The sequence below is a fragment of the Prinia subflava genome, chromosome 3 (genome assembly GCF_021018805.1).
Source record: "Prinia subflava isolate CZ2003 ecotype Zambia chromosome 3, Cam_Psub_1.2, whole genome shotgun sequence".
Classification (NCBI taxonomy): Eukaryota; Metazoa; Chordata; class Aves; order Passeriformes; family Cisticolidae; genus Prinia; species Prinia subflava.
This window is the reverse complement of record NC_086249.1, coordinates 15,723,291-15,792,308: the sequence shown is the minus strand read 5'-3', so window position 1 is coordinate 15,792,308 and position 69,018 is coordinate 15,723,291. Positions and strand designations below refer to the sequence as shown.

Here is a 69,018-nt window from a genome sequence, read left to right as displayed (position 1 = left end):
TTCACTCGTCAGACAGGACTGGATTTAAATACACCTCACCCCTATAACAATATACGCATTCTATATAGTTTTGCCGCCCTTATTTGTTAAAGAACAGAATTTCTTATCATGAATTTTCAGCGTTTATCTGTAGTGAGTTTATAACTCATTGGCTCTTTTCCTGTTATGATAATATTTTTCCATTGAAATCGATTCTAATTGGATTGAATCTTAGCAAGAAAGGCCAAATTATTTTTATGTTGCCAGAGAAAATTTGCTCTAGTCAATAAATCTTGTGGTTGCACACAGATGACTACTGAAATAGATAATCCTCTACAGATGCATTAATTTCATAATCTAAAAATGCTCTCTAAAATATTTTAGAGGAACAAATAAAGGCCAGCTAGATGACACAGCTTACAAAGACAGTGGTAAATAAATAATTGTTAACGCAAGTCTGCGATTTAAAAAAAAATTTAAAACCAGCATCTCCCACTCGGTCAAAATTTGTAACACTACTTTTCCCCCAGAATTTCTCTATGAACACCATATTTATAAACTCAGTTATTTTACAGAAATAGGTGATCAAAGCTTAGAAGAACCTGTAGCAAATCCTGTTGTTTGCTTGACACTTGGAGCAGTTGGCATCCAGCCTGGTGTCCTGAGGTTGTGCTGCCAAGGGAAAAAATACGACCTGCATCCTTTGTAAAACTTGTGCTGCTTTCTTTGGCACTCCCCCCTCTCAGAGCCCATGTCCATGTGGTAGCTCTGCTTTGTTTTTTCTTATTAGTAGCAGCTGAGAGAGTTGCTGTCCAGGGGAAAGATCTTGAAACAGCTCTAACAGGTGTTCCAAGGCCAAAGTTTCTGTGCAACACAGGTGTAAAATGAGATGTTAGCTGCACCTGACTCACTATTGATCAAATGGAACAAGCACTGGACAAGAAAATACAAGCCTGTTTCCCTAAATAGCTGCATTGTCCAAGGCACTGTGCTGAAAGAGATGTGAAAGATTGCTCACTCTCCTTTAACAACTCTATTCTCTGTCTTTTCCAAAGGCTTTCAACAAATGAGTTGAAATCTCTTAGCTGTCATGGGCATTTCCAACATGCTGGAAGCGTTTCAGTACTCTGGAGAACATGTGTCCTTTTCCTGAAATGCATCCTTTTGTTGGCTCTTCAGATATTCCTGGGATCATGGACATGGGCAGCTTTAACTGAGGTTCCTGAAAACTATTTATAAACCTTTTCCCCTTGAGAGTATTGAAAATAAGGGAAAGTTCCCTGGTTTTATTCTTCTCCCTGCACTTTGACTGGGAGGTGAGAAGAGTGGTGTTAACAGGGCTGTGTTCATGCTGCAGTCTGTTCTCAGACGCTTCTGATAAGAGCATTAAAACACACTGCTGAGCTGAAGCACTGCTTTCATACATTAAAATCTTTGCTTCAGCTACCTGAAGACCCGGGTGGAAGAGGTGAATATCCCTGAAGGAGCTGGGAAAAATTTGATTTTTCCCAGATTGTCTTGCCTGTGATGGTAACTGGTAATCTCCCTGCCCTAATCTCAGCCCAATAACTTTTCCCAATTTATTGTCTCCCCTTTCCATGGGTGAGGAAGGGCATAGAGACCGAGTGGCTCAGAGGGAGGCACAGGGTCTGGAAGGATTGTTCCAAAGCCTTCTTGGGGTGGTGTATAAATGCAGAATTATAAAACAGGGAGTCCTGGTTCCAGCCAGGAGAGGTTTAATTTTTGCAGTAGCCATGAGGGTTCATGGCCAGGACCTAGAGTTTTTTCTGTGCCACCCCAAACCATTCTTGGGAACAAGGTAAGGGGTCCTTGGGAAGGACCCAAAGGGCATTGTTGGAGTTTTGGGAGGGCTGCTGTGGAGACAGAGCGAGTTAAAGAGCTGAATCCCAAGGCATTATCCAGATGGTAACATTATGCGCTTTCACAGCTGACTTGGAAGTTTAAAAAGCACCTCTCACTGAAAGCAAGCAGGATAGAACTTAAAAAAATATTTTGATGTCTTTCTTGCATGATTTTAATGAAAATAAGCTACTATACAACCAAAAATGATTAAAATGTGAACTAAACTTCTGAAAATTTCAGAATGTTTTCTTTCATTCAGACACATTAATCTTTCCATATTTGTTTTAAGAAGTTTCTTCCTGGTTCCCTTAAGAAGGTTTTACTATCAGCAAAAGAGCAAATCTTGTCATGATGTGCAGAGGTGTTCCTTTTGAGGCGCTGCAGGTATGGGATGAACACCATTAAGTTCGAGGGTAGTGATAGTAGAAGGCAAAGAATGGGGAAAACTGGCAGAAAATGGACTATACCAGGTCCCACAATGGCATGCAAACACGAGGAGCAGAGAAATCCTGCCTAGTTCTTTATCTTTTCTGGCTTTGTTTTCTTTGCCAAGTTACAAGGTCTCTGTACCTAATTGTGGATCAAGGTCTTCCTCTTCCCCAGGAAAGAACAGGGCTGTGCAGCCCGTGGGTCACATCACTTCTGTATTTGCCTCTTGTTGTTTCACCCTCCCTTGAATATCTGAGGGCTGGGAACTCCACTTTTTGGCTGTGCTAAAAAACCCTTGGGAGTGAGATAATATGGTCAATTCAACAGGAAGTATACCACAACAGATTAAAAACACTCAAAAACTCCCCAAAAAAACAACCAAAACATCCAAACCAGCATAATTTCATGCATGATCAGATAAAGAATGCTTGGATGTAGCATCAAAACCTAATTTTATGCAGTTCCTTAGCTAATAGCATTTGGAGAAAGTAAAGGGTGAACAGAGTTTATAAGACATCCAGACATTAAAAAAATTCTTAGAAAAAGCAAGCAGACTATAGATGGGGAAAAAATACCACAGATGCCTTGATAAAATCAGCAATTCTAAAGTAAATAAGGTCTGAATAAGATTGGCAATTACAAGGTATAGCATAATAATATAATATAAAATATTAGCAAACCCCTTTGCCTTACTGCATACAATTCAGCTAATTTCTTTGCATCTATTTAAGAAGAAAGTAAAAATGGTTTTAACTCTAGTGATGTGAAGTATTAAAACACTTCAAAACCATGCTTGGTGTATGAAAATGGTAATTTCAGTCCTGTCCCAAACAATGGGATTGAAAACCATCTCAGAAAATCAGTTTTTGTGATATTGCCTGGCCCTCCTTCCAGACCAACAATATGTTTATATTCTAGAGTTAGGATAAGATTCAGCTAGGAGCCCATTTTCAATTATTTGTTCTAACAGAAGTGATGGGTTTTGCAGTTTGCCATTTGGTGATGTGCTTTATATGAAGATCAAAAAAGAAATCTTTCCTTTGTGTGGGGGGGAAGTATTTCTGTGTGAATATTTGGGGCTTTTTTTCTTATGTTAAATGATATTTTTTAAAAATGGAATTTCTAGAACTCTCTTCTGGATGAACCAAAATCTATTGTATTTTTTAAATGTTTCTGAAATGGAAGACAAGCCAAGCTGTTATGCTGGCTCTGTGTTTGCCCTCTGTTTATAAACAGTGTTGAGGATCATCTATCAGCTGCCCTGAACTTCAAAATGATGACATTTGGATTTCATCCTCTCAATGCTGTAGCACTGACACTTCAAACAAACTCAGAAAATGCTAAAAAAAGAGCACAACTTACAACCATTCCACAAGCATAAGATGTGTGTGCAAACAAAAGGCTAAAAGACTCATTTTGCTGGAAACAATTAAGGGGTGGGGGTGGTCTTGGTTTGGGTTTTTTTTTCCCCTCTTTCCTTTTCCTGGCTTTAACTTTTTGAACTTTTTAGTTAAGGCAGCTGAAGGCATGAAATTACAGATGGTGCTCACTCATCCTAAAATTGAAAACTTCCTCTTTCCAAAGGTAATTGTTTCCAGTTGATACTTGCCGCTTGAAAGGGATAAGTCACTCATTTCTAGAATGAAAATAGCTCTTTTATTCCTGAGAAGGGAGACTCCCTGAAAAGGTGTGTGTCCTCAGAAAAGGGATTGCATCTTCTTTCCTTTACCTGTGATCTGATTTTAGGTGTCAAACCTCTCCCCCCCCCGAAACTTTGGCAGAAACAGGTAAAAGTAGGAAGAGTTCCGTAGCATTTCTAGTCTATGGATGCAAAAATGTAAATGGGAAAAGCAGATCATATATTTGGAAAATATCAATATATTTCAAATCAATATGTTTGAAAATATTTCAAAACTTTCTTACAAAGGCTGGTCTTAGACATCTAGAGCCTGTAGCCTTTTTGAAATTTGGAGCATTTTGAACAGCAGATCATGGAACAACTTGCAAGAGTATGTAAAGAGAATATGCCATTTACAGTGTGCTTCATTATGTTTCTAACCTACATTGAAAAGACAAAAAAGACCTGAATAACAGCATCAATTTAAACAAACATTTTTACAGTCAGAAATATAAGTTAGGTTCTTTCTATGACTTTTGATAGGCTTCTTGAGGGCATGTTGGTTAATAAGGATGTTCTAATTATTTAGCAGCTCCAGACTGGGAGTAGGAATCTTTGTTTTTTTCCTTCACTGCTCAGCAAAGATGCTAGCCCAGACCTTCGAGGGAAATGAACTGTGGTTCATTTTCTCGCTGGGTTTAATAGATATATGCAGTCAGTAAAGACCTGCTGAGTTTTAGGCCTCCTGCATTTATTTCAGCTCTGAAGAGTACCTCCTTTAGGGTTGTAAATTCCTTTTCCTCTGAACAGTCCCCTTGTCATTTTCCTCTCATTCCCTTTTTCTCTCAACTGTTCTCTCCCACCTTTATCCCAGACTTGTATTATCCCTGTTTACCCTCTTGGAAACAAACAAACAAACAATTGACAGCTTCTATCTGTGTCTTTCAAACACAAATTTGACAGCTTTTATTTATGTCTTTGAGCTATTTCTGAGCTGTTTCTGTCTTCCGGGAAGCAGAAAAGCTGCCTTGAGTGCATGCTTGCAAAAGATACAAGCAGCTTTGCATGCAAGCTCTCAGAAAAGTTTCTGTGACTGAGATCTGAACATCAAGTCATAAATCTAGTGTTTAATTTGAATCATCCCAGTGAGCTGGATTCAATCAATAGCTGCCTTTGCTTTATTCAGGAGCAAACACTCTAGGTTATTCCTGTTCCTGTCAAAACAAGGCTATTTCCTACTGTCTGTTTGCACCCTTATTGACTTTAGCTCAATCTGATAAGGGTTGCTTTTTAGGACATGTCAAATTAGCAGCAGCTACCTAAAATTTGTTTTCTCTCAGGGAAACCAGATGCTTCTATGTCCCATTTAGGACTCATTTTTTCAAGGGGAGCAAGGAGGAATGAGGCCCAAAGGACAGCTTTGTAAAATTATTATAAAATGTTCAAGGGAAGGAATAAGAGTTGAATTTCTGGTAAAAGGTGGGGGGGGGGGAGGGGGGAAGGAAGGAAGGAAGGAAGGAAGGAAGGAAGGAAGGAAGGAAGGAAGGAAGGAAGGAAGGAAGGAAGGAAGGAAGGAAGGAAGGAAGGAAGGAAGGAAGGAAGGAAGGAAGGAAGGAAGGAAGGAAGGAAGGAAGGAAGGAAGGAAGGAAGGAAGGAAGGAAGGAAGGAAGGAAGGAAGGAAGGAAGGAAGGAAGGAAGGAAGGAAGGAAGGAAGGAAGGAAGGAAGGAAGGAAGGAAGGAAGGAAGGAAGAAAGAAAGAAAGAAAGAAAGAAAGAAAGAAAGAAAGAAAGAAAGAAAGAAAGAAAGAAAGAAAGAAAGAAAGAAAGAAAGAAAGAAAGAAAGAAAGAAAGAAAGAAAGAAAGAAAGAAAGAAAGAAAGAAAGAAAGAAAGAAAGAAAGAAAGAAAGAAAGAAAGAAAGAAAGAAAGAAAGAAAGAAAGAAAGAAAGAAAAGAAAGAAAGAAAGAAAAGGAACTATAGAACCTGCTCCAGTAATGGGAGAGAAGGACTTCATACAGAAAACCTCCATGGAATACCCTGGGGCTCCTGAGGTATTGCAAGATCTGTCTCAATGCCCAACTTAATAAAATTCAACTGAAAAACTCCTTGTGCTTTTCAGTACTCCTGTTTTGGAACTGAAGAAGGGTTTGCAGGCTGGAAACCTTGTCCATGTTTTTTTTTTCCTGCTGTGCCAGTTGCTCTAGGAAAAGTTATCTCCTGCAAATCTTCCTCCTCAGGGAAGAAGAAGGAAAAAAAAAAAGAAAAAGAAAAAAAAAAGAAAAAAAAAGAAAAGGTGTATTTATGCTGTTTGTTTTGGTTGGGTTTTTTTCACTTTCAGGATTGAGTCACACAAGTTAAATTCTGTTTAACAGAACTCCCAGGAATATAAAACCACTTTGAAATCCCTCTACTTTCTCAAAAAGGAGTTAAGGGCTAACAAAGTTAAAGAGGCCACTTTAAAAAGAAAATAAAAGATAAAGCCCAGCATGTGTCTAAGAAATTGCTGACTATGATGAAATTAGGCATATTTTTGAGTGAAATGGGGCCTCTGGAAGGCCTGAGGGGGATGGGAGTGCCAAGGGAAGAGTTTTAAACAAAGCTGTGTTAAGTGAGTAATTTCAGTTTCCAGACACAGTCTGTTTATGAATAGAGAGGGAGGCTGGCCCATGACAAACACGCTGCAGAGGAACTCTTTGGAATTATTTCATGCTTCCATTTCAAACTCAGTGAAAAATACCAATAAAACCCATAAGAAATTACACATAGCTGTTGTATATCTTCACAATATAATTTAAATTGTTCTTTTAATTGAGGTTTCTTGATGCTGAAACTAAAAGCATAATGTTCAACATAATTTAAGTTCAAAGCTGAAGACAAAACCCTGAGAGTTTTATCATTTTTACCTCTAGTTCTGCTCTCCATCCCATCCTGGGGAGGAGGGAGTGGTTTTACTGAGAGAATTAAATTAGAGAATACCATTCCCAAACCATTACATGATCCTCTAAAAAAGTGATGACTGAAATTTTGCTTTATCTGCCTGTAATTAAAGACAGAATAAGCAGAACTGCATTAACTGGGCAGGGATTGTTTGTTCTTTGTGAAAATTGAATAGGTAAGTAACATGATCAAGCAATATATAGTAAATTTGAATAACATGAATCACATAATATTTGCAGAGATATTGAAAATCAGTTTCAAACAGCCCAATTTAAAAACTTGTGGAAATGAGCACCCTGGCACTCAGCACCTGTGGAAGGCAGGTCTTTCTCATCACGTTTTTTTTTCTCCCAAATATACTTATGAAAAAGAATGCTCAGAGAGAAGCAAAACAGTTTAGAGAGAAGCAATTACACCTCTGTTTTCTTTGTTTTTTTTAAGTTCCAAGATGCCTCCAGAAACGGATAATTTGGCAAGGCACAAAAGTTAAACTTTAAAAGCATTGGTCTTTTGCTGAGAAAATGTATTCTAATAGATGGCACTAGAAACCAGTCTGGTAGCTTGAAAAAGCAGCCCAGGTCAAGTCAGTGAGGGTAGTGAGTGGAGAGAAGATGATCTCATTAATGAAACAAAGCCTGGAGTGTCTTTACAGAAGGATGGATTATGTGACAATCAAGTGAAGGATGCACTTGAAAAGCAAAGGTGCCCGTGGTGCTCTGAGACAAAGCTTGATTAAAAAATGGAGAGAAGGGTCAATCCTCCATAAATGCAGGATTGTATCCTGCTGCTCCCCACACAATGGCTCCTTTATGGGCTGCCTCCTGCTCTCGGTGCAGAGTCCCAGCTCTGACAGGACAAGTATGACTTGGACCCTTGAAGATTTTTAATGTGTGTTGGGGGGGTTTTTGTTTGTTTGTTGGGTTTTTTGGGTTTGTTTGTTTGTTTTTCTTTATTTTCTTTTTTTAACACACTTCATATCTCCTGAGAAACACAAAGGCTTAATTTGTTCTGAACCCAGGATTTTAAAATTCCTCTCAAGTATAAAGAGGAAAAATTAGTACTTTACTACCTGAAATACAAATAAAGCATCCTTTGACTACAATTATTGAACCCTGGCAAAATATTATTTTAAGCTGGGTAATCTGATGCTATTTCCATGCTAAAAAGCACTCAAACCCTACGATAGTAATGTGGAAACTCACTGGCTGAAGCAAGGGGTGTGTGAGGGGGAATTACTGCTCATGATAAAAGCAAAGGAATGCAGTTAAGCAGCAAGAAAGGAAAACATGAAATTAATGCATTTCCTTATTGTTCTAACAATGCCTGTTCAGTGTGGAAGAAGAAAGGTCTTCAGACTAGGAAATCTCACTTCTGGATTAGGAAAAGGCCTCCATCACAACCACCAGCTTTTAACAGGATATTTTGTTATATTTTGCCTGAACTTTTCTGCTATGAAAGAGCTGCTGTCATAGGTGAAAAAATACTGCAATATTTCAGTTTCCAACATACAGAAGTTTTATTGTTTCTGTGGAACTGTTGCTTTGGTCTCTGCCAGACACTTGAGTTATCTGAACACCTGATGCCTGCACTTGCAGTGTCTCGCCCTGCACAGAGCTGGCGGAGGTCCACCATCATCTGGAGCCACCAGAGTTCCACACTGATGCAAGAGGAGCATCTTTGCCTCTGGAGTGGGAGCTCTGCTCGCTGTGCATCCGGTGAAAATTGCCCTTTCCATGCGTTTTGTCAAGTCAGCTGAAAGCACAAAGTGCTTGTTAGTTTTCCCATCCAGTGTTGGACGTCACTCAACAAATAATGAATCATGGGTGTGTTGTGCTTCTATCCTCTTTCACCTTTACCACTTGCTAATTTTGGAACTTGCAGTTTATAATTACAGCTCTGAGCCAGGGCTCTTGGCTTGGGAAATGAGAATGTTTTAAAGGGAAGCTTAATAGCTGCATCTTGGATGAATACACCATGAAGAGCTGAGTCTGAGCTACATTAAAAGCTTAGAGAACTTTTCATTCTAGAAATGAATAGAGGGCCCTAACACTGAGGGAAAAGCACATATTAATTTCTCTCTAAACCACTGGCATCCACAGAAATAGAAATGGAAGGGGTTTTGTGGGATCTTTCAGTGCTTGTTTCAGGATGTTGTGTGGCAGTGCACTTTGTCAGAGTTTGAGTCAGTGCCTGCTGCAGTAACCTGCTGTAAACTGGACTAAGCAATTTGATTTGCCCTAAAACATCTTTTGAATGCCAGAATAAAAGGCCACTTTTATATTCTATGTTTAATTAGTTGTTAAGTAACATAGGTAAAAGAACAGCTGATTCCCTTATTTGCAAGATTTTTCTGATGCTACATCAGAGAGTTCTGTCTTTTAAGCAGAAGACATCCCTGGTTCAGAGTCTGTATCTGTTATACTGTTGTCATGAAGAAGGGAAGCTTGTGATAAGGGGGAAGACAATTTGAGAATAATTTCCTCTCCTGAGGCTGCACCTACAGTCAAAGGAGGATATCAACTGTTGCAAAACCCCGAGCATGGGGAATTTTACTCCAGAGGAAGTCAGTGATCAGGGTTCTTCTCTCTTTTTCTTTGGTTATTAAATATTCTCTCAGACTAAACCATCTGTCTGATTTTCCACTGACTGATACTTAGCTCTGGGAAAGGACATACTCATTTTGCCAAAACTTCCTCTGGACTAGGATGCTGCATACCCCATTGCTAGGGACATGGCCTACTGCAGAAAACACTACAATTCAATTATATTGTTGAATGCAATATTATTTGTGAAATAAAATTGCCTTATTAGGCTATTTAGCCTTCTTGGATCTTTAGAGAATCATTAAACAAAGTAATTCCCTATTACCTTAGCAAAAAGGAATTAATGGAAGAGTAGAGTTACCAGAAAGTTCTGAAAGGAAATGATTATGAGGTATCCTAATGTCAGCAGAGAGTTCAAAACCATTTACATTTGACATCTGGCTTGTCAACTTTGATAAGTTCTTTCTTTACTCTCTCTGCTTTGCTTATTTCATCCATGGCATCCTCTTCAATGTCTCTACCTTCCTCACATGTGCTTATTCCTCCCAAGCAAAAAGCAGGGAAATTGATGTTTCTGACTATTTTCTAAACTGAAAAATAAAACTCTGTGTTCAACTGGAATAATAATATTTTGGTCCTTCATCTAAGAGGACTAAAAACAGAAGCCAAAAAATCCCCAACATATTTTTTGTCTTAACACTACTTGTCAATCCATTGTACATGATACTTTGTGGGGATTTTATTTTATTTTTATTTTATTTTATTTTATTTTATATTTCATTTTATTTTATTTTCCCTTAAAGAGTAGGTAATTTGTAAAACAAAATGCTAAAACTATGAAACCTAAAGGAACAGTTCCTTTTGAAATTCTTATGTATTTTGATGTTTTATGATGGAATTCTTCCTTGAAAAAATATTGGCCATAATAGGACTTCAAATACTTCTCAGTGTAACTTGGATTCATAAAAATATGAAGGTTTCAGTGAATTTACTGTTCATAGAAAATGTGTGGCCATGCCTACATACAAACAATGAGTAACAATATAGTATTACTCCTACTGATGTTGTATGCTTTGGCTTAAAATTTACACTGTCTTGTTAAAAGAATTTCAAAATACGTTCTGATTTCAGTAAATGCCCCTAGTGCCTCTGATGAACAGTGCGTTGTCTGCAATCAGCTTTGAAATGTGAAGCCTTTGGATTTAACAGGGACATTCAAATTAATTCAATGTTAGATTTACCTATACATCTCATACAAATACCTTCCATCTCTTGAAATTTCTAATCTAAAGGCTATAAAATTACAAAGAACATAGTCTTGCAAGATCTCCGCCCTACTGAATAGGAGAAATGCTTCCAGCCTGCTTGCTGTCTTGAGAGTTTGTTTCATGGCAGATTTCAGACTCAGCTCAGATTTGCCCTTGAACATAAATGCTGTTCACCATTCGGCTGTACACCTAGGTTTTATTTTTCTGAGTTCTGATGGTGCAACGCCTCTCGTTGTTTCAGAGGAGTTAAAACAGCACCTGAATGCATCTCGCTCCTGCATTTCTGCTCGTTGTCAAGGAAACCACCCCAGGATTCCTGGCACCAGACTACATCTCAATGGGAAATGGAAACACCACAGGTACTGGCCAGTCAGGCACCTCCCAGCGGGTGCTATTTTGGGACCTAGTCAATGGATCAGATTCTCCTCTCCCAGCAGCTCTGAAGCTGTGGGAAGGTGTGCAGTGTGCCTTTGTCTCCAGGGGGCTTGGCTCTCTGGCAGTTTCTCTTGCCGAGAGCCATCCTAGAGGTGAAGCTGTTAAACACTGCTCTCGAGGTACAAAAAAACCTTCAAAGCACTATGGTAGACCTGTCTCTAACTTTCCTGAAGTCTGGAGAGAAGGCTAAAAATTATCACTGGGAAGAAGGTGGTAGCCTTTGTTTCATATCAACACTGTTTCTCTTCATGTACCAAAACTGTACAAAAGTATTTACATTTACAGACTTCAACAAAAATTAATAATTGCACATTTGTAGTGGATTTGTAATTTAGTCATTAAATGTCCTGAAGATGTTGACTGAGATCTCCAGTCCTTGGAATGGCAGAACACTGTGGTTATGGTTCTGGGGTCACCTGTGAGTGCTACAGGCAGTCACCCAGACTGAGGGTGAAAGTGCCCCTGCTCCCAGCCTGTTCCCAAAGTGAGTTTGTCCAGAAAGCATCCAGAAGGGTAAAGTGTTTTATTTCCATGAGGGGGAAAGTAAAGCTTTGGGTGTCATTGGGGATGTTCATAGGAAATGACAGAGCAAGCTGGAAGAAGGTTACTTGAATGCTAAGGGGAGAAAATAGGACAGGATAATGAGGAAGACAGATGGTAGGAAGAGAAGTGAAACTGTGATGCACAGCTGGAATGGATATGTAATAAAGGGATTGGAAATCTGTGGGGTGGGAATGAAAGATCTGTAAGAAATGTCACACTGGGGAGAAATGGTTGTAGATAATTGGAAAACCGAGAACAGGGAATTTATGGTAAAGAACGGATGGGCCTGCACCATCACAGGACTGCACGGTGTTTCAGTTTGTGAGGGCAAATGCTGAGGTAGCTCAGAGGGGACAGCAGGAACTTGAGAGGGGAGGAATGCTTGAATCCCCAGGCATCACCTGTAGGCGTGGAGTGAACATTTTGGGGGTCAAGTTGAGGAGTTTTATTTCCACTGGACGGTGGGAATAAAAACTGCAATAATCTGTGGAGGACATACAGCAGATTTTTGGTGGGAAAAATCTGAAGGGATCTCTCAGGCAGAAAGCTGGCTTGAGGAAAGGCGGGAGAAGTCTGAGGTAATTTGGAGAGGTCGGGCGGAGAAAATTCTGTGAAAAAAATCTGAGGTAATTTTAAAGGGACAGAAAGAACATTTTAAAGTAGAATCTCGGGTAATCTACAGTGGACTAAAGGAATATTTTGGAAGCCAAATCTGAGGTAATTTGTACGGGAAAAATAGAGAACATTTGTGAGGGAAAATCTGAGGTGAATTAGTAGGGGGGAAAAAAGGACATTTTGGAGATAAAATCCGACCTAATCATTAGATGGCATTTTGGGGCTTAAATCAGAGGTAACATACAGATGCAGATGGGGACACTATGAAAGAAAAATCTTATGTAATGTCAATGGCATAGAACATTGTGGAAGGAAAATCTGAGGTAATCTATGAGGACCAGAGAGGCACTGAGGGTGCCCCTAGTGATGCTGAGGGTATAGAGTGTCACTGAGGGGACATGTGTCCTCCCCAGGGGGTAATAGGTCACTAAACTGAGCCGCTCGGAGCTGCCTTTTTCTAACAGAGGAAACCCCCTGTACTTTGAACTTTAGACAAGCATCCTTTCACAGAACTCAGAACAATCGGTTGTAGGAGAATTCTTCGAAGGGCGCCGCCGTTTTGCTGTACGGACGGCTGTGCTGCACATGCGCAGTGCTGCTCAAGGATACGGCCCGGTTCCCGCCGTGTTCAAACGCCGCTCGCTCGGCGGGGCTGCCCCGGGCCGGGGGCGCTGCCCGTACGGCCGAGGGAGACATCCGCAAGGCCGGGACAGGCCGGGCCCGCTGCCTTCTTCCCCGCAGAGCCGCTCGTCCCGAGCAGAGCCGCGCAGAGCGCGGAGCGGACGGAAACGGCGCGGGGCACACGAGCGGCGCCACTTACGCAGTTGCCGTAAGTTTGGTATTCACGAACGTTACGCAATCTACGGAGCGCTCGTGAATAGCGCGGGTTACGCAATTTGCGTACCCGGCGGGAACTCCGCCCATTGCATTCCGTGGGGATGGAGCTGCTGGGGAGAAGGGAACGGGTTCTTTCTTAAGATTAAAAGCAAGAAGATATAGGCCGAAGTCGTGATAAAAAATACAAAGCTAAATAGAGCTTGCAGAGAGAGACCAAAACCATAAAAACCTGCAAATATGCTTGGTGTTACAAGTTGCATCGTTAAGATTTTCAAGCAGAGACAAGGAAGGACAAAAAATATTCCGAGGACTCTGAGAAAACCTTCCCTACCACCTACAGATAGTGGAAGGCTGAAAGTCTCAAGATGGCTTTAAAATCCCTTTTTTCAAGGGCTTAACAATGATCATTTTCTGTGACACCACCTCATACAAGCTTAGTAATAAGAGAATAGTAGGTATCAGAGATTCAAATTGTTAACTAAAATTTGAGTCTATAAATGGAATGACAGAATCTATTTCACTGGCACAGGGAGAGGGGCCAGTGGATGGCAGTGGTTCTTTGCTTCCCTGGCAGCATCCCCTGTGTTTCATGCTGCATGCCGTGGCACTGGCAGCTTCAGTGTCACAGATGGACCCACAGAAGAAGTTTGGGTGTTGGTCGCTTGTCAAGAGATGAAGAGTGGAAATGCTGAACTGCAGAACTTGAAATGAAGGTTTGTGTAAACTGGTATAAATTGGTGCTGTTTTCAGCAGCTGACAATATGGAACATGACTGAGTTCTATTTTGATCCTGAAAGCAGACTTGGTGAAGCTGCTGAGCTCAGCTGGTTGGCCTGGGGTAGAGTTCCTTTTTTCCCAGTAGCTGGTCCTGGCATTCTTTTGGATTTGAGCTGAGACGGTGTTGCTAACACAGGGATGTTTTCACTGGTGCTGAGCAGTGTTCACACAGCATCCAGGTCTTTTGTGCATCTCACCCACCCGCCAGGGAGTGGGCTGGGTGAGCACAAGGAGCTGGGAGGGAACACTGCTTCCCCCAAGTGAGCCAAGGAATATCCCAGGCCATACGGCCTCATGTTCAGCACACAAAGCTGGAGGAAGAAGTGAGTAGGGGATGTCAGGAGTGGTGGTAAAGTCACCATTGCATGTGATGGAGCCCTGCTTTCCTGTAGATGGCTGAACATCTGCCTGCAGGGGGCAGTGGGCAATAGATTCTTTCTTTTGCTGTGTTTGTGTGCATTGTTTTTCCTTGACCTATTAAACTGTGTTTATCTCAACCTGTGAATTTGCTCCTTTTCCTGATTCCCTCCCCCATGTGGGGGAGTGAGCAGGCAGCTGTGTGGGGCTGAGTTGCCAGGTGGGGTTAAACCATGCCCGTCCTTTTTGGTGCCTGCCATGGAGCCTGAAGGCTTTGAGGTAAGAGCAGCTTTGGCTGGAATGTGCTGGGTTGGATTGAGAGCTGTTGGTGCTGCTGAGCTGTGAGGCTCCTGGGCTTGCCATGGGACTTGTTAGGGGTTCCATTTTGATTTTGCTGCTGCCTGTAGGGCTTCTCCTCTTCCTGTGCAGTGCCTGGGGACATGGATGACAGCCCTGGTGGCACAGCTGGGCTGGCAGGTGGCCCGGGCAGCGCTGCTGTTTCTGTGCAGCTGGAACTGCAGCGTGAGCTTGAGTCGAGGGAGCTGTGAGCCGTGGGTGAGCCCACGTGGGAACAGGACAGCCCCAGGCAGCAGTGGCTGGGAATGAGCCCATGGCAGAGCAGGAACCTCTCAGAGCATGTGTGCCCGTGGTTATGTCTGTGCCCAAGAGGGGATTGTGGCCCAAGGATAAACCTGGAGCCGCTGTGGCTGTGGATAAGGCCGTGCTCAGCAGGTACCCCTTGGAACACCAGTGCCTGTGCATGGGGTTGTGCTGGAGCACCTCGGAGCCATAGCCTGGATAAACCCCTGGCAGAGCAGTTACAGCCTTGGAGGGAGTGCAGCTGTGGGCAAGGCCACATCCACTGCTTTAGTGTGGATGGAAAAGTTAATTTCCTATCACTTGTGTCAAATCGTGTTTTTAAAAATTTCAGGTTCTAAATTCTTAGTTTCCGGACAAATAAAATACTGCTAAGTTTGCTTCAGCTACTTTTTTTCTTGTTACATGGTTATCTTTCAGTGACTAAAGGATATAAAGGATAACGCTTGAAAAAGGTCAATTTCAAGAGCTCCTTGGAATTCTGTTTTCTAAGGTGAAACAAAAAGGAAAAGGGATCATAGTATGAATTCTGCAGCTTGTAACAAGTTTGGTAGTTATGTTCAAGCTAAAGGGCTTTTTTTTAGATCATGGCACATAAGGATACTTTTGGTTTTTAGAGTAAGTAGAAAGTGTGTAATTTGAAGAATGCTTTGGAGAAGCAGCTGAATGCACTGATCTTCCTGGCAGGTTTGGATGAGCTGTGTTGGTGAGTGTGTGTTTTGGTTGTGTTGCGGTCATCCTGGAGAGGATGGTGTGGGCAGGAGAAAAAGGCTCTCAGCAAACCTAGAAAACAAATGGATCTTGTAGCTGGGCTTTGTTTCAGAGCTGTATCTACACCCATCCTTTGCTTATGCAGCCTTGGAAATTGCACTGCCCCTTTGCTGTTCCAGCCAAGGTTATATAAATATCACAAGATAATCTGGACTCTTAAATCATGGTAGCCTTGCACAGCATGGTGTGGTCCCTCCTGTTCCCTGAGAAGTCTTGGATGTTTTGTGGAAGAAATTGCCCCTTCAAGACCAGGAAAATCCCCATTTTAGCCTGTTCTGTTCATCCTAACATAAACACTGTGTGAGCAGTGCTCCAAGCAGTGTTCCACTAACGTCACCCTTGAAAACTGGAATCCAAAGGACCATCAGCTTGCTCATCTTCATGCCTAAGTCACTTTGTTGTATGCAAGGCAGTGCTATTTTTGGGAGTGTATATTAGATTAACTTTTGTCCTGATGCTTTCTATTTATTGATACTCTGTGGTAAATATCACCTATGAAGTTTGAAGATCATCTATCCAATCTGTGTAATAAAACATCATGGGAAAATCCAGCAAAATCCTCTGGTAATTACGTGGAGCAGTGAACAAAGTAGTTTGGATTCTTGTAGGAGGAAAAGCTACACAGGCTCACTTGAAGAGGCTGAGCAACTTCCAGACTGTTTTAGAACTGCCTAAGGAACAAAGTCCATCCCAGTGTTGTAGTGTACATCCTTTATGGATTGTCAGTGTTCAATTTACGGGTGGAACGGAGTGGGGAGAGAGGAACTTGCAATACCTCTGGGAGGGAGGATGCCTTCACACATGGAAAAGCTCTGGCATTTCTGAGATCAGGGCTTCCCCTTTGCAGCATAAGGGTGGCTGTAATGCAATGGGATTGCTTGGTTCCAGTTTTACTCCAACAGTGGGAATGGCAACAGGACAATGTTCTGTTGCCTTGTGGTGGCATCCAAACTAATTTCTGCTTTTAATTCCTGGTCTAAGGTTCTGGTCAAGTGTAAACCTAGAGCTGCACTGCTTAAATTGGTTCTCTTCAATAATGCAGAGTCTTCACTCAAGGCTAAAAGCAATGTGCAATTGAAGATAAAACTGTAATAACATTTTTTTCTATTTTTTTCATACAGGATAGAAAAGTCTAAATGTGTGTGTCAAATCAAAAGCTTGCTTTATTTTTAGATGACGGATACAGATCTCCTTTATGGCTACTGGACAGGTAATGAAACTATTTTTTTAAAATTATGCTCTCCAATTTTTTTAAACATATTTTTCCTTAAAAATATAAAAACTTTTTGCAGTCCACAGAAATCTAGAACTCATGTTTGATCATCATACCAAAGTATAATGCAAAACAACAAAAAATATCCATATAAGTACATGTTTCAACAGCTACATCTCTATAAAGTAGTATGGAAGGACTGGAGAATCATTACAAGAATGAATCGTAGGAAAGGTCATCTGAGTAGAGGAAGTGAAAACAGGAAACAAATGAGTTCAGGAAAAAAGATATAAAACAAAGAAAAAATTGTCCATGTTTTGCAAAAAGAAAAAAAAAGACAAATATGTGTCATTGCATCGTGTACATAGAAGAAATTAAGAATTCTTAATTTTAAATTACTAATCTGGAACAAGATGATCAATAATCTAGGATATGAACTAATAAGACCTGCAACACTTATGAAGCATTGACAAGATAAAGGTTTTGAGAAGGACCTTTACTGAACATTTTGTCCACTGTAAAACAGCACCAGAAGAGATGATGTATTGAGACCTGAAAGGGGAATCAGGGTATCAAGGAATGAATCTTTATTTTAAGCAAAATGTAACAAAGTAGGCATCAAAAAAGCCACTGCCAGAAGGCAGAGGAACACAAGCTATTCTCACGGAGTTAGAGAATTTCCAAGTCAATGGCTGCCTGAATGCTCTGGTGGTACCATAGGAGAACACAAAGGGAATGGTGATAAACAGGATCATAGAAGAGAAAATGCAGGTGATCGAATCACTAGGAAATTTGCTGGCAGGAACAGTGCAAGAGCAACACAAGGAAGAGCTCCATATTTGGGAAACTTGTGACAAGATTATCCATCCTTCCCAAAGCACGAGTTAGAGGTGCCAGAGTGCAGAGGGATGAAGCCCTTTGGACAGGCAGCCCTGCTCCCTCAGAGGCACGGGGATGAGACAAACACCTGATCCCTGAGGATGCAGCTGGCAGGAGAAGCCTGAAAGCAAAGCTGTGAGTCCAGCCCGTAGCAGAGAGGCAACAGCAGCAGAATGTGTGGCAGGAGCAAATATCCTGGAGCTGCCAATTGCTGCTTTGTGGCTCTGAGGAAAATGCAGCTGTGCCATGGGAGCAGAGCCTTGGTGTGGTGCTGGACAAGAGGGTTGAGCCTCGAGGGCAGCAGCGTTCCCGTGTGCAGCTCAGTGTGTGGAGCAGGCAGTGCAGGAGCAGCAGGAGGAAGATGTGCACACTTGGGCTGCATCTGGCAAGAGTGTCCATTGGAGCCAGAGGCTGGGTGAGGGCAGCGGGACTGGAGAGGGAGGAAGCCCTTTGGACACGAGTGCCTGCACCCTCAGCTGCATGGGCATGTGCAAGGTAGGAATGACTGACAGTCCCCAGTCTTAGGATATGTGCAAACCTTTCTTAAAAATGTACCCAGCTGTTGTAATAGTTTGGCTAAGTGGTTAGAATTGCTTGTGCCTGGAAGGCAAAGGAATAAATGTTCAGCTGTCTGCAAACCAATCCTGGATATGATCAGTTCTGTAGTAACAAGATCATCTTTTTTTTATTTAAGACAAGTGCTTGTAGAACAGTTTCTTCTCCAAACACCCTTACTTGTGCTACCTATTGCCTGTGCCAAACTTTATCCGGTCTCTACTGCCTTGACTGAATTGCAGTCTTTGTTCTCTTTATTCAAATTCTCTTTGTTTTTTTTCACCACAGGTTACCAGCAGAACCTGCTCATTCCTGAGCATGCAGATGGCCAGGCAAATGCAGAGAGCCAACCTGGAGTCCAAGGCCGTTGCAGAAGGTGTTTCCTATGGGCAGACACACAGCAGCAAGTTCCAGGAGCCGTCACTTCCTAGTGCTCGGCTTTAAGGATGCCGTGGTGGTGGCACAGGAGAAGAGCCTTGGTGTTGTGCTGGAACGGGCTCGTCCAGAAGAAGAGGTGGAGTTCCCATCTGCAGGGAACTCTGTGGCACCAGCAGTGGAGCAGCAGGATGAGGAAGATGTGCTGCTTGCAAACATTTCTGCAAGAGCCTTCATGCCTTTCAGAAGCTCCATGAGAGCTGTCAGAGTGCAGAGTGACGAAGCCCTTTGGACAGGCGTCTCTGCTCCAAGACAGTTGTCAGAGTTTTTAATGTGGACTAAATTACTTTTGTACTAATTCTCTAATATTTGAACTACGTAACTAGCAACTGAAAAGACGCATCTGCCGTCGCAGACATGAGCCATAGGCAGTGTCAGTGTGAATGCCTGATGTTTGGCAATAACATGCACAATAACAAGCAGAATCTTTCAGGGGAGATACAAAGTGGGCTTAAATGTTGGTAATTTACCGCCTCTGTCCACAGCAACCTGCCATTTTCCATCTCTGTATGGTCTGCCCCAGAGAACCTAGGCTGCAGTTTGGTTCAAGAAAAAATAAACACCTTCTACTGAAATGTACAGTTCCAGTTTGCAGGTTTTAGATGTGGTTTTACTGGATGCTCTTGTTTATCCCACCCTCTGATATAATTAGTAGTATTCAAAAGGTCCTATACCACCTTAATTTGTTCCTGCCACCTATGTAGTCACATTAAAAAGAGAGAATTAATTAGTGGCTGGGGTGTGACCCTGGCACCTCTGTTCCCACAATCACACCAGCAGATGTGGTGTTAAATGGGCCCATCGGTTTCTCTGCCTCCCCTCCTGTGCCTGGCCGGTTGTTCTGAGTGTCATGTGCTGCAGAACGTGTGCCTGGCAAGGGCAGCTATTGCAGGGTAATTTGAAGCAGGCAGGTCTGCTGCTGCAGCTGTGAGCTGTGTGGGACTCTGAGGCAAAAGTAGGTAAAAGCACTTGTACTGCTTCATGTGTCACCGTTTGGCATAGAAATGGGGAAATCTGCCTGCTGGTGTGGTTACGAACAGGTCTCACTCCAGCCAGTGTGGTTATTCTGTTAATAGATTCACCACAGATTTCAATTCAATTAGGTTGCTGCTTTAGTACTCCCCAAGAAAGGATTAGCAGTGTTCCTGAAGTAATTCTTGAAAGGTTTTGCCTTTTTTCTGCATTTTTAAGTATTTGTGCCATAGGCAGTGACAGGAGAGAGGCCTGCCCTGTAGGTTCCAAACTGGTTTGGAGCCAAATAAAAGTCATCTGTAGATTTATTTGGGAGCACTCTTCTAAGTATGCGTGTAGCAGCCAGTGACTGTGGCCTGTTCTGAGCTATGCACATTTGAGCTTTGTCTTGCTGTGAAACAAGGCAGGTTTTAAGAAGTCTTAATTTACAGGACTCAGGTAGAATACAGGGCTTTTTCCTTATACTTGCACCATTAACCTCTCACTGTTAACCACTTTGACACTGATGATAAATCTGAGAAGCAGATTATGGATTTCAGTAGAAGTTTGTCTTTCTACAAAATATTCAAAGCTATCTCTGAGAAACGTGTATGTTGTTGACTGCCCTCTTCTTCAGGGATCAAAGTTCTCTCCATATAGCTTTGTAACTGAGCTCAATACAAAGAAAGTAGGATATAGCCTCTCTTATCTTCTCACAGTCCTTCCTGGCCTCGAATCTATTCATTGTAATAATCAAACCATCCAGACTTACACGGCTTTAAACAAAGGGCTGTGACTACAGAAGAAAAAGGGTCCCTGTCTCAAAGGAAAGTCAGTGTTCTGCAGGATGTCCAGGCTGGCCTGGGTGTAAGGTTGAACATCAGGATATTTTCATGTATTACTTTTATAAAGGTACTGATGAAGTTTACTTTCATCTGATCATGTTAAAATTGCAGTACTTTGAAGGTGAAATGTTTCAAGGACATACATTTATTTCTGTAGTTTTACAGCCCTATGAACTGCAGTCATGAGGGAGAAGAGTGTAAAAAGCTTTATGTGGTTTTTGATAGGAAAACAGCAGTCTGATACATATCAATCAAGTAGTAAAACTTCAGGGGTTTTCTTACTATAATGTGAACACAGGTGCCAACAGTTTTGTGGTTGGTTTGGGTTTATTTTATCCAAAATAGAACTGACCTCTACATAGTTCTGCTTGGTTCTGCTTGAAGAAACAGATTTTTTTCTGAATTTACTTGACTTTTTTATTTATCAGATGAGCACTTGGAAAACTGGTGGCTGCAGTGGGAGGTGGATGGTGCTATAGGACAGGGCTGTTTTGTCCTACTCCCTGGCCAAACAAGGTATCAGCACACGGAGCCCTCAGCAGCTCCACAGTGCGGCTGGGCTTGGCCTGAGAACACACATAAAAAGACACCGAGCTGAAGAGATGATACAAAACTGGGAGCAGCTGTTGACTCGCTCCCTCAAAGGCAGAGGCCCTGCAGAGAGGCCTCGATAAATTAAAGGACTGGGCAAAAACCAAACAAATTCTGTACCTTGGATGGGGCAATCTGGAATGTACAGACAGACTGGAGAAGGAGACATTGGAAAGCAGCACCATGGAAAGGGACCTGGGGGTCCTGGTCGATGGAAAGTTGAATCTGAGCCAGCAGTGCCCTGGAGCCAGGAGGGCCAACCCTGTCCTGGAGGGCATCAGGCACAGCATCACAGCTGGGCAGGGGAGGGGATTGTCCTGCTCTGCTCTGAGCTGGGGCAGCCTCACCTTGAATGTTGTGTGTAGTTTTGGTCACAACATGTGAGAAATGCATATTATATGGCTCTGCACAGATAAGTGTATTATGCTAGGTTGAAAAGTTATGCTATATTAACTTTTGAATAGTATAGTGAATGTAGTTTTGTAATTAGCATTAAGCTCTAGTAGTTAAAATAGAAGCTATGTGTGTGAGATATTCTTTTTATGAGCTCGGGAGAAGGAGAAGGTAATCAGGGGGTTCTTCGCACAGAGATAACAATTACAAAAACCCCTAAATTTCCAGAGGAGAAGGATTTATGGCGTTCCTTATCTACAGAAACGAACTTCTTCAAGCCTGACTTAGACTCAGAGGCACCTGGGGATTAACAGAAAATTTTTGACAAGTACCAGATGGATTTCTTGTTTTAAATAAAATATATGCATAATCAAGTGTTCTGTATATGCAATAGATTACTCCTCTTAAGGAGTGAATTTTCTCTTAACGAGGTCCTTTTCCTGGCTCACTTTTGTCCAGGAAGGGATACCCAGCCCAGGCTGTAACTCTTTGCCATTATTGTCTCATAAATTGTCCTACTCTAAATTGCTCAACTTTTATTATTCTATTTGTATTATTATTTTTTTATAACCATTTTTTATTTTTATTAAATTTCCAAAAATCCCAAAAGCGAGTGATTGGCGCTTATTACACAACGTAAGAAGGATATAAAGCTATTAGAGAGGGTCCAAAGTAGGGTAATGAGGATGGAGAAGGACCTTGAGGGGAAGCCGTATGAGGAGGGGCTGAGGTCACTGGGTCTGTTCAGCCTGGAGGAGAGTGAGGGAGACCTCATGGCAGTCTAGAACGTGCTCATGAGGGTGAGGGGAGGCACAGGCACTGATCTCTCCTCTGTGGTGATGTGACAGGAACCAGGGGAATGGCCTGAAGTTTTGTCAAGGGAGGTTTAGGTTGGGTATTAGGAATAGGTTCTTCACCCAGAGGGTGGCTGGGCCCTGGAATAGGCTCCCCTGGGAGTGGTCACAGCATCAAGCCTGACAGAGTTCAGAAAGTGTCTGGACAACATTCTCAGGCACATGGTGTGATTCCTGGGGTGTCCTGCACAGGCCAGGAGTTGGACTCGATCTGTCCCTTCCAACTCAGCACAGTCTGTGATTACTCTTTAAAGAGCCGAGCCTGGGAGTGCCTCCGGCTCCCGGGGGTCGATGCTGGAGGCGGGCGCACAGGCCGTACCGGGCCCTGCTAGCCCCGGGCTGGGTGGGGACAGCCGGGGCACCGCCCCGCTGTCCCGCCCCGCTGTCCCGCCCCGCTGTCCCGCCCGCCGCCTTCCGGGGCCGGCCGGGCCCCGCCTGCAGGGGCCGCGATGCTGCTGCCCCGGGCGGGAGGTGCCGCGGGCCGGGCCGGGCCGCCGCTGGCCGCCCTGTGGCAGGTGCTGCGGCTGGAGCGGAGCCGCCGCACCGCCATCGTGTTCCCGCTGCAGAGGCTGGAGCGGTACCTGGCGCCCGGCACCGACACGGCGCCGTTCCGCCTCTTCCAGCCCGGGCTGGCCGCCCTGCAGCGCGCCGAGGCGCTCTTCAGGTCCGACGGCAGGCACTCCATCGACTACGTGAGCTCCGCCGTGCGCATGGACCATGCCCCGCCGCCGGCCCTGCCCGAGGTCAGGCGAGCGCTGCCCCGCGCCTCGGCCGGGACCGCGGCCCCCCCCGGGCCGGGCTGAGCTGAGGGGTAAAGGGGTGGTGGGGTGGTTGTGCAGCTCTGTCATAGCGCTGCGCAATATGTGGGGCACTTACTGCTGCCTTTTAAAAAATGGTTTATTTGTTGTTGTTCCCCGGTGTGCAGCTCGGCAGCCCGACGTGTCCGTGGCACAGGACACCGCTGTCCCCGGCACTGGCAGCACGGGCTGGGAAATGACCAGGACTGGCTGCAGCAGGGCGGGTGTAGATGTGCCCTCTGTGCCTCTCCCCCTGCAGGTGTGCTTCATCGGCCGAAGCAATGTCGGGAAATCATCTTTAATCCGGGCCTTGTTTTCACTGGCTCCAGAAGTGGAAATTAGAGTGTCAAAAACTCCGGTGAGTGATGTTTTTAACTTCACCCCCTTTGGGTCTGTCTGTTAAACCACGACATAAGCTGGTACCAGTCCAGAGGACAGGACTGAGAAGGCTGGGAGGGAACAAGCTCTTGAGTAGCCTGAAGTGACAAAGAGTGCCAGGTTTGGTAGTCATCCTCATGGCTGGCACTGGCCTTGCTCTAGCCCAGGAACAGGAGCCCAGCATAGCTCTTCAGCCAGGCAAAGGAGCTGTACAGCCTGAGCAGCTGTGCTGTAAAGCCCTTTGAGAGCTCAGAGACCCATTAAGGTGTTTTTAGTCTGCTTTATGGATAGAGCCATATAGGATTGCTACACAGGTAGGAGACTGGGCAATTCAAAGCATTTGGGCGGGCAGGGGTCTGGTACAGAGATGTTTTTCAGAGCATCTCCTAGTACATTGCTTAAAGCAGCTTTTTTAAAAACTACCCCTGTCCTTCATCTTGCCTAAATGCTCTCTTCAGGGCCACACCAAGAAGATGAATTTCTTCAAAGTAGGGAAGTACTTCACACTGGTGGATATGCCAGGATATGGCTATCGCGCCCCGCAGGACTTTGTTGAGATGGTGGAGGCCTATCTGCAGGAACGGCACAAGTAAGGGACCTACCTGTACCTCACAGCACAGGCAAAGCCAGACAGACACCCCTGACAGAAAATGCAGAGGGGTAGCTCCTTCCATCCATTATTCCTGACATCATTTCCCTGGAAGCTTCTGCAGTGTCACTCATTCATGCTCAGACAGATCAAAACAGCAGGAAAGATTGAGGTGCTGCTCCATGATGACTCTCAGTTTCTATGCATGGCTTTTCTTGGCTCTTCCTATCCCCAGATCCCATGTTACTTGTTTTTGTTTATGAATTTGGAAGTAGCAGAGCAGGCATGAAATAATGGTGGCAATTACTGTTGCTTTTATTTCTGGCAGCTTGAAGAGGACTTTCCTATTAGTTGATGGTGTTGTCGGACTCCAGAAAGCAGATCACATTGCAGTAGAGATGCTGGAAGAGTTTGGGATTCCTTATGTGGTAGGTAATGCTTGATTCTTGGATTGGTTATAAGGTACATCTGTAACTTATATTTATTTTATCTATTATATATCTTATATCTTATATCTTATATTATCTATTTTATATAGAGTGTATAGTATACACTCTATAAAGGTGTGTACCCTATACCTGAGGCTATGCAAGTTGACCTGCCTAAGCAGTAACTCCACACCCTTTATTGTTAATAAAACAGGTTTAAAATGGGTTAAGACAGACAAGTAGGATTTAAGAGGGGTTTTTGTGTGGGTTATTAAATAGATACTTTTTTTTATTCAGTGCTCAGCTTGAAAAGGCCCCCTCCTTATGCAGGCCATAGAAGTGTTTTGGTGAACTGTGTTAGACCATTCTTCCCCCTAGATATGACCAGAGCTTTCAGACTGCTTTGTAAGATGGTCTAGGTTAACAGATGTTAACCTAGATGGTCTAGGACTCTTACAGATGTTCCAGGTTAACAGCAAAATAAGTTTACTTTCTTCTTTCAATCCTCCCTTTCTGGATCCATGTAGATGGTGTTAACAAAAATTGACCGAGCTTCCAGGGGATTGTTGTTAAAGAACGTACTGGAGATTCAGGAGTTTGTAAAGGAGAACACTCAGGGATGCTTTCCTCAGCTCTTCCTGGTCAGGTAAAGCTCCTCTCCACTGCTGCTGTTTTCTTTCGGGTGATGAGTTCAGTAGGGCAAGATACCTAGAAGAAGTCTGTCTGCTTTGGAGGCAGCACCTCTCTGTGCCCCAAGGATAGAGGTGGGCTGCTGACAGGGAAGTGTCCCTTTCCTTCCCCCTTCTCTGCAAGTGAGTGAAGTTTGTTTCTAAGGGTGCTTCTTCCTTTGGCCTTTCTTAAAGCGAGGCAGCAGCAGCCCCTGTGCTGCATGGTAGCAGGCTTGGCCATTTTATTCAGCGTTCTGGTAAGAGTAAGAGCTGTAATTGTTGGATCACATAACCAAAGTGCAGGCTCTTCCCAAGGTGTACTGTGGGACATGTACCTGAACATAGCCAGAGGCTGTTTGCATTTATTACTCCAAGATGCAGCATTATCTGGCACTGAACATGTGTGCCTCTGTTTGCACAGTTCTGTGGCGTTCTCGGGGGTTCACTTGCTCAGGTGTTTTGTCGCCCACGTTACTGGAAACCTGCCCACTGTAGAGGCCCGCTGAAAAGACCTGCTGATCTGCTTGGCTCATCAGGAACAAAAGGTACCAAAACCAGAGGTCTGGGGTTTCTGTTGTAAATAACCCAGTTTACTATATGGTATTTTTGAATAAATTAGTATTTATTAAGCTAATTTTTTCTTTATTAAGTTCATCAGTTCAGGAGGTTTCCAGCATGAATTAATCCAGGTTATTATATAAAACTGTTAAAAAAGTCTACATGATTATGCTAAGGAGAAAAAAAGTAGGGAACCTCCATAGAGGAGGGAAGTTTTAATACAGCATTTCCTCTCTCTATGCTGAAATGTTCAAAAATCTGCTACTCCATGCCTAACCTCTGCTATATTCAGGATACTAGAGACAGTCTAGTAATATCATTAATAAAGAGGCATTTAATCTAGGGATGAAAAACTACAGCCCTAACATGAAGCAAACTGTATTGCCCAGTTGAACTGAATGATACACAGAGAGAGGTTTCCTTCTGTCAGCTGGGGTTAGGGGTAGGATAGCAGGGGCCAAAAGCTACCTCCTGTGCAACCCACCTGCTGTAAGGCCATGTGGAGCAGAAACAGCCAGCCTGTTGTCTGTGGTGTGTTTGACATCCTGTATATTTCCTTCTGTAACTCTTCTTTGTCCTGTGTTCAGTAGGTGCAGCAGGATAGCACGCCTTGCTTGCAGACATTGAGTTGTCCCTGTTCCACAAGGATGAAGGAAAGAACACAGCTTTCATGGGATCTGCTTTTCCCATGAGTGTTGGCTTGAAACAGAGTGGAATAAAAGACTGACGTCTAGAGGAACGCTGTCCTGCACACTGTCATGAGTCAGGGCTGCATCTACCTTCTGTTTTGAGATCCAGCAGGAATTTCTGCAGCTCCATGTGGATGAATTGCCAGATCTGTGGCACACCATCCATGATCTCTATTGGCTCTGCCCTGGCAGCTGAAGCACAACACTGAGATGACCTGTACTCTGTAGGGGAACAGCGTCCCACAGCAGCTGTGTCTGTCTAAGAGCACCTGAAACTGCCCAGTTACAAGGCAGAACTGGACAAAAGGACAGCCATCAATAGCAGCACTCATACAGGAGAACTTAGCCTGAAGCCATGAAGTGCCCGTGTCAAACCCTGGCACTCAATCTTTGTCATGTCTTAACGTGCCCAAATGTGGTTATGCAGTTGTCAGCTACTTGCATTAAGTGTTCAAACCTCAAAAAAGGAAAGTTCTTTTCTAAACCACTCTGACAGTGCAAAAGGACTTGAAATATCACTTTCTTTTACTATGCAATTTCTTGTAAGACACTAGTCATGAAACAAGATCTGTTTTCAGCATAAATGTAAGAAGAGGAGAATGTGAGGAATGCAGTAAATGTGGCACTCTAGCTTCTGCATCTTAGTGATCAAATCTGTAATTGTGTTAATATTTTATCTCTAATCCTAAAATGCTGGAGGACAAACCAGCTCAAGGGATGCATGATCCTAGAACTGCAGCGGTAGCTATACAGATGGAACAAGTGAAAGTGGACACTTCAGAAAGGGTATTTTGTAGTATCTTAAAACCAGGATCTTCCAAAAACATCAATCTCATCAAGGCTGTAATTTTCAGGGCCTCAGCCTTGACTGAAGAGCCTCTGAAAATAACCCTGAATATGTAAAAAAGTGCAGTTCTGGTTTTAGTCCCTCTTCAGAACAAAACCCCTTACATTACATTACAACCCCTTGCAGTGCTAGGAAGTCTTTTACTAACCACTTAAGTACATTAAATATGTTCAGTTGATCCATTTGTATAAACAAACTGGATGTCTGTGCATGGAACATTAGGTACCATCTTCTCCAGAAGAACCACATTTATCTCTGGACACATCTTGGTTTTATTCAGAAGTGCTTCAAATACTGGGATAACTCCTGCATTTTGCTCAGCCATTTGCAGGAGAGAACGCTACAGTGTGATTCTTGAGTGTGACAGTGCCCCTGTGACAAAACAGCAAATAAAATCAAGTCCTCTCCCTAAACAGTAGAACTTACATACAAGTGCCTTCCTGGGAACAGGCTTTGGATAAGCAGGTGCCTTGACACACTACTGGATATTTTTGTGCCAGGTTCTTAAGGAGCCAGCCGAGTTGCAGAGTGGGGAGCTGCATTTTCTCAGGCCAGGGACACAGAAGATCTCCCTTTCTTTCCCCTTCATTGATGAATGGTGGGTAGGCAGGATACTGATACATTAGAGCTCATTTCAGTAAATGTCTTTAGTTGTTTGCAGTGCACAAGCTTCACTTAAGGCTCCTGTCATTACCTGGTGAAGCTTTGCCTCTTCTACAGCTGTGATTTACAGAAATGATGTTGAGTATTAGCTTCCATGGAAAAGGATTTCACCTTGTGCATCTTCCCTGGTCTTTCAGCTGTTCTTTCTCCATTTTCTTCCTCTGCTCTGTCTTGGGTCTGGTCTGTCGCCATAACCCGGACACTACAAAGGCAGTGTTTTTGCAACAGTGTCCAACATTAGAACGCTGCAGTCCGGACAGGTGCACTGGTAGATCAGTAAATACTGATTGAATAATTGAGCTCAGAGCACAGAAGCCAATGGGTCATACTCCAGTTGCTTGGCAGTTACAAGTGGAACCCAGCAAGGATCCATTCTGGAGTGTGTCCAGTTTAACATCTTCAAGCGTAATCTCCGCACGGGCGGGCCCGGCAGCGCCGCCCGCCCCGCCCCTGGCGCTCGGCGGGGCCGCGGGGCGGGGCCGGGCCGCGGGAGCTGTTCCGGGCCGCCGGCAGCCATGGCGGATGAGGAGGAGGACGCGCCGGTGAGTGCCGGGGGTCTGCCCTGCCGGGAGGGTGCCCTGCCCGGGATCCACAGCCCAGCCGAGGGCGGGGGGCGGCGGGAAGGGGCCGAGGCCAGACGGGCGCTGACCGCGGCCTCCCCTCCGCTGTGCCCGTGTAGTTCGAAGAGGACGCGGAGGACGCCGGCGGGGGCCTGGACGGCGGGCAGGGCCGGAGGAAGAGGCTGTTCTCCAAAGAGCGTAAGTCGGGCCGGGCCAGAGAGCTGAAGCCCCGAGCTGACAGCCATGGGGTCCCGAAACTCACTCCCCTTAGCGAAACAGCGGCTTTCATAATGTGCTTTGGCTGCAACTGCAGAAATCTGCCATGTAGACCCCCCTCAAAAATACTGCTAATGAATCCTCTGAACCTAGCCGTGCCCGAAGTCACCTGTGCTGTCACTGTGCAGTGCTTTGCAGACTAAATGAATATTCTGAGAGCCCGTCCTCAGACATGCTTTTCTGAACGTACAGCTCCTGTCTCTACAGGGCTTCTGTTGCCTTGTTTATTTTCTGTATGTTTCCTCAAGAATTGTCCTGCCTGACAGACGGGAGTGCCGTCCTGGTGCAGGGATGCGCAGGCTGGTGAGCTCTAACTAGCTGTGTGCAGCACTGAAAGGATGAAAGAAGCCTCACGCTGAGTGTTTCTTTGTGCAGTAAGGTGCATGATGTATGGATTCGGGGATGACCAGAACCCTTACACGGAATCAGTGGACATTCTTGAGGACCTGGTAATAGAGTTTATCACTGAAATGGTAAGTTAGCTCTAGATGGCATGGTCAAAACATCCTCACCAGGACTATAGCCTTCTGAAGGTTAATATCTGACTCAAAAACGGCATTATCCCAGGCCCCAAACTCATGGCATTAGTAGGAGAAACATAAACTTGGAATTTGTTTTTCCAAGATTAAAGCGAAATTTTTGCATCTTGCTCCATGCAGATTTAGTCTTTGTAGCAGTGAGATCAGTAGTGCAGGAGGGGAAGAACTCACCTGACTTTGGGGTTCACTGCAGCATCCCTTATGTGCAGCTGACAGAAGGCTCAGATTTGAAAGTCTGTCAACTTTCTGTTTGCCCAGTGTCTGCACATGGATGGGAACTTAGCTCTGCCCTACAAAAGAAATGCATTCTTGGGCCTGAAGCCATTTCTCTTCCAGACCTGGATACTAAGTATCCAAACATTCCCCTTAAAATGCCCTACACTGTCCTTTGATGTGGTTACCTCACTGATTCCAAGCTGTGCCTAATCTTCAGCAGTTCTGCAGGCTGGGTGTCCCGTGTGTAATCTGGCCTCAGTTTTGATACCATTATGTGATGTATATATAGTGGTTGTTCAGGGGGTAAGTGTCAGGCAGCTCAGCAGAGTAAGCCCATGGTTTACTGGCACGTTCTCTGTGGCTAGGATGATGCCCAGAACCTGCAATTGCTTGCTTTTTGGATTAAAAAATGACAGGAAATAAAGTGGAATGGAGAGCTTAAAAAACCACCATGGCAAAGGAATGCTGCTGACACTTTTGTCCTCTCTGACAGACACACAAGGCCATGTCCATCGGGCGGCAGGGTCGGGTGCAGGTGGAGGACATTGTCTTTCTGATCCGCAAGGACCCCCGCAAGTTTGCCAGAGTTAAAGATCTCCTAACTATGAATGAAGAACTGAAACGGGCCCGAAAAGCTTTTGATGAAGCCAACTATGGGTCTTGATTTTGTACACAAGTGGCACTGGGGCATTATTTGGGCACCTGCTGCCCAGTAAGAAGGACCATCATGCGTGGTGTTTGGAAGGGTTTCTCAGGGTGGAGGTCACTGCTGGGATGTCTGCCCTCAATCCCAGCTTTTGCTGAGAAATATTCAATCAGCTGAAACATTACCTGATTGTATGCGGTATACTTAGGTATTTTTATACCATTTGATGGAACAAAAAAAAAAGCTCTAAAAATTCCTGTAAGTCAGGAGTGTCTTTGCAGTAGGCCTGTGTTGAATCAGATGGCTCAAGGGCTGATGATTCATGATTCTCTAAAATTGTTTCAGTTGTCACTGGGTATTCTTTTGACAGGAAACCTTGAAAATGGATCTTGGTTTTCTGTATAAAGACCTTAAGCCCAAACTACTATCAAAGTTGTGCTCTTTTCTCTGTATAAGCTTTTTGAATAAAACATAAGTTTGTGCCCACGTTTTGTAACTGAACGTACATTCACCAGTTCATACAAGGTGGGTTACTGTTGCAGGCCACAGCTGTGCTTTTCCCTACTCCTGGAATAACTCAGGGAAGGCAGGTTCAATTAACTTCTCATTTCAGGACAAGCATAACAAATGCTGAAACAGCAATAATACTGCACATCAAGGCTGTCCCCTCTACAAGCAGCACAGAAGCAAGGGTGTAAGGCTTGGAAAGGTGCTGGCAAATCTTTTGTCCAAAGCAGCAGTGGGTGATCAGCTGCAGCCTACCTGCCATGGATGGCAGCTGTTTGCACTGTGGATTTTTAACAGCAGCATTTAACATTGGATTGGGCAATAAAGAGGGGACACCGAGTAAGTTACTGTTCCTGGACAAGGGTAGGTAATAGGATGGAGACTATTCAGTTATTTGCAAAAACATAAAAATCAGCCATTAAAAAAGCTGTTTTACAAAAACATAATAAAATGGTTGTTACTGTTTTAACAGAATACAGGATGTGAGTTACTGAGACACCATTAGGGTTCAGAGGGATTTACTTAAAAAAACCCAAAAAACTAGAATGACTTGACTCCTTTCCTCCTTCAAGTCCAGGGTCAGACACCTATTGTTGCAAAAATAGAATCAATATCTGTGTTCTCAGCAACTTCTTTCCATGCAGGGCCAGGGCTTCCTTCCAGCAGCAGCTGCTTAGGGGTCCCTGTTGTGTTTAGTCTGACACGTCCTGTGTCAGTGCTGGAATGTTCTTCCTGACTTGGAGACCCATCCTGGTAAGCAGGGAGGATGAGTGATGAACTCTTCTCACAGACCCCAAAAGGGTTAGGAGGGTTTTGCCCACCAGTCTTTAGAGCTGTTTCCAAGAGTGCAGATGATCTGATCCTCCCTGGGCAGATCCGTGCCCTGCGCCGCTGCCTCGGCCCGCGCGTGCGTTGTGACCCGTACAGGAGGTATTTACACACAGATGTTTTGACACAGCGCAGCTTTTTCTTCAAGCTTAAGGGAAGCAAAGTGAACAAAACAGAACTTTATCAGCTACTGAAGTGTTACTTCATCTGGAGTTTGGAGAGATTTTGTTATTACCCATCTCTATCATTTTCCTTGTCATACCAAGGAAACAGAACAGCACCTTGTACAACAGTAGCCAAGGCAGTCTGAATAAAGACAAACCTTGCTTCATACCGTTGTTACCATAAAACATGCAGATGATTTAGGCTGCATTTTCATCCTCCCTCTTAAGTATTGTACATTTGTTAGCTTTTTAAATCCTTTTTAAATCACAGGTGACTGAAGCTAAAAAGAATGCCCACGGTCAGAGCACCCAGTAACCTGAACTAGTGATCCTTAGTTTTTTAAAAATGGCTTAGACCAATGTATTTCACTAGACTATAGTATACATAATTTTAAAATACAGTATTAGACTCAGAAATCCCACAGCCATGCAAAGCTACCTGCATCCTTGAGCCTCCACATGGTGTAGCCGGTTGCTTTTCAACAACTTGTTACGCAGAAAATAGGCTTCTGGTTTGCATTTGTTGTTTTTGCACCACAGAATAGCTTTTCTGAGTGCCTCTGACAGCTCCCCAAAGGATGCAGCTGTTTGAACCATCTGTACAAGAGATCCAGTGTGCTGTGATTTTGCTGTCTGAAACAAAAGTGGTGATGACTTTGCATTAAAAGGTGTTGATGTAATGCTTAGACCCTGAAACAAACAGTAACAGAAACAGCGTTTTAAAAAGATGATGTGTCAGATCTTTTCTGCTGGAAGGGAGCAGAACACAGGGATTTTTGTGGGAACAGTCCTTATTTTCTAAGGAGAAAAGGGAAGATCCGTGTTGTTTTGTGAAATACAAAGAGAAGAGGCAGATATTTAGAATTTGTATTCCTGTCTACTACTGACGTGCACTCTGGTCATTTCACTTGACAAACCAACAAAAGCCCAAATTCCTATTCCTTATTTGAAATAAGTAGTGCTTGATTTTCTGTGCAAAGTTTCCACACTAACCTGAGCTGTTAGACAAGCAAAAATAAAGCATGGAAGGGGGACATTTTCAATCAGGGATATCGCGTTTCAAGTGTTAGAGTCTTTAAAATAATAAAAAAACACTCCAAATGATTGTGTAAAACAAACCCAAACCACCAACCTAACATGTAAAACAATACCATACAAACCTCCTTTGCTGGATGTCTGGCTGGCCTAAGCAAGCTCTTCACGTCAAACTCTGGGTGCTTCCCTACAGAGAGAGGACAGTTCCATTACAACACTGAGATAGTTTAATGTCTCTGCACAGAGATGCTGCAGAGCTCTCCGCAGGCTCACACCTGTGCTCAACATTTCCAGGCAAACTCAAGGGGACTACACTCGTGCATTGCAGCTGGCAAGGAATGAAGGGCATGCACAGGTTTAGAGATGGCTGCAAAGGAGAACTTAATGGGTAAAAGCTTCACACAAACACGTGGATAGCTGCAGTCACTGGCCATAGCCCTGACTGCACAGGAAGATTTGGGCACAGTTCAGAACCAGCAAGCACAGGATACCTGCATCCTGTACCTACAGCCTTACCTACTCTTGTATGGACTGCAGACAGTGCCCATAGCTTCTTAGCTATGCAAGGGCTGGAAAGTTCAAGTAACTATTTCCAGGACGTGTATACTGCACTCATTACCTGCTTCTCTCCAGGGTCTATCCTGTTTAAAAGAACCCCCCCACCAAAATCATGACTCTGACATTATCCACAACTTTCTAAGGGCAAGGGCACATGCAGCATTCTCTTCTTCCAAGGACAGGGAGTCTGTACTAGAACCACACTGTGGGTGTAGAAGTGCTTGGCGCTGTTGGACAGAAGTTGCAGTCAGTCTCTGAGATGTCAGAAACCATTACACTGGCACAAGGCTTTACCTCTCCTGGCTGTGGGCACCACAACTGTCTCTCCAATGTCCAGGGTACACGGAATGCTGCGGTTTTTCATGGCACTTGTACAGGTCTCAGACTTTCTCTTTTTCCCAACCTTTGACACTGCCTCTGGCATTGGTTGGAAGAGCTTCTTCATCCAGGTAGATTTTTTTGTTGTAAGCATTTTAGCCTTTTGCTTCTTTGCCTCAGAAGATATGTTAACTCCAAGGAAGTCACTGATATCCGAAGGGAAGGTAAACCCCTTGATATAAGGGGCCTGCTGGGTCTCAGACACCAGATGAAGCACTGTTGACAAGGCATCGTACAAGGATGTGAGGGTCTCCAATACACACCTGTACTGAATCCTGAAGATAGAAGACAAAAAGGAATGGAGTCTCCTCTAGCAAAACATGACACTCACTGGACAACTACCATCAACTCAGCTGCCCTTTCCCTGTTTCCCCTCAGTACAAATTTACCTTTTTACACTCTCACCCTGCTTTCCTTACATGTGAGCTTTAAGGAACTGTTCCAGATCAGAATGCAGGAGTGACTTAACTTGTAAATTCCTGATCAGGAGCCCCTCTGCTTCTGTAGTTTTGCTGAGTGCTGCCCTTGGGACCCATCAGGTTCTTGGGTCACATCCAAGGTGCCAAGAGGTCTTTCCTCAAAAGCACCCTGCACCAACTCAGGCCTGATGCCATACAACAGCCTGCTGTACGTTTCCTGGAGTTACAAGATTTCTTGTGCCAAAGAAAGTTGTTCTACCAATGTTGTTACTCCTTCAGCTAGAGACAGCAGTTATTCTCCCAGAGAGAGAGGGACAGAGACCAGAACACCAATTTTCCTTGAAAACTCAGCCGTATAATAGAATGTGTTTATCCCGACCTTTCCATTTCAGCATGAAGCAGGACTTACTCCTCGCTGCACAGAGTACCGGGTGTTTGTGGCAGGCTGACACTGTGATTTCATTAGAGCTACAACAGTTTGCTAAGATCCAAGAACAAAGCCTTCCATAAGAGCGTCTAAGAAGTCTCTCCACTCGTACAACTCTGCAAGTGCTAGAATCAAGTCCAAAGGCATGGAGGGACCCTCCCTTCTCCTACTCCCAAGTGAATAAAACTCCCTTAGCAGCAAGGCCTGATTACAAGCCCTTCTCCCTGACAGGCACATCAAACAGACAGACACAAACAAGACAGACTTTTGAACACACAAACCAGAGCCGGCTCAGGAGCCCTGAAGCCAGAGTATTCAGGAGTATGAATTCCTTCGAGCAGAGGTGTTTAACGGACAAGCTGAAGATTACAGCAGTTAAGGTGAAAAAATAAACAGCATGTAATGAGACCTGCTGAACACACCAACTAGAGGCAATTCACAAGGCGGTATCCTGGAATAATCTGGGTATCCAAACTTTGGATTGCTCAAGGCCAGAACAGCTGCCAGCCAAACAGCCTGAGGTTCCTACATAATAACTTGAAAAGAAAACCCTGGAAAGGTGTTTGGCTATCAAAGAAACTTCAAGTTGCACATATGAATTACACAGTTGAGTCTGAGCAATACAGGGCCTACACAAGACCTAGTCTGGGTCTCATGAGGTGCTACTGGTGAACTCTAAGAATATTTTTGTGATGAAAAAAGGATACAGAAAAGCTTTACAGCAACAATCCAGCAGACGTAGTATGAGCTTGCAGCCTCCCAATACCTTCAAAGCCACTGTTTCCAGCATAGGCTGGCTGGGAACCAAGCACTCTGCGTGGGCTTCGGATGCATTTTTCCTGTTGATATGAAGGGATGAAGAGTTGGTTATGATGTAGCATCCTCTTCCTTTAGCTCTGCAGACTGAGGTAATGCATAGTACAAGACATGGGATCGTGACACTTACTTGGGAATCAGTTTTACCAGAGTTTCCAGGCAGCCCAGCAGATTCATTTTCCATAGGCGCTTCAAACATTGCTCTACCTAGGAGAAAAGAAAACTCCTTTGAGTGGTATTTTGAGTGACTGAGCGCCCTGGTCTAAGAACTGTCACTATATTAAATGACACCTCCTTATCAGTTTAACAGCCCACACTGCAGGTTTGTGTGATGGGATGTTCTGGGACATTTCTACATGTGCACTATGATTAAAAACATTCCTTCATTGCTCTACTGTAAATATAGAAATAAATAAATATTAAGTATAGAATTAAGTGGAGGACTGGAGTAGGCCATGTTTAATTGGTGCTGCACGATTTCCCTGCTGTATACAAGGGCCTTTACTACTGGATGTCAAGAAGGAAAACACATAAACAAATCAAGAAGGTAAGCAGCATTACTGCTCCATTTCAAAACAGTTATTTGAAGATGCTGACTAACCCTTTCCTGGAAAACTGGCAAGGTGTTCACTTTTTATCTTAAAACAGAAACTACCTAATAAGTAGGATAGGATTATTATTCCTCCCTCCCATTTTTACAACTAGTTGAGAATGATGTCCCTGTATTAGTCATGTATTCAAAGGTATCGAATTGTACCTATTTCAGGTCTCAGCGTGAGTTTCCGAGACAAGGGCTGGAAAATGGAAATTGCACTTGCTGCACAGGGCCAACAAACCCACTGGGCTCGACTGTGAGAGAGCAAAAAAGCAGCTGCTCCCAAAGTTTTGTGGTTTTTTTTTTTGCACGATGCTCCTGGCGCCAAATGCTACTGTAAAGGCTTTTCGGGGAGTGGTGACTGGGGGCCGGGAGTGTCCGGGTGCCGGGTCCCTGCCGCCCAGGTGGGGTTGGTGCTCACCTGCTGCAGGGCCAGGTAGGGCCGGTGCCGGAGCAGCCTGCTGTGGTACACGTAGAGCACGGAGCGCAGCACGCGTCCCTCGGCGGCCAACCCCGGCCCCGACAGCCGCTTCCCGGCGATGTCGCACCGCCGCCGCAGCGCCGACAGACACCTCACTGCGGGCGAGAGCGGGCACCGCCTCAGCGCCCGCCGCCGCCTCAGCGCCCGCCGCCGCTCCGGCCGCTCCTCCGGCTCCCACCCACAGACCACCCACCGCAAACACCCGGGAGCGGCTTCGAACACCCGCCACCCCCCTCGGCACCGCGCCGGGACCTGCGGGGTGCTGGGCCGCCAGCGGGATCGTGGCGCTGTTCGCGGGCCAGGGCACGTCCAGCCGGTTCCAGGGCGCCTCCTGCCCGTCCCACGCCGCCCTGGGCGCCGCCATCTTCCCGCTGCGCGCGGCGAGCCCCAGCGTGGCCGGCACCATCCGCGCGGGCCGGCGGGGAGAGGCGCGGGCCGGACCAAGTCACCCCGCGGGGGTGCTTCATGGACCCAAATGCCGTAAGCGAGACGGGAAATAACTATAAATTATAGCGTTATTCACACTTTTTAAATCTCGCAGTTCTCCATTGTGTACCTCGGGAGCTGTGGCCGTCGGAACCAGCGCAGCAGCGGCTGAGCTGCTCCGTGAGGCGGTGCAGGGGTGTTCCTGGGGGTGACCGCGGTCCCCAGCGCTGCAGCTGTGCCCTCCCATGTCACACACAACACTCCAAGCGCTGGAAAAACTGCGCGATTGGCTTCACGCCAGGAGAAATTTATATCCGGGGTAGAGGATATAGTCTTAATATGCACCAGGGAAGGTTCAGGTTGGACATCATGAAGAATTTCTTCACAGGAAGGGTGCTCGGCCATGGGAACGGACTGTCCAGGGAGGTGATGGAGTCACCGTCCTTGGGGGTGTTTAAGGGAAGAGCAGACGCGGCACTCAGTGCCAGGCTGGAGCTGACACTGCTGCTCGGTCACAGGTTGGACCCACTGATCTCAGAGGTCTTTTCCCACCCACCTGATCCTGTGATTCTGCGATATCGGCGTCCTCAGCAAGGCCTTTGCTGCCTACGCCTCAGGTACCTGCCTGGCCATGCCATCGCTCCATGCTCACTGCCCCTGCTGCTGGAATTTGCTGGGGCAGGGGGCCACTGCAGGTGCCCCATGGAGCTGGTTGATGTAATTTATTAGTGTAGTTGGAATAGTTTCCTATCAAAATGATTTTTGTGGTGTCCTGAGTTCTCCTCCCTCAAGTACAAGACATTTCCTGCCTCTTTCCCTCCCTGCCTGAAGCTGAATGTACTCTTCCTATTTGCAAACATTGGTGCAATTAATGTATTTGTTAGAAACAAAAGAGTTAAATTGAGCACAAATTTTTACACTCTTACCTTCTCTTGATTCCATTTTGTTTTACACTTACTCTATTCTTTTAAGAAATCTCATACAAATGCAGATAAAGTCATGACCCTTTAAAATGACAGAGCAAAAATTGGCGTGAATGGTTGCACCTGTGGGGAAGAGCGATAAGAGCAAGCCAAGAGGCAGAACTGATAAAAAGCTGCTGTGGGCACTTGCCCAGGCTGGAAAAGGGAGTTTTAAGCTCCCTAGGCTAAGAGTGGAGGTTAGAGGTGAAAGGAAAATGGAGCCTCCAGGGTGTGAGCAGAGGATCACAAAGGTCTCTCTAGCTGATCTTCTGAGGTGCTTTGAACATCCTATAAGTGAGGAGCAAGCCTGGGCTATCTGCTATCAGTGTTGCAGAAAAATAGAGCAGTTGGCCCAGGGGCTGTGCCCACCACTCCGTTCTGTGTTCATAAAAGGTTCTGGGAGCGTCTTTGTCCATGCTGATGGTACTGCTTCCTTCAAGGTCTACCACAAGTCTGGTAAGAGCATCGGATGTTAAGGGTTGTTCCCATAACAGGCTGAAATGTGAGGGTAAAGTAGGGGAAATTTCTTTTCCCCTGCTTTTTTTTTTTTTGTTTTTCTTTTCCCCTCTCTTTTCTGTGTGTGTTGTCATGATACCGTTCTCCTGCTTATACTTAATTTCAGAGGTCTGTAGATGAGTGATAATACAGACGTATGACCTCCTCATTTCTCTAGTAGTGGTCTGTTGAGTCATTTGGTTCTAGGGAATAGTCGTGATGAAAACCTTCCACCACTTATGTTATTTGAAATAAATAGTCTGAGGCTTTGTTATGTGTACTGCCCTGTTCATCTTCCAGTGTATGGTTCCTTTGTTATGGTAACTCTCACAGCAGATTTATGATTGGTATTTTCCCCCTTTTTTGGTCCCTGTGTAGCCAGCAAGTGGTAATAACTCTGTATTGTATAGGGCTGGGTTGGGCTGCAGCAGAAGTCAGTGCTAGGCTAACTCTTCAGGGACTAGAGTGGATAGTAAAGAATAAAGATTAAGATCTCATGCCTCCCCTGGAGTCTGGATATCAATTAGCAAAGAGCAAAATGCAGAAGCTGTTACTTTGGGCTAATGCTCAAAATAATGGGAGTCTCCTGTGTTGTTTTCTAGCACTCTCCAAATGCAGGCCTACTTTCCCCAGGTGTGACTGACTTTACTCAGAGGAGATAGTTACCTTATCAAAAACAATGCTTCCTGTTCCCATCTCTTGAAAAGGGTTCTAAAAGCTGTTTATCATTCCCTTTACAGCTGTTCTTCTCCCCTGACCCTCGTTTTTCCCTTTCAGATGTTGGCAGCATTCAGCAGTCAGAGGACAAGGTAAGCCTGTGTCTTTGCCTTCACTGTGTGTGCAGATACAATCCTGTTGTAGTAGAGGGCCTGCTCAGGAGATGCAGTTGTCTTCAGAAACTATCAAGGTGCTTGAATTTGCTGTGCCCTGTGAGAGTGACTCCCCTGGAACCTGGAAAAGGAAACAAAATTCTTGGACTGAACTCAAGTAAGACAATGAGACTGGGAAACAATGTGCACAGATGCTGTCTGCTGTGGCATAGGCCACAGTCTTGTCTTAAAAACAGATATCTTGGGGTGCCAGTTAAGGCCATTTAAAAACTGTAAACCAGCTTAAATGGCTGGTATTTCTCATCCTGAGGGATGTGCTCAGTCCTCAGGAGCAGAGGAGGACACACACATGGCTGGAAAGTAAGAGCTGTGATGTTCTCCACAAGGCTTTGTGCTGCATTGCTTCCTTGGTCTCTGTCTGCAGCTGTTGGAGTGCTTGGGAGTGGTGATCTATGGAGCCCTGGACTGGGGAATCGACAGCCAAGTGGAGCGAGAACTGAGCCATCCTTTGGAGAAACTGCTGTGCCTCATGTTGAAACTGGATGACGAGACACCAAAACCACCAGTCACCCTACAGGATGTTATCAAGGTTTCCTTCTTCCCCCTAGTAAATACAGCAGCTTTAGAGGAGTTGATGGAACAGTGCTGTTGACCAAGAGGCAAGACCATTGCTGGAAAAAAGCTGGGTGGGCTGCTGGAGGACAGAGATGGAGCATTGGCTTTCCCATCAGAGGGAAAAGGTGGAACCATTTAAGATATTTGTAAGTGCCCATGGAAAAGAATTATGAAGGAAGTCTGAGAATGGCTCTCCCACAGCTGTGTCTACAAAGTCCTTCTGGACACACTGTGCAAATTCAATATCTAGAACTTTATGGATATTGAAAAAACTCCCTTCCCGTGGTATTTGCCTTTTTCAAAGGCTGGATTTGAATGTCTCAACTCAAACAGATATTTTTCTCTCAGCCATAATTTAAAGGTATGAGAAACTTCCCATTCCTCTGTCTGATCAGGACAGGGAAAAAAGAACAGGGCAAGTGAATCCATCTGCTGTGAATTGCTCTTTAAACTGGAGGCTTCTCCTTTCAGGAGCTTGTTTCAAAGCACACCTTATGGAAAACAAGATACACAAATTACACAGCTACTTCCATTATTGTACAAAAAAAATTGAACATCTTCCTTCTTTGTTCCTCTGTATTTGCAATAGAAAAAATATAAAGGGGCAGTGAAGATAATTTAAAAAATTTTAAACCATGGATTGAGGAAACAGAATCTTGCTTTATTCCCTCCTACCTTTTTTTTTTATTTCAAGATCTTTTTTTAATAGCTGCACTTCTTTCAGGCCTGTGAAGAGCACTTGTCCAGGCCTTCTGAGGCTACCAGTCATTATGAAATGACCTGTAGGAGTCTGTTTACTGAATATGTGGAACTTCAGAAGCTTATGACCATCATCCAGACCTCCAAAGAGGTATGTTGATGATTACCCTTTAGCTGCTATTCCCTCTTCCTTCTCACATTCACCAAGTTCTAAAGTAACCTTCTCATTGCACTAGAAATGGAGCCTGGATGAAGTTCTGTTTTCACAATGTGAATAGCTACTGTCTCTGGACCATTTTTATTTATTCTAGCATTTGAATGTTTAGATGCTTACAGCTTCTAGGCTTTTCAGATAAACATTAATAATTTATGCTAAATAGATAGGAAATCACTGAAGAATGTAAAGTGATGACCTCATGTGCTTGCTTTTCTCAGAGACTGAGAAAAATGGATGTGGAAGATTGGGTGGAAAATCCCATTCAAAAGAAGAAAACCCATGGTGTAAGAGATTTATTTTATTCGTTATGGGGGACTGGGTTTTTTTTGGCTCTCTGAGGCTCTCCATTGATTCTTCTATCGAAAATAGAGCTTGAACACCAATTAAACTGCTTAGGTTGTTCAGGAGCCTGAGTAGTTAAAGACTTGTTTGCAAAACAAGCTGGGGAGTGAACTTGAAGTTAAACTATTTCATATGTCAACCTCACGTGGACTTTTATTCTACCTAAAGATTGTCTTTGTGGTCCAACTTAAACCACTTCTAAAAATGAAGTTGGAGGCAGTCTTTGGATTAAGTGCCCACAAGTAGTTATGCAGGCTGTTTCTTCCCACAAATGAGCCCCAAATTCCAGCTCTTGGCAGGAACTGACACCTGCCAAAAGCAATCTGTTCCCTTCTCATAGCTGGACTGAAAACTCTTCTGCTGTTGGTAGTCCTGGGCTGGACTAGTCCATTCTTATTATGTGGGATCTCTTTTGGTTAGGTCTGGCAGGGACTGAAGGCCGGTAGCACTGTCCGTCTCTGTGGTTGTGCAGTTCCAGCAGCTCAAAAAAGGAGTGAGGGAGGGTGAGGAGATGTCACTCCTACCTTCTGTGCACTGCCTTTCTTTTGCCTCCATTTGCCTTCTGTGCTTCCATAGATGTTGGACTGTGTGTTTGGGGCAGGGAAACCAACCTTTTTTCAAGGCCCTACACTGTCAGGGCTCAATCAGAAACAAATAGCTCTTCAGGCTGGAGCTCTGCCCAGCATAAACAAATGCTCTGTAGTCTGGAGTCTGTGGAGGCAAACAGCAAGCCCCAAGAGACTTGTGGACTCGCTCCCTTTGTCTAAATAGCACTTGCTTTGAAGCGTGCTCAAACTATTCGTATGAAAATGTTTGTGAAATGTGTGTTTGGGCATATTCTCAATTTTGTGATCTATTAAAATAAACTGGCAAGCTGTCTCAAACCACAAACTCATCAACTGCTGTAGCTCTTTTCTGCAGGGAATACATGAATAAATACATGGCCTTTGCCGTGTGGCCTGAAGGGCAGGGTATTTGGCCTCTGCTCCTTCAGGAGGCACGGATTCCAAAAGCTGCATGTCTGTTGCAAATCCTCTGCCTCTAGTTTCCAAGTCTCTAACACTAGTTGATTGCATTGCTCTGACAATCTCTTGAGTTTAAAATAACCAGGATGCCAGTTTTTCTGGGATCCCACAGGTCAGAGCTGATGTCTTGAGCGGTGCTAAGCAGGTAATGTGCTCTATGGACCACGCTTTTTCATGCTGACTGATACAAAACAGATCTTCTGAAATGCAGACCACAGCCTGACAGCATGCAGTGTTGTACAGTTTCAGCAGAGCTTATCTGTACATGCCCCAAGTTGATGTTCACCTTGAAGTCTAAGCAGTGAGACCTGTTAGAAACGCAGCTCTCTCAGCACTCACCTGTTGAACTCGAGGTAATGGGTTTGGAGTGTTGTACCATTTTGTCTTGTACTGCATAGGTTGTGGAAAGTTTAGGTGGCTTTTGACAATACATGGGATGGCAAAAATAGAATAATTGCAGTGATCCAGTCAGTAGGGAAATAAAAGCATGAGTGATAGTGATGTCACCAATATCTCAAAAATGTTTTGGGTGTGTAAGTGGCTCTGAAATGGTCAGCTGAAGGCAATTCTTGTCCCCAGACTAATGTGGCAATACTACAGTACAGAAGTCGCTCTTCAGGTCATGTCTCTCAGTCAAGTTCAGTCACCATGTGAAATACAACTCTAAAGTGCAATTGTCTTGGGATAAGCTATTTCAAAATTCTCTAGTACTGGTGAGTTGGCCCTTTTGTGTGTTCACACAGTATTAAATGCAGCCTAGGAGGTATGGCAACTGTTTGGTCATTCTTTGAGAGTTCTAGTTTTCTGGAGCTGAGGTATGACTACCAAATCCAGGATAAAACAATCCAACAAAAATATCTGACTTCTTGAAGGCAGCCATCAGTCAGAGCTTACATAAGACTCTTCTGGTGTTACTCCAAAATATCTGAAGGGATAAGTAAAGAGAAGATGCTTCATGCTGTAAGTAGAAAATAGAGAGGAGCCCAAGTCAGATACTCTGTTCTGAGGCAGTTTTCTAAAATGTTTTGCTTCCCTTTCACTGTTTATAATACAATGACTTATTCTTACTCAATTTGCCACTGGGATCCAGATAAGCTGTTGATTTAGCACTTCCATTACAGTGTTGTCTAAACATGCTATTGAGTTGATTACTTTTTTTCCCTGTCTAACTTTTATTGGGTTATACTGCATGCCTGAACATCCTCAGATACTAGCACAGAAACAGGACAAGCAGATGTCAGGGGTTTTAGCTTGTGTCTCTAGACTGAGACTGCTAACCTATGCCGCTGTTAAGCATGAGATCCCTTGTCTACTTGTCTTCCTCTTTTGTTTCTGGACACTTCAACCCTTGGTTTTCAGAAAATTCATAGGATTTTAACAGTAAGATTTGGTGTTTCATTCCTAGTGTTTCCTAGGATCCAGAAATAGGAAAACACTCTGGCACCTGAAGCACTTGCAGAAAGAAAATGGGCCTATTTATTTACCTGGCAGCAAAAGCTGTATTTTGCTGAAGAACATCCATAAAGTTAATGATAAGTTTTGGGAATGAGCCTGGTGAGCCAGCTACGAGTTTCCTTGTTGTAAATTAACTTCTGCAAAGAAAAGCAATTCTCTGCTTTGGTACCTTGATCTGGAAGTGAGTAGAAGGGCACAATTTTGTGTTTCTGAATGACTTCAGCTACTAAGTGTGCCCTGTTAGATGGAGGGAGGGGATGCTGCTCTGTGAGTTCTAGCCAGGTGCTGATTTGGCCCTGGCTGGTTTCTCCAAGGTGTCCCTGTGGCCCGATGTCCTCTGTGAGCTGCAGACCGGTGTGAGGCTGCGCAAGGCCGCCGAGCGACCGCAGCGCCGCGTGTCTCTGAAGGAACGCATCCGCTCTCCCTATGAGATGCTTCTGGATGACATTCAGCACAAGAGGTACACCCTGCGGAAGGTGAGTGACTGCAGTCAACAGACAGCTTTGGAAACACCTGCTCTACTTTGTTTCTGAGCAGTTTGTGTGTAGACCTCTTCTTCAAAGGTGTGCCTTTTTTGAAGGTACATCAAAGTCCAGAAGTGTCTGGGGCTCTTTCTCAGCTGCAGCTCAACATTATATCACCCTGTTTGTCCATCCAAGTACTTCATTTCCAGTAACTTTTAAAGTCAGGAGTAGCCATGGTTTCATGAAACGGCAGAATAAACCTCTTCTCCCTCCAGGGTCAGCCACTCGCTTCCCTGCTGCAGTTATTCTGCCCTGCACACAACAGCTGCATGGAACACACTCTTGCTTCCTTGTGCTTTCCACCTTGGACACTTGTGTCCTTCCAGGCTCCTTGAGGCTGAGCTGTGCCTGGCACCTTTTACTTGCTGCTTTGCCTTCCCAGATGCTATGGTGTGTATGCAAGTGCAAAAGCACTTTTTGAGACAGTTCTCTGCTCAGCCTCAGGCAGAGGCCTCTGGGCAGTGCACTCAGCTACTGCAGGAATTTTATCAGGGTACAAAATGTTGAGCCCCTCACAGGGAGAGGCAGAGATTTCCAGCTTCACCACTTGGTTGGTGAAGGTGACCATATACAAAAACGTCTGGGGTGTCTCTAAAGACTTGTGATGTTCTTTGCTTGCTGCAGCTTGAGCTGGGAATGATGAGCAGATCTAAAACATTGGCACAAGGCCTTGTGGCATTGGCATGCTTTGCAAAAGATGTATTGGCAGGAGATGAGAAACAACTCTTCTTGTAATAAAGAACAGTATTACAAAAACTTTGCATATTGCACTAGACATCAGCTTTTTTTCCTCTTTGTTGGTGCTGCTAGAGTGTAGCAGGTTTAAAAGCTTCAGCTAAACCCTGCACCTCTCTTGCTTGGCTTGACTGTGGCTCCAGCCTCCACGTAATGCTAAGTCATGTGTTTGGAGATGGTATCTTGATGGATATGTAAATTAATAGTATTGGTAAGTGCATCATAACTAACTTGTATTCCTTGCAAAGCACTGTGTGTCAATGTGCTGTGCAGTACAGAACTGTAACTCAAGGTGGCAGGATGATCAGGCTCTTGATTTTCCTTTTTTTTTTTTTTTTTTTTTTTTTTTTTTTTTTTTTTTTTTTCCCTTTTTTCTTTTTGGTAACTTTTTCTTTGGTCTCTTTGGTCCACGAGAAGCACAAACATGTTTGAAGCGTAGTAGTCAGAAATGCTGAAAGAAAGCAGAGTGCTACTGCTCAGGTCTTTGTGAAGGTTCTTAAACTAGGATTTCCCCATCTGCAAAGCTATTTTAAAGCTTCTCTAGCAAACAGTGGTCTAATTTGCAAATGAATGAAGGCACAGCTAGTGTGGGGAGCTGTAGTGTTGTTCTACCTGCACTCCCACGTGTCCTGAAGTTGTCCACACAAGTGAAAGTAAATGGCATAGCCTCAAAATACGAGTAAGTGGACAAGGCAAGCTAAAGATGTGCGTGTGCAATTGACTTTTTTGTCAGTTCTCCCCTATGCAGCAAGCACAGGGCTTGATGCTTCACATGAATATCACCCTGCAATTCTATCTTGCTATTGTTCCTAGTTCATGTCAGGCTGCAAGCCAGTCCCAGAGGACTCTGGCTTAGGCATACAGCTGCAACAGTTCTTGTTACAGTCTTGTTAACCCGTTCAGCTGCTCTCCTCCCTGGAGCCGAGCTTTTACTGGTGAGTATGATGTGACCATGGTGCTTGTTGGGATCACTCCTGACATTAGTATCTGAGTGCAGTGTTTTCTAGCTGCTTCCCACAGCAGTTCATGAGCAGCTGGGGCTGGAAGGCTTTGTGCTCCTTGTGCAAGCCTGTAAGGGCTGTGCAGTACTTCTGATTGCCTCTGGTTTGCCACGGGCAAAACTTTCCCTACCAAAACTTCATATAAGGAAATGTCATTATTCTACACTTCCCAGCTCCTTGTTTGGTTTGGGGGGGTTGTTTATTTGGTTTGTGGAGGGGGTTGTATTTGTTTGGGGCTTGGGTTGTTTTGGGTTTTTTTTTTGAAGTGTATTTTGGTTTTTTTTTTGTTTTTTTGTTTTTTTTTTTTTTTTTTTTTTTGTTTTGGGGGTTTTGTTTGTTTGGGGCTTCCCCATTTCCCCTGTTCCCAAATCCTGACTTGTATAATCTACTGGGCCACTGAATGGCAGAGTGTACAAGGAGCAGAGATTTCTTAAACATCCGTTCTGCTCTTTCAGGTGACCATCAAGCAAAAGCACAGGGCCCCCAAAATTGATGTAGCTGCTCTCGAGCCTCATCTAAAGCCGGTAGGTGACTGGTGCTGCATCTGATGATAGCAAAACAAGGTAATTCTGGAGGCAGCAGGACATTTTGAAGGAATGTAAAGCAAATACCTTAGCTACTGGTTTGTATTTGGGAGGGGTTATATTAACCATACTTAACTTTTGATTAGACCTCCTGCCAAACATGGTACTAGAAAAATGGGAGTTGACATCTTTGTAGAAGAAAGATGATCTTCCTACTTCCTCCACTGCTTCTTTAATTTGCAACACTTTGTGGTCTTGAAAGAGCTCTTGGAGTTCTTGGTTTCAAATTCGAGAGTCACTGAAGTATTTTACTATGCACAGTGCTGAAGGCTGTCTCATGTGCAGGGCCCAGTGCCCCCTTGGGTGACAACCACTTGTAAAGCAGTGCCACTGCTGATGCTGTCGTTTTGTCACCACTGGTCTCCTTACTCTGTCCAATGGCTCTTTGGGGTGCTGTGCTTTGCCTGCAGATGTTGAAGGGGAAGCTGAAACAGTGTGTGCCACGGGAGCCCAGGTGGCATGAACAGCTCATGGCAGAAATAAAACAACCACTGAAGCTTTGGGCAGCAGAGGCAGCGCAGGAAGAGAGGAGCAGGCCCAAAGGTACCTTCTATGGAGTGACCTACCAAGCAAGCAAGTGAAGACAGCATTGGCTAAAAATAGTAGATGGCCTTGGAAATGAAAGCCCACTTATCTTTTCAATAACATTTGTAATGTAAGGGGCAGAGAGGAATACAAATTTTGTGTGATAGAGATGGTATGACATAAAAATAGTTATTTCTAAAAAATTCAGTTTATGGCTTATTAGGACTCAAAAGATATTTCAACTTGCCCTTCTTTTTATGGATGTTCAAATTTGTCTGTCCACTAAGTGTGATTACAGGATTTTGACCATCACCTAAGATTAAAAGATTAGGTGATGGTCAAAAAAGCCTAGGTAAATCTCAAATTCCAATGTTTGGGTATCAAATTTGTCACTTTTTTGTCCCAGCTCTATCTCATTTAGTCTGTGAGTATGGGGTTTTTTGTTCTCCCTCTCCCCTGCAGAAATGCTTGTGGCATCAAATACTGCCTTGAACTCTCCAAGCAATAAATTCTTACGTGTCCAAGGTGCCAGTACTGAGTTTAAAATTGCCAACACTATAACACAGCAGCTGGGAGCAGGAGCTCAGGTAAGGAGCTTCAGGTGAAAGGACAATGAGAAGCATGCATACTTCAGGAATTAGAGCTGCAAGCACATACATAGCCTGGAAGGTCAAGAACAAATCCTGGTGTAGGAAATCTTGTCTGAAAAGGGAATAAATATGGTACCACTGGGTTCACTGAAGTCCTTTCCTCTACAGAAGCTCATTTCATCTTCAAACACTTCTGTTTGTGTCATGACTGCAGCCTATAGGTACTGATTGATCTCCTCTGTGATCAGTGACAGCATCCAAGGGAATGGCCTGAAGCTGAGTCAGGGGAGGTTTAAGTTAGTTATTAGGAATAGTTTTTCACCTGCAGGGTGGTTGGGCACTGGAACTGTCTTACCAGCAAAGTGGTCACAGCACCAAGCCTGACAGAACTCAAGAGGCATTTGGACAATGCTCTCAGATACAGGGTGTGACTTTTGGGGTGGTCCAGTGCAGGTGTTGAACTTTGGTGATCCTTGTGGGTCCCAGCTCAGGATAGTCTATGATTCTACAGAAGTGAAGTCTGCTCTGGTTTCTTGAAAATAGATCCTGCAGAAGTTATAAGAGCACGGGAGTCTGGCCAATATGGACCAGAATATTCCCACTCTTACCTCACAGTCAGGCATTTGATGCCAGATGTATTGACATATTTTGATTTCATGTGGTATGTGAGCTCACAGAAGGAAAACTTAATGATGTATTTTGAGGACAGAACTTGATGGGCAAATTCCCACTTGTCTGTCTGTGGAGTTATTTTGGGAGCACTGTTCTTCAGTAAAGCACAACATACAGCCTTTGGGTTCTTTAATTCCTGGCTCTGTCGTGAAAAGTTTGAATGCTTGGTTCTGGGATTCAGTCTGAGCATATTCCAAAATTCTGTGGAACAGAACTTAAGCCCTAACACATCGTGTCTAGCACAGATGCTCTGGCATACAAACAGGAATCTGTTTTCTGTAAATATTTCTGTGTGAAATGCAGTTGCCTAACTGAGGGAAACAGATATGAATTACAAAAGCAGAAAATCTTAGCTATATTTGCCCCAGTCTGAGCTTCTTGTAGAAATGTTCAGCATTTGAGAACCCTGTAGTTGATGTATTACTACTAAACTAGAAGGACTTTCATATGGAGACTAATCTAATCAAATTTGTTTTCTGCTTTTCTAGGCAAGGTAGAAACAATGCTGTTGAGATAAAGCATTGGGTTTGAGTTGAGTTCTTGAGTTGGGTTAGTCACAGAGTCTTGAACTATTCTCCAGTGTTGCTACATGTGAGCTGGAGCCAAGGAAATGGTTCCAGTGCATTCCATGGGTTCTGTGGGGAACTTTTTGCAGAATTGCTTCCTGAACAAATGAAACTTTAGTACTAGTATCCGCTGTTGGACTTGGGCAAGAGAGAGAACAGGTGAATTGGAAACTTCATTAACTTGTCTGGAATTTCCTAGCTGTGGAGTGCAAGGGGAATGAACTTTATATTCCAAGAAGAAATAGAAAGTTTTTAAATATACTCCATTGCTTTTTCTCTCTGCTCCACTTCTGGCTGAGCCTTGAACATTTCTGATGAGTTGTGGGTATCCTGGGTTTTGTTAGGCAGCAGTACTTCTGATGAAGTGGCCTTGGTGTCTCTTATGTGCAGATCATGAACATCCTGTCCTCTGGTCTGCAGGAAACCACTCCCAAGCTGCCTGCCAGCACCTGCCTTCCCTCCACCAGGCCATCAGGAGTAGCCTGCATCAGCACAGCTCAGTGCACTTCTGGCTGCACATCTAAACCAGGTGACAAAGTACAGCCAGGGGCCTGGTGGGCTCCCAAACCCTTGTGCTGGGCTCAGTGTACACTTCTTTAATCACCTGAAGATACTTCGCAGGAGAAGTTCCAATACTAAATAAAGAGTCTGGGGAGGTGCCCGTAGAAAATAATTTCTCTGCAACTGACTGAAGCTTGTGTAGCTCCTGCAGCTTCAAAACAATGATTGCATGTCCCCAAAGACCTGACTGGAATTTGCAGTAAAAGCTAAATGAGTGGTCTGAATATTCAAGTAGAAAGTGCAGCACTTCATTTTATTAAACTAAATGGTGCTAATGAAGCCTCATTAGTGCCTACTGACAAGCATAATTACTGTAACCTCCGTGGTTTTTTTGTGATCTGAGCAGATGGGTTGGAGGGGGAGAGGTGTAAGCCTTGCTGCCTTCAGAAGGCCAGTGTAGTGCTCTTGGGTGTCCAGCTTTCAGGGTGAATACTTAGAAACTGACAGTGATAGTTTTCTGCACCCTAAAACTCTCTTCCTGTGCAGGTGTCACTGCAAATTGCATGTCTGCTCCCGTGAGTGCACCCACACCAGGAGACATTGAGCCTCAGTGTTTCCTGAGCACTGGCCAACAGCAGCTGCCTCCTTACAGAGGAAGGTCCAAATCCTTAGAGAGAGGCCTTCAAAGCAAGGAAGTTGTAAGTCCAACATGTCAGCAAGCAACCCTAGTCTGATCTCTCTGGTAATGACTTGCACCTTGATCCTGATGAAAGCAGTAAGCATGCTCTGTGGCTTTTGTCCTGGGACATATGGTATGCCTATCTGAATTTGGTATATTATTCTCTCCTTGGAGACATCTTAATGGAAGACTGGATGCTGTACTGTCCTTGTGGTGGCTTCTCCCTTTGAATGACATGAAACAAAGTTGTTTCTCATACAAGAAGAGAAAAATACCATGACATTACTTGACCGTGTCCTTCAAGGCTTCCTCAAGCAGACTGTAATTGAGAGTGGGACTATCCTGCTTTCTTCTTGTCCCTTCCTTCTCTCTAGATTCTGATGTGCTCACAAGTATCTTTTAAGCTGCAATAAAGGGCAACAAGTAGTTAACAAAATGTGGATAGCACAGGATCAGTGACTTTTAAATGTATAATATATGTAGAACTGAAGTTATCAGGCTCTGAATGATGGCTGTGGGAGAAATACTGGGGTCTGTGTGCTTCTATGCAACCCTCTGAATTATGGCCTCACCCTGTTCTGCCCTGACAAGGTGTGTTGTGCCCTTGTCTCCTTATTTCCCTCTGCATCCCTCCTTGCCCCACCTTGGCAAGTCTCTGACACCTCTTTGTTCAGCAGTGTGGTGGGGGTGCAGGTGTGTTGGGGAATCAAGCACAGTTGTCTCTCCTGGCTGACCATGAGACCACAGCTTCCATTTTGGATGGGGCCAGTAGATCTTGGGAAAGAGAAGGGCAAGAGAGTGTTGTGCTGTGGAAAGGAATATTGTATCCAGGAGATGCCAGGGTGGGACCTGTTCCAAAGGATAAAATGTCTCAAAGGAATCTGCTTCAAAGCTGTGACAACCACTCACCTCCCTGTAGTAGTTTCTCTGCTAATATTGGCAAAGAGTCACCTGATACTCCCCATCACAAGCAAAAGGGGAGTTTTGGAGAAAAATGCTCCTGCTCCTTTGGGACCCAGTTTTGAGATGACCTCCCCAAATAGCTGCTTTCTTCAACTTTATCTGGTGTTTAACTTGTGCCTTTCAATAGGACTGTCCCTGTCCTACAAAGTGGCCAACCATTGCTGAGCTGATTGGAACCAGATACGCAGTGATGGTGCTGGAAGGGCAAGGCCTCTTCCAAGGATGTAGTGATGGTGTCTTTCCAAGAGCAAAGGTATGTTTCTCCTCCTTTGCTTTGTGCTGCCCTTGCCTTTTCAAAAGCTGGCTGGTTTCATGGCCCTCAGTGCTGAACTGCAGAGGCTCCCTCTGCCTCAGCTTATCCTGTCCATAACAGCTGATCTGAGTTGAGCCTTAGGCAGGAAAGTTTTTTTAGTGTTTGTGGAGCGATGGCTTCTACTCTGTCTTGTCTAAATTGCCTAGAAAGTAGCCCAGCCTTTGCTTGTTGTTTCTTGTCTGATTTCCATGCAAGGAGAGCTGACTGCCATGACCATTGGTCAGCTCTGAAATCCCAAAGGAAATAGGTGGGATTTGGTACTGCTAAACAGTGAAACAAAGGTGCTTGACTCAGGCTCCCTCGCCTGAGTTGTGCTGACTCAAACCACCTTGCCAAGTGGACATGAAGGTGGGGGAGATGAGGGGGGCAGGGAAGGAGCTGTATAGCTCAGGGTTGTTGGTTCACGTTTCTCCATTTCTGGCTTATCCCCGAGTCTCCTTTAGAGGGAGTGTGGCAACCACCCCTCCAGAGCAGATGTCCTGAGTACAGGCCCTTTGCAGCACAGATGTGAGGGAGCCTGTGCTTCTTGGCTTTGGGGTCATTTTTTTGCCTTCATTTGTTTAGCAGTACAAATTTGACAGAGTCAAAGGTTCTACTAGCAGAGCCATGCTACTTCCACAAACTATCTGATGCTCCAGAGACTAAATCCTTGTTTTCTTCTCACCTTACTGACCCTGCTTTAACTTGCCTGCTCTATGACTATTCTAAAATGGCTTTCTTACCCACTGCTGTTTTTTTAGCTTTCTCAAGTACTTCTCAAGATAATATCACTTCTGACTGCCAGCTGTGTATGAATGTGCTCTTTTTTTATAAAGTTCAAGCGACTCATCAGCTTCCTTATGACTCATTTTTTGCTTCAGGATTGAATTCAAATTTGCCCTGATTTAATCTCTTTGGGACTGCTGCAGTCTACCTCAAAGAATGTCTCTCTTCTTCCCTCTCTCTTAACTAGCTACTGTTACACTCTTGCACAATACAGCTATTGTTTGCTCAAGAGCCTTTTTTTAAACTCCTGTTGTTTGGCAGCTGCCCCAAACCTCTGCATTATAAAAACACTGGCCTACAAGTAAGATTTTTTTTTTGCCTTTTTAGCTTTTAATTCCTGTGTCTTTGCTATCCTTTATTGGATCCCTGTTATTGTATATGAATCTAAAGCCTTTAGAAGGTTTGTTTATGTGCTTGCTCTTTGGCAGGCAGTGGATACTGTTGGTACAAAGATGTTTCCCATTTGCATTCACAAATAACTTTCCTTTCCACAGATCTGTTTCAGCTGCCGTAAGCAGATGTTTCTCAAGTGGCCTTACAACTGTTACCTCTGCAGCAGGTGAGCTGGTACAAAAGGGCTGAATGAGGAGGAGAAAGGAGTGAAAGAACAGTGCTGAGAATTCTCAGTATTCATCGGTTGTAGTACTGGATAGAAACAGGTTGCTGAGCCCTTCAGCTTTGCCTTACTGCACAAGCCAGGCTGGAGTGTCTACAGCTGGGGAGGATGCAGAAAATCTTGTCTCTGAAGTAGTATCTCAGTTTTAACTCTTAGTATTGAGTCAGCAATAGCCGAATTTCCTGTGCCAGTATTAAACTAGTTTTTCTGTGATCATTCTCTGCATTTTGCTCTAAAGGCTTGCTCTAACTTCAGCCAAGGGCTTGAACAGGTTCTGGGAGAGGGTCTACACCAGAATCTTCTGTTGAGGAGGGAAAAAGAGAACTCCAGACCTTGTGACTGGGAAAGGATCTACTTGTATCCACTTATTTGTGAGAGGCTTTCTGTTCATGGGAGAGTGAGAGAGGAACTTGAGGCTCATTAAGGCTCACTTAAATCTATTTGAAGCAGTTGTGAAGCACTGAATTGATTATAAGCAGCAAGTAAACAACCACTGGAAATTGAGCAACTGTGTGGTGGTAGTGCTGGGTGAAGCCTAATGAGCATTTGCAGATAAAGCCTTGAAGCTATGGATGTTGACACATTTCAAATAATTTAAACTACCAGAAATAGGAAGGCTGGCAAACTGGATAGTGGAGCTCTCTGCTTGCTCACTTGCTCACTTTGCCATCAAGTGATTCTACCACAATCATGAATTCAGACTTGGGAGTGTCCTCTGTAGCTGCAATATTGGTATCTGCTGAGCTTTATTCAAATGATAATGCTGGAGCCTTCTTTTTCAGGGTTGTCTGCTGTGACTGCTGTGTTAAGGCAAGTCTAGTCTTTACAACAGCATATGGGATTTTTACATTTTCTGCTTTCCCTCCTTATCTAGTCATAAGAAGCTTTCCTTCTTCCCACTGCTGCCTCAAATCTACCCTCTAGCTTGTTTCTAAGAAAGTAGAAGAGGGACTAGTATGAGGTGTAAAAGTAGCCAGGGTGACACAGATATCTCTTGTCATACTCAGCTAAAACAACTCCGGTTCTTCTTTCTTTCATCCTGTGTAAAGTGGTTGGGGTTACACTGGGCTCTATTTATACAAGGGTCAGAAAGTTCACTGCATTAATGTCTACCTTTTAAGTGCACCAATAAATCAATTCAATGGCATGCAAATTGTCCTGCTAAGAAGGAGGATGTGTTTCCCTGAGAACTCAGGTGACTTGTGTTGTGATTCCATGTCTAGATGTCCATGCCCTTCAGAACATGTGTACATCTCCCACTTCAATTCCTAAAATTTTTGAGACTCTCCAGAGAGGAGGATCCAGCTACTCAAGAGCAGAAGAGCTCTGAGTTGCTACATGAAATAGAGCACCATCAGTATTTCGGGTAAGCTGGGACAGGGTTGCTCTATTTTCACCTTGAAAGAAGTCACCAGTTACTTATGCAAAGCTACAAACACGCAGACAGCAGTGTGTAATATTGGGCTGGTCAGCTGAAAATTCTGTTGAATGACTGGTTTTAGCCACTGGTCTAACTAGTCCACAGTTCTAGTCTAAAATCCACAGAAGTGTTGTGGATTTTAGATTGACCCAAAGGGAGGAAGTGTAAGTGGTCTGAAATGCATTTTCTGTTTTAACTATCAGGTTTGACATGGATTTAGAAGTGTCCATATTAGCCCAGACATAGAAGGTTCCTTGCAGTAGCTTCATAGTATGAGAATTTCCAGACCCCATCACACTCTATCCCCCACAGCTGGAAGTCTGTCACTACAACCCAGGAGTAGCCCCTTTCTGCCTAGACATGAAATACCCAAATTGTGGCTCAGATGTAACTGATTGAACAGTAGTGCTGCAAATGATTTCTCGGTCCCTCCATGCACATACAGACCCTTTCCTTTTTGTCCCCTGAAAATTAATTATTCTAAAACCAGCTTTTGACAGTTCTGGGTGAAAAAGACAGACAATGTGCATATCTCTTCTTTATGTTCACTTCTTTCCAAAGCTGTTAAATTTTCTACTGGCAAAACTGGTGCCTTCTTTTTCTTCCTGTGAAACCATTCTTTAATGTAGACAGAATAAAGACAGAGTAGTTTCTGGTTCTAAGAACCAGATCTAAGTTTCTGGTACTTCAGTTGCCAAAAATCAGGAGTACTGTTCATTACTGAAGTTAACTGGAGCAGGCAGGGGTTTGGTCTGTGTTGTAATGCAAGTGCTGCAGAAGAGTCCTGAGAGACTGGATTACTGTCACACTGCAGGATGGCAAAAAGAATCCTACTGCACGAGGATGCAGCCTAACCTTGGACCAGACACAGATATCCATTAACTCTCTGCCTGATATACTGTCAGTAGAGAGAAAGTGTTAGTAAATGAAGCTGTTCTGGTGCTTTTTAGCCTTCCTAAGTGGTGCTGATGGCTCTTTTGAACCTATGCATTTGGCTAAATCACTTAGCAGCCTGGGAGAAGGGTGGAAGAGCACCATACCCTCTAACAGAAACCTGGGTCAGCTTTCCTGCTTTTGTTTTTCTCTCTGCCCCTGCAGTGTACCCGTTGTTTTGGAGCCCCGTGACCTAGCCCAGCCCCTGTGCTGTTACACAGGGACCATGGCAGACTGGCTGACTGCAGACATCTGTACAGGGTGTGAGCAATACCTGTTGAATGTGGCTTCCAGTCAACAGCACAGCATCTCTCTCAGGAGAATTTCCTGGGCTTGAACCAAACTGGAATGATTCTACCATATATTTCTCCTGTCACTTGTTATGTACCTGAAATAAATGAAACAGCTTTATGCACCTACTGACATAAAGGCCTGAATGAAAGACCTCCCTGCTGGTTAGTCTAAGCAGGAAGCACAGTTAGCATTTCTGTTTTGTGAAGTATTCTGAAGCTTTGTGGGTTTTAGAACTGTTTTAATTCTTTTTATGTGTCTTGGGGAAAATAAATGTTGAAGCACTATCATGCCTCTAGCATTTCTTTCTTTGCACCTGCAGCTGTCATTGTTCTGTGGCACTTTTTGCATTCATTGCTGAGCAGACTTCATCCAATGTACTGAGCACAGGGAAACTTTTAACCAAAAACCCCCATGAGAGGCTTGGAAAGTGCAGCTCTCAGTTATGTGATCACAAAACACCCTGCATTTTGCAAACACTCCTTCTTGACTACCCATAGCACTTAAAGTTCATGGCTTTGATGCATGTAAAATGGCAGTGATAGTTGCTCTGTCTGCTTGCATTAGGAAGCAGATTTGATTTGGGAAGCTTGTTTTGATTTTTTTCTGTGCATTATCATGCTTTGGCATCAGAGCTTTCTGTGCATCTCACAGAAGTACCTCTCAATGCTGTCATCACCTGAAGGGTAAAGAGTTGTTCTTGAGAGATTCCTGTTCATTGTCTTGGCCTTAAGCCTTTGCCCTGGAATGAAATGGCTACTGCAGTATTCCATAGTTGTTTTTGTGTGTGTTTAAAACAAAAAAAGATATATTGAATAGTATCTTTATTTATCCCCAGGAATTGCCTGTACAGAAGGGAGGTAGGGCCTGATGGAGTTTCTCTTGGCGAGTTTTGCACGGCCTAAATAGACAGGACTGAATTGAATGGACTTGTTGCTGGAGTGAGTCATGCTGAAGAAAATAATGGCTGGGAAGGGCCAGTTCTAGATAGAGGAGAAGGGGAGAAAGACATGTTTAAGCTGAGCCCAAGGTCTGCATCCAAACTGCCAGAAGGGTCAATACCTCCAGCTGACTTGCACTGGCCTGACTCTGCTTCCCCCCAGCTGCCTGTCTGCAAGCTGATGCCTACTTGCAGGTTTGGGCAAGCTCTGCAAGTAAATGAATGTGGGGAAGCTGGAGCTTGAGCTTCCTTTTGGAGCAAGTTCAAGTGTTCCTTGTCCTTCAGTCAATTAGGAAGGTGCAGCCTGCCTGCCCATGTCCCCTCCTGTCTGTGCCAGTCGCTGGTGCTGCTGTGAGGCACATCCTTATCAGGCAGGTGGGCTCCTTGCAGGCTGCAGGGAACGCAGCCAAGCCACAGGTGCGCTTGCTGGCAGGACGGGCACAGTGTGGGGCCAGGGGCATGAGGTGCTCTGGGACGTTTTCTGAATGAGGTAGTTTAGAGAGAGCCAGGAATGAGCTGAGATCAGCCTGCTTTGAGTAATGGGTGAGGCCAAAATGCTGCTCAGAGCCTGGGTGCAGCAGCAGGGAGAGAAGGTGTGCGTATGGCATTGAGGCAGACTTGAGTTCACCTGTGGAGCAAAGGCAGTTCTTGGTTCCATCTCTTACATATCTGTTGTGGGGTCACAGGGGCTTGTTTCACTGCCTTTATCTTTCCCTACTTTGTGACCATGAGGGGAGATGAAATGCCCTCGCTTGCAGAGCAGACAGGCAAAGTGTGTTTGGGGAGGAGTTTGTGCTAAGAGACAGCCTGACCTTCCCTGTCTGTCCCTGATGTAGCGTGCTGATGGGATAACCCCTGTTCCCGTCACTCCTCTCAACGACAGTGGTGTCGGTGAATCCGCTGTCCCTGTGCCCGGTGCCATCGGCTCCTGCCTCATCCCGGGACGCCTCCTGCCCGCCAGGGGGCAGCCGCGGGCCGCGCCGCCCAACGCCGGGCGGCGAAGCAGGGCTGCCTCAAAAACAACAGAGATTTGCCTCAAAAACAACACCGGGTTTACCGTCCTCATTTGTTTTCATTTAATTTTGTCTTTTCCGTGGCACTTCCCCAAGCCGGGGAAGGTCCAGTGGCACACAGGGCCTGGGTGGCAGCAGTGGGGAGGCTGAGGGTGAGGGCGCGTGGGTCAAAGCCAGCTGGGACAGAGACACAGCAACACAAAAAGGAGGATTTAGGTGGAGGGGAGAGGCGGGAGAGGCCTGAGTGCAGTAACATCGTGTGGCTGTCAGAGTAGTTTGGTGTTTGCTGTTTGAAACCAGCTGGGGAAACCTGTTCCGGTAGAATCATAGAATGGCTGGGTTGGAAGGGACCTTAAAGAGCATCTCGTTCCAACCCTCTGCCATGGACAGGGACACCTTCCACTAGATCAGGCTGCTCCAAGCCCTATCCAGTCTGGCCTTGAATGCTTCCAAAGGAAGCATCTGGAAGAGAAGCTTTATGGCTGAGGTCAGTTGGCACAAACTTGCTTGAATAACTTCACCCAGCACACCACTGCCAGCACCTTCTTGTCCAGGTTAAAGCTGGCCTTGAGTGGGGTTTCCCTCTACATCTGATTCAGTTTGGCCTATTTTTTTGTTTGTTTGTTTGTTTGTTACATTGTGTTATAAAGGATAAACATAAGGACTTTCATTTTACCCATGAAATAAAACTGTAGATGTAGTGTTGGGTAGGATGAGAGTTTAAAACTATGTGGGCAAATTGGGCAAATGGTCTGGAAGAAACAGGAGGCAATTGGATAAGGAGAAGTGGAAGGTCGTACACTTGAGCAACAATATGAACTCCCAGACTACAGAGGAGGGAGTGATGGGTTAAGTAGCAATTCTTCAGAAAAAGGATCAAAAGCTGAATGCAAGTCAGCTATGTCACGGTGTTGAGGTGATGGAAAATAAGTTAAGGGGAGATGTGGCGTAATTGGATCCAGCCCAGCAGAGAGCAGGGAGAACAAACGGAAATGGAGAAACCATTACCTACCAGGGAAGCCTGAAAGAACTGAAATTCTCTAACCCAAAGGAGGAGAGAACTGAAGACTTTAAGCACATTAAAAGGCATAACCATTGCTCCTTGTCTGTGATGGAGGAGAGGAGAGAAAAAAAGAGAAAAAAGAAGGCTTAAGTCACAGCAGGAAAGGCTCAATTTAGATGTTAGGAAAAACTTTCTAATGACAGGGATAATAAAGAATAGACTACCTAGGGAGTGGAGAGCTTTAAGATCAAGTTAAGCAACATCTGTCAGGGATGTCCGAGGTTTAGGTGATCCTGCTTGGGTTAGTGGAAGGGACTGGTCTGACCTTTTAAGGTCCCTTTCAGCCCTAATTTTTCAGTGGTTCTGCGGGCTGACATTAATCTTCTTAATGGTATTTAAACAGTCAGCAGCTTCTCTTAAGTAACTGCTAGCAAGTCTCTTCTCTTGCCTGCGGTTTAAAATTAACTTAATTTCCATGCATCACTTTCGCCCTCCAGCTCCCAAGTCCTGCATAGCAAACCAGCAGCTGAATTCCTTGACTGCTTGTCAGTGCCTTCCTTGTGGCTCTGTAGCTACACACGATAAAAAAGAAGGGATAGAAATGCTGCATATTGGTGGCTATGCCATCAGTGTGAGGGTGCCCTCGTTTTCTGCATTTATATGCAGGAGATACGGTCCCTCTTTTTGAGATATCCGAGTCTCATATGTGGGTATTTCATTTTGTGTGCTCCAGGGACCTGCCTCTTCACGTTGCCTGCAGCCTTCCGAGGCAGTTTGTTGTGCCCTGCCTCTGGCCAAGGCTGGCCTGTTTCTGAAGGGAGTCATGTTTGACCATTGGCCCAGGCTGTTGGTTTGTCACAGGGGTCTGGAGCACAATTCTCACGAGGAGTAGCTGAGTGACCTGGGGGTATTTAGCCTGGAGAAAAGAAGGCTCAGAGAAGACCTTATTATCACTCTGTACAACTACCAGAAAGGAGGCGTAGCCAGGTGGGGGTCAGTCTCCTCTCCTAGATAACAAGTAACAGGACAAGAGGAAATCAACCGGAGAGGTTTAGATTGGACGTGAGGAAAAATTTCTTCACTGAAGGGGTTGTCTAGCCCTGGAAGAGGCTGCCCAGGGAAGGGACCTAGTCACTGTCCCTGGAAGTGTTCAAAAACCCTGTGGATGTGGCACTTGGGGTTATGGTTTAGTGGCGAACATGGTGGTGCTGGGTTGATGGTTGGACTCCATGATCTTAGAGGCCTTTTCTAACCTTAACAATTCTATGGTTCTATGATAAGGTTTGAGTTTCCAAGCCCATACACTGCCCAAAGTGTGTGACATTTCTGTGTAACGATGTGTACAAGAACAGGAACTATAATTAACACGTTGTTCACAAGTGATCTCTTTTCAAGTGGTTCAGACTCCAGAAACAAGTCTGAAGTTGGCTCTGGGTCTGGGTCCCCTGAAGTTACTAATAAAGGTGAATTACATTTTTCATCTGCCAGCAACAGAGTAAGAGGGAGAGAAAACATCAGGCCATGATGAGCAGTATCTGGTCCTTGACTAGTGCTGTTGGAAAACAGGAGAGCTGGGAAGTGTGAAGGCAGCATGTCTGCAATTCCTTAGTTCTTTGCTTGCAACAGAAAAGATGACATTTCCATAGCTGGGAAAAACTTTCCCAAAGAAAAGAGGGAACCACTGCCTGTAAGTCCTCTCCTTTGAAAAATAACTCATTACCAGGCACTGAACTGCATGTATGTACTGCAGGAGGGGGGTGACCCTGCTCAGTGTTACCATGAAAACTGGTGAATATGGCACCAAGGGGATCACAGCTAGGAGATCAGCAATACAGGAGATAGCCATAAACCAAAACAGGTTATCCATAGCTGGGAAAACATGAGGTTTCCAAACCTTTGTTGCATACTCCTTAGTTGTTTACCTAAACCAGAAAAGGTGATATTTCTATAGCTGAGAAAAATCCTCCCTAAAAAGAGAGGGAACCACAAATACCTGCCCACGGAGAAGCACTCACAGTTTCTCCCACTAATCTTATCCAGTGGTTTTTACCTGTCAGGATAACTGTGGGCCCGATACAGGGGCCTTCACATTTGCTTTTGTTAGCAGAGCAAGATCTGTCTTATCTCTGTATGACAAGCATTAAGAACTTTGTTTCATACGTGTGGGTAATGCATAATGAAATGGAGTGGCCACCACAGCAGCAGGTTGGAACACAGGGCCTTTCACTCTCGCCTCTGAGCTCCTTCTTCCAGACCAGGCCGCCAGCTCCCAGACGTGGCGGGGCTGTTATTTATACGTGTAATAAAACGCCACCTGAATGCAGCTGGACTCCTACCTTGGAGCACCGTTAGCACGCCAGGGACTCTATTTACAGCTGTTTCACTTTGACTCTCTTGATGCTGGCAATGAGAGCTTCAGGTGTGCTCCCCTTTTAGAAAAACACTGTGAAATATGCGTATGTTGAAGTGGGTTGAGCTTTTGTAGAGCCTATGTCCCAAACTATATAGTAGCTGTTTTGTGCACAAATTTTACAGTTCCACTCCAGTGAAAATGTATTTGTCAGAACCACAACAGCAGGAATCTGAGTCATAAATAAGACCTAATTTTTTTAAGGGAATTTTGGGAGTAATACAGATAGAGCAAGCTTATAAGGTCCTTTCAAAGAAAGGGTGAAGCAAGCTTACTTCTTAACTGCTGCAGTTTGGGAGAGGTGTTTGTGGAAGTGCTGTAAAAATCATAACTTTCTCAAGATATTCTGAATGCCACTGTATCCCACAGGGTTTGGGGAAAGGATGAGATTAGCCACTTAAATGTAAATTTATTTGAACAAAGCAATTTATGTGAAATGCAGTGGGATTTTTCAAGGTAAGAGAAAATCATGACCTTTTTCATTTTTTTGCCCAGACACCTGGGAAACTCAGGACCAGCTACACTTAAGCACTCTACATTTCAGGCATTGAAAACTCAAAAGTTTCCCAAGTGAGGGGTGCTGCCAGCTGCAATGAGCTTGATCTGCGCTTAGCTCTGGAGCTGGAGCCAGACGGAATGCTGACGCAGTATGGCTGCAGGCCTTTCTGCTGTTTTTACTCTGTGGAGTTTTTATGAGACCATATCTGTCAAACGTATGTGTGAAGATAAATCAAACAAGCACAGCCACGGCTGTTAAATAAATGTGAAATCTGAGTGGCTTCCACCAGCCCCTCGGTCCCTCCCCCTCAGCTGCCGTGTGTACTGAGTGTTTTATGGACACAGCACGGTGAAGGATGGCTGGTTATGAGAAAGGGAAAGCAGCGGGGAGGCAACTCCAAGGGAAGGGGGTGATCTTGCAGGGGGAAGCAGAGAGCTACAAGATGGGTTTCGGGCTCATGCTGCTGAAATATTTGGATCTGGAAAGAGCCTGGTTTGAATCTCAATGACTTTTGAAGAAGGAGAGACTCAATAAATTCCATCAGGGATGTGGTCTGACTGCTGTGATGGCATCCAAAATGCAATGAAGATGGGGATTCAGCAGAACAGACAGGAAGGCACTCCATGCAGAAGTGTAATGAGATAGACCACGTTTGGAGCTCATGCTGTGTGAGCACCACAAGGTTCCTGCACCTTGAATACCAAAACATGAGAAGAGCATCAAGCTTCTGCATGCCTCACAGCCTGTCTTCACCTGGAAAATAAAATAATCTTGGCCTGATCACCACTCACATTTTCCCGCTATTCCCCAAACTGTTCTTCCCCAGGGAGAAGGATGTTTCTTCCAAGGTCAGGGTTGAGGTTACTGACAGGTCAGGGAGGGCAAGGTCAGGCTTGAAGCTGACTCTCTGTACCAAAGCTGTCCCACATAGCGAGAGGGCCTTGCAGTTTCCAAAGCCATCAATCTCCTCCCCACTTTCACCAGCTATTCACCTCTCCCAGTTTTAAGTGGAAGAAAATACAGCCAACCTCTTCAAGTCCTTGTGTCGCGCTTCTGGGAGCTGCATTCCTTCTCTGGAGTGCTCAGTCACCGAAACAGAATAGCCAATATATCACTCCCATTGTTTTATTTGGGGGTTGAAGTCGGATCTGACGGCTACTGTAACCAGGAAATGATTCTTCTGATTTCTGACAATGGGGCTGCTTCTGCCACCAAGAAAGCATTTGTCACTTCTCCCTGGCTGCACTGGGGTTTGGCTGAAGGTGCTTGTTTGCCCTGGCACACAGGGAGAGCATCCTCGCCGAGGGGATGGGGACTCAACGGGAGTCAAGGCTCACAAAGCACATGGTAGCAAAGTGTGCAGTGCTGGTGTCAAGGGTGCAGCAGGAAGGGCTATGCCACGTGCTCTGGATGTGGCCTGGAAGGAAGGAGTGTGGGACAAAGAATATTTGATGAGGCTCCTAAATCTGTGATAACATTGTGCCTCCCTCTATTTTTTATGCTGATTGACATTAGGAGAGGACTTGACCCACAGGAATATAGTATGCTGCACATAGCAGCTTTTAGGGCAGCTCCTGGTCCTTCTGTGTGTATCACCAATGTCAAACTGAATGAAAATAAATACTCAGAGATGAGTTTGCCAGTAAAAATACACAAGGGAAGAGAAGGTTAATGTAGTAACAATTGCATTTCTGACTAATTGCTAGTGCAATGCAAAAATATTATTAACAATAATTAGCAATGCACATGAAACTGCCATTGAACAAATAATCTGTGAACACTCAGAAGGCCAGTGAAACACTTGCAACAAATCTTTGAAAGTAAATAATTTAGATTGGGTTTTGTGAGCTCATAGGGCCAGGTTGCTTTGTTGTTGTGCTGGCACTATTACTTTCAATAAAATCTAAATCAGCCAATTTATACGAGTTGAAAATCTTATTCCAAGTTTTCAATTGATCACCAGAGTCATTATTAAAGCTGAATATTTAAGGGACTAGCTTTTCATTCACTGTTGGAATTGGAGTTTTTAAGAGTGTGCTGTTGGTCCTGGTGTATAGCATATACACGCAGTTCCAAGTGATTCAGCTGGCACTTGAAAAGCCAGCTGAAAAGCATAGCTTATACCATCATGTCAATGGGGAACAATTAAATTCTGATCCCAAATAACAGCAACACAATTCAAAAGTCTAAAGCATCATCCTCTGCTGACACTGCTGCCCTGTAGCCAGGGCAGGAACCTTGCTGAGATCAGGCTAGAGGCACAGGTTGGCTTTGATGTCTGCTGTCCTGGCCACTGGGGGAAAGCCCCTCACGCTGGGATGTGTAACACGCCCTAAGGCACAGGCAGCATGGGCAGTGCTCGGGTGCCAGACCTGCCATCACTCTCTTTGCTTAGTCCAGAGCAGACAGGCGCTGGTGGTGGCATGGACCATGACGGCGAATCACTGGAGTTTCACTTCCTGCAGGCCTATCCCTCCATTCCTGTCACCACGGGCAATGCTGGCTGCAGGCAGCTTCCTTCTGCAGCAGCAATAGCTGCTTCCTCACCCCATCTCTCCAGTGGCACTGGGAGCAGCAGGCCCTGCCTCCAGGGCTTTCAGTGCTCTCCCATCTAGCCTTGCATCCTTCACCTTTCCAGGACAAGGTTGGTCTGGATGGGTGCCTCCTGATCCTCAGGCATTCAGCAGCAGAGGGAGAAGTGCAGAAATCTCAGTGACACCTGCTGCAGATGAGGGACTGCAAGGGGAGTAAGTGGAAAGAGGGAAAAAAGTTTCGGGGGGCAGACTGAAGAAGGAGGGAGGAGAAACATCCTAGTATTCCTCCCTTCCTCTCCTAGTGAAGACTCCTAACAAGGCGTTTCATGTACAGTGGACCCTTCCCAGCCCTTCCCCTCAGCTCCCCCAGGAGAGATACAGCCTAAATTCAAATCTCTGGTCCCTCTCCAAACCCCTGAGGCAGGACACTGCTGTCATTCCTGACAGCTACCCAATGTTCTTGAAGCTCTCCCCTTAAGGATGCTTCATGCCTGGACACTTTATGCATTGCCTCCATCTATTTGCCCTAACTTTTTTTGTGACATCAAATTTGAATCTTTCTTGCTGCTGTTTAAGCCTGTTATTATTTCTGAAGCTCTCTGTTTTGGGCAGGTAGAAGTGACTGGTGTCTTTCTCCCCTTGTTGCAATCTTTCATGAACTAACAAGACTTACTCTGCTTATTATAGTTCTTCTTTTCTTAAGGTTAAGCTTTACCAAGACTTTCATATTTTCCTCCCAGATCATATTCTTTAGACTCTAACAATTCTTCGTGGTTTTGTCTGGATTGTATTTATTTAGCCCTTTTTTTTTTCTTTTTTTTCTTTTTTTCTTTTTTTCTTTTCTTTTTCCAAGAGTATGGCACTGATGACAAACATTTCGGGTCTTAATCTGCATTAAACCCTAACCCTTACTCTAACCCTAAACCTTATCTCCATATCCATATTTGTGCAGTCAGTTATTCCTCAGTTTGGACTCTCACGTGGATTCTGACTACATCCTTTCAATTTTTCCCCTGATGATTTCTTGAATTTGTCAGGCTGTTGTTTGCTTTCTAAAAAAATTCTAATCCCGTCTTTGATGTCCCTGCAAATCCTTTCAGCTTTGAACATTCTGCAAATTCAATCATCTTTCTCCTGGTCCACAATCCAAGTCACCAACAGACTGCAGCTGGAGACAGAGACCTGTACCCCTCTGTTCAACAAGTTCCTGTTCTGTGGAAAATGAAGTCCTGCTCGCAGCCTCCTGAGTGCCAGTGCTGTGTCTGCTCTGCAGTAGATAGACCACACATTCCTGCCTGGTTTATGAGAATTTCATGCAAGACAGTGTCAAAGGACCCACTCGAGTCAAGATACTGACATCTGCTTCTCCTTACTGGCCTGTGAGGTCTGTCTGCTTGTTTTAAAAGGAAATTAGATGGGTTTGTCAAGACCAGACTATGAAGCTAATATTGGTTGTTACTCATCCCATTACATTCCAGTTTCTTACAAATAGCTTCTTTCATTACTAATTCCAGAAATTTTCCTGTAATTGAAATTGAATTAATTAGCCTATAATTCTACATCTTCTTTTCTTTTTTTCCCAAAGACTTCTTGATTTTAACTCCTCTGGCTTTTGCTATGCTTTTATGTTAATTCTTAGTTAATCAGCCCAGATTTCACTCTGTATAAATGTCTTCTTTATGCTCAAGGTCAGTAGTGGCATTCTAGTCAATTTATTCTTTTCTTGTACTTATATTCCTTTCTCTGCACTTGTGTAGAGCTTGCTTGGACACAACCTGTCTTGCTGCCTTCCTAGCTGGATGAAAAAATCCCCTGAAGTCTGCTAGTGGCTTCCTGGCTCAATGGTTTGCAGGACACTTGTCACGAGGCCCACACCTGGTGACCTGTGGGCCACCCTCTGCTGTTGAGGCTCCTGTTTTCTCCCTTAGCTGTTTTAGCTACAGAATTTCGCCTGGTATTTCATTTCTGGGCCACACACCTCAGCACTGGTGCCTTCTTCTTTCTCTTTTTTTAGGCCTTGTCAGAAATTATTGGCATGAATAAGACAGACACATCTCCTGCCATGCCCAGCAATTATCCATTCCAGCTACTCCACAGGAGAGAGAAGGAATACTGAGGACCACTGGCAAACTAAAGTCTCACCACTCAGTTACTTTTCTTACCCTTCAAAGTCAAGGTTAGATCTGCATTACCATACTGGCAGTGAAGTCCTAGTTTAAGCCAGCTTTGGATAATGTTTGCTCAGGTGTAGTATCTTGGAAGTGAAATCATTGCTGCTCCTTTCCCAGAAAATATAGTCATTGTTTGCCACATTTAATTAAGTTCCCCCCTCTGTTCACACAGCCTCCCCCACACAGATCTGAACTTAGTTTTACAGTTTCCTCTCAGCCTTCTCCTTTGATCCTAAAGTATCTGTCACCTCAGTACCTACAGCCCTTCCTTTCTCACCTTGGCCAGCATAAAATGTGTTTGTGTGTTAATGGCTTTCTCCTCGGGGCAGCTGACTCTCTTTACCAGTCAGCTGGATGCTGGATGAAATCATTCTCTCTGCTGCTTCAAATATGTCTCACATCTTTATTTCCCTGCCTGGGTTTTATGTTCCATCCCGACTTCATTCATAGGAAATGGTTCTGTTTGAGTTCATTTTGTTTTGGAAAGTGAATCCGTTGCCAGGAGAATGTGAGAGATTTCCAGAGACTAGGTCCAAGTTTAGTGCAGGAAGGTGCTACACAGACTTTGCCACCCACAGCCTGCTGCTGCTGCGCTGCAAGAAGCTGTTTCTTTCTTAGAACCTCCTCAGCACCAGCCATACTCAAACCAATGTGTCTTGAGTTCTGTAGAGCCTCTGCTCTGGTCAGCTGTGTCTGTAACCTGCTGTCTCCACGTTATCTGGCTTCTGTTAGCCAGCTTGTCCTGGACCTGAACTAGAACTAACCCTCAGGTCTGTACATCTGGGAAAAAACCTGCTGCAGTAAACAGAGCTGTATTACAGCAACTGAAGCAGGGCTTCAGCTTACAGTGAACAAAGTTTAAAATAGCAAAAAAAAAAAAAAAAAAAAAAAAGCAACCCAGGCCCACTTGACACAAATAAATGACAAAAGAACCCCATGCTCAAGATCTAAGTGCAATTCTGAGTAGCGCCATTTTTAGACTGTTGGGATAAAGTTCTGCAACAAAAGTTATTAATAAAATGCCTTGCCATGAGTGTGGCTTCAATAGCGTGACTCAGAAACCTCAATCCAACAACAGCCTGTCTGCTGTAGAGCCTAATATGGGTGCTGCACTTGGCCCAGCCACAGCAGGCCAGATTCAAAGTGCTGGATTAGTCTGATTAACCCCAAGTATAATGCGAACTGCATTTTCTCTGCTGTGCTGTTGAGTCAGAGCTGTTCAGCTCTGGTACTGGAATGGGATAGATCAACAGGGTCTGTCTTGTGGGCATGATGTATGAAGAGGGCTAATGGAGGAGAGGGCTGATTTGGGGAGGTCTGGAAGAGCAAATCTGGAAGGGAGGAGTGACAGCATGTGGAGTGAAGTGCCAGAGCAGAGTTGTGTGCAGTTACTCACAGGGACCCCAGTGTGCTCCCCCTCAGCTCCTCAGAGGTAAAACCTTAAGCCGCTGTAATCAGTGACAGATGCCGGCTGCTGAACCAGAGCTCTGCTTCATCTCAAGAGAGGGAAGAGAAGAAGGCACAAAAGATGTGTGTTACGGTGGTACACAAAGAACTGTTACAGATTGCAGTCTCTGAAATGAACAAATGCTGTTCTCTAATGTTTGCCATAGATTAACTTTTAATTAAAAAAGAACCCACTTTTGTAGAGAAGAAGGTCTTGAGAAAGTCTCTGTGATTTTTGCCTTTTTTTTTTTTTCATTTTGGTGTATTACTATGTCAGCAGGCTCATTAAATCTTACTTCTATGGATCATTTTCAAATTCATGCTTACACTGTGATCCAAAAGAATGAAGGAAAGAAATACTTCCATCCAAAAAATGGCTGGCAGAGGTTGAACAAAATGTCTGCTTTGGGAATGAGCACTGCCTCTCCCTCTCTCAAATGTATGCACACATACTCTTGCTGGGCAGATCACTGCAAATCAGGATTACTAAGAAGAGTTAAGGCCAAATCTGAAACAAGGAAAAACTCTGTCAGTACGAACAGCTCAGCAGATGCACATTTATTACATTCATTGCAGCAACAAAGAAAACAAAATAAAACAAAATGATTTCTTGGTGCCTGCATCTGATTTGCCTGCAATGACCTCTTTGCCTCAATCCAAGTCCTTTCTTTCTGCAGATCTCCATGTATGGTTGGCATTCCACAATTAGGGAAGCATCAATAAATCAGTGACAAGCAAGGACTTCAGCCTTCCCTAGAGCTTGCAGTGCTAAAAGTTCATCTCCAAGTGCTCCCTCTTCATTCCGAGCAGCAGTCAGGGTGCTTAAGGTTTTCAAATAGGAACAGCATGGGCTCAGTGCTGGCCGGGCTCTGAAACTGGAGTGGGAGGGGGTGAAGATGCAGATAATATTGGGTTGAACTGAACACCATTAGATATTGGGCTACACAACGAGCCAAGAACTTGGGTGGTAGCTATTGTTGTGAATCATGGTCAAGAAATGTTGTTATTACATTGAGCTTTACATTGGGTTGGGGCCTGATGCGAACCGTGGGGATTCAGCTTTGCAGAACACAAAGACCAAAGAAAGGCTCACGGAGCAAAGGGGCAGAAAAGCCTGTATTAAGAGGGTCCAGTGTAGCAGAGAGGATCCTGTATGAAGCACCAGTGGCAGGGTTCAGGTGCATAGGTAGCTTCTGTGTGCCTCAGGTGAGACAGGACCTTGGCAGGCTCCAGCTTTGGCCCCCACTCACAGTAAGGCTGTTTTTAACAGGTTGTGTTGTTTAGGTTGTGTTGTCCTGGACTCTGTCCAGTTCAATTCTGAAGATCTCCAAGGACAGGGATTTCACAATCTTCCAGTGAAACCTGTTCCAATGATGAAATATCCTTCCAGACAAGATTTTTTTCCTTAGCTTTGATGAATATTTCTTTAATTGCAACCTGTGCCCATTGTTTCTTGTTCTCTCACTGGCCTCTTCCAAGATCAGCCTGGCATTGTCTTCTCCTTAACTTCCTGTAGCTGATTGAATACTGCAAGTAGATTCCTCCATATCCAGCATTCCCTTTCTCCTCCAGGTTAAACAGGTCCCTTTCTCTCAGCTGTTGCTGATACACTCTCATGTAGCTCCCACATCTTTTACTGAGTAGTAATTTTCCATCTTATTTGGACAGTAGGGTCTTTGGGATAGGTATTATTATTTGGTACATGCATGGCAAATGGAGTTGGGAGGCAAGGGACATAGATGATCACTTTATAGCTTTCTCCTTGGAGTAATCCTATTCCCTCGCCTTGCTGGAGGTCAGAAAGGAGCTGTAATTAAAGCTGCAGGTTCACTTGGGGAGCAGGAGAGGGAAGGAGCACAGCATTATGTGCTTGGTTATGGTCTTGTAGATGACCTCATCTTCTGAAGCAAGGTT

The 69,018-nt window shown here is 44.6% G+C and overlaps 4 protein-coding genes and 1 long non-coding RNA gene across 11 annotated transcripts; 4 read left to right on the top strand and 1 right to left on the bottom strand.

The window, feature by feature from the left end:
- Positions 1-13,917: 13,917 nt before the first annotated feature.
- LOC134548852 (uncharacterized) lies at positions 13,918-22,024 on the top strand. 2 transcript variants are annotated; one of them, XR_010079938.1, is made up of 4 exons: positions 13,918-14,477; positions 16,688-16,776; positions 16,859-18,153; positions 18,502-22,024. It is a non-coding gene; the product is annotated as an uncharacterized LOC134548852 (long non-coding RNA). The 2 variants fall into 2 exon arrangements; XR_010079937.1 differs by lacking the exon at positions 16,859-18,153.
- Positions 22,025-22,676: 652 nt separating this feature from the next.
- GTPBP8 (GTP binding protein 8 (putative)) lies at positions 22,677-26,435 on the top strand. Of its 5 annotated transcripts, none has more exons than XM_063393996.1 (7): positions 22,677-22,974; positions 23,339-23,437; positions 23,916-24,046; positions 24,375-24,474; positions 25,002-25,120; positions 25,564-25,687; positions 26,288-26,435. In XM_063393996.1, exons 1-6 carry the CDS (start codon positions 22,732-22,734, stop codon positions 25,646-25,648), a joined length of 777 nt encoding a protein of 258 aa, XP_063250066.1. In that variant the 5' UTR covers positions 22,677-22,731; the 3' UTR covers positions 25,649-25,687; positions 26,288-26,435. The 5 variants fall into 5 exon arrangements, with proteins under 5 accessions (XP_063250066.1, XP_063250065.1, XP_063250064.1 ...); XM_063393995.1 differs by having other exon boundaries at positions 22,677-23,025; positions 26,291-26,435; XM_063393994.1 differs by having other exon boundaries at positions 22,677-23,025.
- A 1,925-nt stretch (positions 26,436-28,360) lies between these two features.
- Positions 28,361-30,622, top strand: LOC134548850 (transcription initiation factor TFIID subunit 13). The gene is made up of 4 exons (XM_063394000.1): positions 28,361-28,441; positions 28,579-28,657; positions 29,111-29,208; positions 29,984-30,622. Exons 1-4 carry the CDS (start codon positions 28,415-28,417, stop codon positions 30,152-30,154), a joined length of 375 nt encoding a protein of 124 aa, XP_063250070.1. The 5' UTR covers positions 28,361-28,414; the 3' UTR covers positions 30,155-30,622.
- Positions 30,623-30,772: 150 nt separating this feature from the next.
- On the bottom strand, positions 30,773-36,777 carry NEPRO (nucleolus and neural progenitor protein). 2 transcript variants are annotated; one of them, XM_063393992.1, is made up of 9 exons: positions 36,597-36,777; positions 36,285-36,439; positions 35,399-35,475; positions 35,160-35,291; positions 34,734-34,811; positions 33,523-33,881; positions 32,796-32,857; positions 32,075-32,325; positions 30,773-31,619 (listed from the first exon to the last, which is right to left on the bottom strand). In XM_063393992.1, exons 1-9 carry the CDS (start codon positions 36,748-36,750, stop codon positions 31,223-31,225), a joined length of 1,665 nt encoding a protein of 554 aa, XP_063250062.1. In that variant the 5' UTR covers positions 36,751-36,777; the 3' UTR covers positions 30,773-31,222. The 2 variants fall into 2 exon arrangements, with proteins under 2 accessions (XP_063250062.1, XP_063250063.1); XM_063393993.1 differs by having other exon boundaries at positions 32,075-32,268.
- An 88-nt stretch (positions 36,778-36,865) lies between these two features.
- LOC134548851 (protein spire homolog 1-like) lies at positions 36,866-55,274 on the top strand (the record flags this gene model as incomplete). The annotated part of the gene is given in 18 exon segments (XM_063394001.1): positions 36,866-36,913; positions 36,915-36,974; positions 36,976-37,129; positions 39,005-39,036; positions 39,482-39,646; positions 40,397-40,522; positions 40,807-40,872; positions 43,725-43,886; positions 46,126-46,194; positions 46,665-46,797; positions 47,242-47,366; positions 48,998-49,136; positions 49,655-49,806; positions 50,878-51,003; positions 52,323-52,387; positions 53,227-53,254; positions 53,668-53,810; positions 54,963-55,274. Coding segments are annotated over 18 exon segments (1,965 nt in total), but the record flags the coding sequence as incomplete, so codon positions are not given.
- Between the last annotated feature and the right edge of the window lie 13,744 nt (positions 55,275-69,018).

Coding starts and splice junctions, on each gene's coding strand:
- LOC134548850 (XM_063394000.1), top strand. CDS start 28,415: ATGGCGGATGAGGAGGAGGACGCGCCG. Junction 28,442..28,578: donor ATGAGGAGGAGGACGCGCCG/GTGAGTGCCGGG, acceptor GTGCCCGTGTAG/TTCGAAGAGGACGCGGAGGA. Junction 29,209..29,983: donor TAGAGTTTATCACTGAAATG/GTAAGTTAGCTC, acceptor CCTCTCTGACAG/ACACACAAGGCCATGTCCAT.
- GTPBP8 (XM_063393995.1), top strand. CDS start 22,732: ATGCTGCTGCCCCGGGCGGGAGGTGCCGCGGGCCGGGCCGGGCCGCCG. Junction 23,438..23,915: donor TTAGAGTGTCAAAAACTCCG/GTGAGTGATGTT, acceptor TGCTCTCTTCAG/GGCCACACCAAGAAGATGAA. Junction 25,121..25,563: donor CCTCAGCTCTTCCTGGTCAG/GTAAAGCTCCTC, acceptor CTGTTTGCACAG/TTCTGTGGCGTTCTCGGGGG.
- NEPRO (XM_063393992.1), bottom strand. CDS start 36,750: ATGGTGCCGGCCACGCTGGGGCTCGCCGCGCGCAGCGGGAAGATGGCG. Junction 35,292..35,398: donor CTGGTAAAACTGATTCCCAA/GTAAGTGTCACG, acceptor TCATATCAACAG/GAAAAATGCATCCGAAGCCC. Junction 32,326..32,795: donor CCAGACATCCAGCAAAGGAG/GTTTGTATGGTA, acceptor TGTTTGTTTCAG/GGTCTAAGCATTACATCAAC.